The following is a 72,089-nucleotide window of genomic DNA, read 5'->3' on the forward strand; positions in this document are numbered from 1 at the left end:
GGTTGTGCAATGGGCTCAGTGTCTGCTGCAGGTTGGGCAATATCAAAATATGACAAATTGAACCCTGTTTTAGTTAAGTGTGCAGTATCAAAATATAAAGTGTCCACAAGTGCTTGTATTGAGTGCTCACAGATTAAAACCAAAATGCTTGGCTATGATGATTATGAGCCCACCCAAAACAATGTCACCTATGGATTTGGTGGCAATATGCAAGACATGCTCACAAAAGAAATAACTGGAGAAACCTTAACTTTGTGAAATGCACACCATAACATAAATAGTTCAGATTTCCCATAGCACTGTAACTAGTCCCTCCGCCCAATATGGTGCTAGCAATCACCTATGAATAAACCTAAGTGCGTGGTCAAGTATTTGGGAGGTTTTGATCTTCCACAGAAAGTTTGAGGTTGGTTTGTGATGATTCTCCAGAATTGTGCAGCATTCCAAATACCCTTGTTGGCTACCTCTACTCCAAAGATGTGGCACTCGAAACAACCCATCAATTGCAAAACCAAAAATGCTATGAAATTGGTCCAATGACAGCTCTCTATTTTGCCCCAAGCATCTAAATTTCATAAGTGGCTTATGGTCTACATCATGCAATTTGAGGGTAGCAGAGAATGAAGAAATAAACTCCAAAACTAGAGTTGGATAAACTATCTCCTGCTTATGCACAAATTCGCTCCAACCCATACCATCAAGATATGTAACTACATTGTCAAATAAACCAAGAGATTGTAGAGAATCAGCAGATATATACCTAGTGGGTTGTACCCTCTTATCCTTGAGTCGCTTAAAAGCTGCCTTTTGAATTGTATCAGGAAGAGGCCAAGGTAGCTTTGATACATGTGAAGCTACCGAAATTGTCTTTTTGCTGGAAGAGGGTGTAGAGGCTGGAGCTTTTGGCTTTTTGGGTGGTGGTTCCGACAATGGGGTGGGTGGTTCTTTGCGTTTGGATAGAGGAGGGGCAGAGGACATGGGTCGCACAGATTTTGACCGGATTTTTCGTTTGTACGTGGTTGGGGGAGGTGGTGGGGGTGTCGCTTGTGGAGGAGAATCGGGAGTGGGGGGTATCGTTGACAATGGCGAGACTTCGAGAGGAGAAGCTGGACGGGAATGGGGAGGCGACTCCATTGCCGATGGTGAGGATGGAGAGATAAGGGTGGAAATGAAAATGCAGGGTGAAGTTTAGGGTTTATGCGGTGGAAATGCTAGTGGAGAAGAAGGGGAGAGGAAGGGATATGCGGGAATGAGTATCGTGAGGAAGAAGGACAGTGAACAGGGTTTATTGGGGTGAAGGTGGGAAAGAAAAAAATTTTTGCCGAAAGGAAAAAAATTGATTTAAACGGGTTTTGTAAAAGACTGCATAAGGGGAAAGTGCATGTGCATAGCTTATGCACCAGCTTATGCAAGTGTTGCCCTGTTTTGAAGTTCAGAAAAATATATCATGCAGAAGTGCATAGGCCATGCACGCTGCTTATGCAGGTCTCGGCAACTTTTGAAATTTGGAGAGTGAAGTCATGCGGGGGTGCATAAGTTATGCACTCCCCTTATGCACCTCTCGGCGGATTTGGCTTTTCAGAGAATCGGGTCATGCAGATGTGCATAAGCTATGCACTCTGCTTATGCACTCTTCGGTGGGTTTTGAGATTCAGAGTGTGAGGTTATGCAGAAGTGCATAAGCTATGCACATTTCTTATGCATGTCTCGACAGCTTTTGGAATTTTCGGATTTATGGTCATGCAGAAGTGCATAAGTCATGCACTCTGATTATGCACCCCTCGGGAGGTTTGGAATTTTGGGTTTTGGTTATGCGTAAGTGCATAAGTCATGCACTCTGCTTATGCACCCCTCGGCAGGTTTGGAGATTCAGAGTTTTTGGTCATGCGGGAGTGCATAAGTTATGCACTCCCCTTATGCAAACTTCGGCAGAGAGAGAAAATGAAGAATTTGAAGTTATGCAAATGTGCATAGGTCATGCACTCTGCTTATGCAAGTTTCTAAAGATGTGAAATTTGACAAAATTAGGCTATGCAGAGTTGCATAAGCTATGCACTCTCCTTATGCACTTGCAATAAAGGTGAAAAATGGCAAGAATTGTGGTTATGCAGGATTGCATAAGCTATGCAGTTGCTTATGCACAATTCAACAAGATTAAGATTGCAATGGAACATGAATTGCAACTGTGAAAAATACCCTAAAATGAGGAAATATAATTCTATGAAGCATAAACCATGAGAATTTTCACCAAAAACACATCAATATATACAAAGTTCATCAAAAATGCATCACACAAGCATGTAGATATGGATCCTACATAAAAGACCTTTGAGAACTATGCCATTTTGACTCAAATTGAGCAAATCAACAATTAGCACATTAAAACTCAATAAAATCTGCATAAGGTTGCATCTATTCACAAATGATGAAATGAAGTCTCCAAGTTTTGCCAAGAAAATGAACCATACCTACCTTGAATCCTACAACCCAAAGAAGCTCAAAACTGCAAAAATGATTCACTTACCACCATATTAACATTATAAGCATATATACTTAAAAGTCACACACCCAACCTCACCAAGAACATAAGCCATCTACTGCAGACACCCTCTTTGCTGCAGATTTCATTTTTCCTCTGCATAAACCAGATTGCAGCTCCTGCACAGATTATGCAGCAAAAACTTATCAGTTTTTGAGAGAGTTTGAAGGACAAAATTTTCAAGTTAAAGGTCACTCCCCCAACAGTTCACCAGCCTTTCTTCATTGAAATACATCTACAAGGGACAAGATTTAACAATGTCAAAAATTGAATTTGGGGAGATTTAAGATAAAAACTAAAGCAATGAAAATAAAAGTAAATTAGCAAAAGCAAAATAAAAGGACTTGGGATGCCTCCCAAGAGGGCTAATTTATAGTCCTTGGCTGGACTCTTCATGAATTTCACTGAAAAGAGGTGAGGGATTGGAGAGCTTGTAACAGCTTGCCCCCTTTATTGGGTCTCCAGTTATGTAATGCTTCAATCTATGCCCATTGACCTTAAAATTCCCAGATTTTTCACTCCAAATTTCAATTGCTCCATAAGGGAAAACCTTAGAAACTCTATATGGACCAGTCCACCTTGACTTGAGTTTTCCAGGGAACAATTTCAATCTTGAGTTGAACAACAAAACTGAATCACCTTCTTTAAATTCCTTTTTCCTAAGGTGTTTATCATGCCAAACTTTAGTTCTTTCTTTGTAAATACGGGCACTTTCATAAGCATCCATCCTCAATTCCTCAAGCTCATTAAGTTGTAATAACCTTTTCTCACCAGCTTGCTTAAGATCAAAATTCAAGGTCTGAATGGCCCAATATGCTCTATGTTCTAGCTCCACAGGTAAATGACAAGACTTACCATACACCAACCTAAAGGGAGTAGTTCCTATAGGGGTTTTGTAGGCAGTCCTATATGCCCATAAAGCATCATCTAGTTTGATAGACCAATCTTTTCGAGAATTGTTCACTGTTTTCTCCAAAATATGCTTGAGCTCTCTGTTAGAAATTTCAACTTGTCCTGAAGTTTGAGGGTGATATGGGGTAGCTATCTTGTGCACTACACCATACTTCCTCATTAAGCTCTCAAATTGCTTATTGCAAAAATGGGAACCCCCATCACTAATTACAGCCCTAGGAGCTCCAAATCTACTCAAGACAAATTTCTTCAAAAATTTCACTACCACTCTAGCATCATTAGTTGGAGTTGCAATAGCTTCCACACACTTTGACACATAGTCAACTCCAACTAAGATGTATCTATTACCATATGAAGGAGGGAATGGCCCCATAAAATCTATTCCCCAAACATCAAATAATTCCACTTCAAGAATATTATTTAGGGGCATTTGATCTCTTTTTGACAAATTTCCACTCCTTTGACATTTATCACAATCCAACACAAATTTCCTCACATCCTTAAAAAGATTTGGCCAAAAGAAACCAGCTTGCAAAATTTTACTAGCTGTCTTAGAGATTCCAAAATGTCCTCCATAATCAGAAGCATGGCAATGATGCATAATACTCTGTGTCTCCTCATCAGGAATACACCTCCTTATTAAACCATCACAATATCTCCTGAAGAGTAAAGAATCGTCCCATCTATAAAACTTCACCTCATGCAAAAACTTTTTCTTTTGTTGCCATGTCATACCTAGAGGTAAAACTCCACAAGATAGATAATTCACAATGTCTGCATACCAAGGTAGTTTAGCAACAAGAGAGAAAAGTTGTTCATCCAAGAAAAACTCATCAATAGGGATTTCATCCAATTCTTCATCATCCAATTTCAACCTACTAAGATTATCAGCAACTACATTTTCAGCTCCCTTCTTATCTCTAATCTCCAAATCAAACTCTTGTAACATCAGAATCCACCTAATGAGCCTAGGTTTAGCCTCCTTTTTACGGAGCAAATACCTGATGGCTGCATGATCTGAAAATATAACCACCTTTGAGTCAATAATGTAAGGTCTGAATTTTTCCAATGCAAAGACAATTGCTAAAAATTCCTTTTCAGTTGTTGCATAATTTGTTTGAGCCTCATCCAGTGTTCTACTAGCATAATAAATAGCATAAGCCTTTTTGTCCTTTCTTTGACCAAGAACAGCCCCAATTGCATAGTTGCTAGCATCACACATAATTTCAAAAGGTAGGCTCCAATCAGGTGGTTGCATGATTGGTGCAGTGATAAGAGCTTGCTTCAACCTGCAAAAGGCATCCAAACACTCTTGGTCAAATACAAATGGTGTGTCATTACTTAACAAATTAGACAAAGGTTTGGCTATTTTAGAAAAATCCTTGATAAAGCGTCTGTAGAACCCGGCATGTCCTAGGAAACTTCGAATTCCTTTGACATTGATAGGAGGAGCCATCTTCTCTATCACTTCAACCTTGGCTTTATCAACCTCTATTCCTTTGTTAGACACCAAATGTCCAAGCACTATCCCTTCCTGAACCATGAAATGACACTTTTCCCAGTTTAACACAAGGTCAGTATCTGCACATCGCTGCAAAACTTTAGAAAGGTTAGCCAAGCATATATCAAAAGAAGATCCATAAACAGAAAAATCATCCATAAAAACCTCCATTATGTCTTCAATGAAATCTGAGAAGATTGCCATCATGCACCTTTGAAAAGTGGCTGGTGCATTACATAACCCAAATGGCATCCTCCTATAAGCAAAGGTTCCATATGGACAAGTAAAAGTGGTTTTCCCTTGATCATTTGGATGGATAGGGATTTGAAAAAAAACCTGAATATCCATCTAAATAGCAAAAGTAAGAATGCCTAGCTAGTCTTTCCAACATTTGATCAATGAAGGGAAGTGGAAAATGATCTTTTCTAGTGGCAACATTTAATTTTCTGTAGTCTATGCACATCCGCCAACTAGTCACCGTTCTAGTGGGAATTAATTCATTATTTTCATTTTTGACCACTGTCATTCCACCCTTTTTTGGGACAACATGTACTGGGCTCACCCAAGTACTGTCTGAGATGGGATATATGATCCCTGCATCAAGCAACTTCAAAATTTCCTTTTTAACAACTTCTTTCATATTTGGGTTCAACCTCCTCTGATGTTCAATAGATGGTTTATAATTTTCTTCCAAACTGATTCTATGCATGCAAAAGTGTGGGCTTATTCCCTTAATTTCATCTATGGTGTATCCTAAGACTTTCCTAAATTGTCTCAACACTCTCAACAACTTATCAGCCTCTAAGGTACTTAAATTTGCATTTACAATTACTGGATAAGTGCTATTGGTGCCAAGAAATTCATACCTGAGCTGAGAAGGAAGTTGCTTAAGTTCTACCTTAGGTGCATCTTCTTCCTTGAATGATGGTTGCTTAAATTCGACTTTTTCCTTTTGTGTGAGTTGAAAAACTGGAGCAGAAATGAATGGTGGACTTCCCTCTAAGTGTTGAGCATATGCAGCTACATGAGGGTTGTCATAGTCTATGCCTCCTCCATGAACCAAACAATTTTCAAGTGGATCTTCTGGATATTTCTTTCTGAAGTGTTCTTCAACCAGCTCATTAATAATATCAACTCTCAAGCAAGTATCAGCTTCAGAATGATGCTTTTTCATAGTGTTATTAATATTGAAAACCAATTGCTCTTCACCAACCCTAAGAGTCAGCTTTTCTCCCTTAACATCAATCAATGCTCCTGCTGTAGCTAGAAAGGGTCTTCCCAAGATAATTGGGATATTAAAATCTTCCTCCATGTCCAAGATGACAAAGTCAACAGGTATGCAGAACTTCCCAACCTTCAGAGGCACATTCTCCAAAATCCCTTCAGGATACTTAATTGACCTGTCAGCTAACTGAAGAGAAATGTGGGTTGATTTAAGATCTCCCATATTGAGCTTCTCATAAATGGGAAGGGGCATAAGGCTAACACTAGCCCCTAAATCACATAAAGCTTTTGTAGAACATGATTCCCCTATGTGGCATGGAATTGAAAAACTCCCTGGATCCTTGAGCTTTGGGGGAAGTTTCCTTTGAAGGATAGCACTACATTCTTCTGTCAAAGCGACAGTTTCATCATCTTCAAGTTTCCTCTTGTTTGAGAGAATTTCTTTCAAGAATTTTGCATAAGAGGGCATTTGTGAAAGAGCATCAACAAATGGCACATTTATGTAAAGCTTCTTCAAAACCTCTAAGAACTTCCCAAATTGCTTATTAAGCTTGGCTTTGTGAAATCTTTGTGGAAAGGGAAGATGTGGCTTGTAGGGTTCAGGAGGTATATATTTCTCTTCCTTCTCTTCAAATTCCTCTTTACATTTTTCTGCACTCTCTTGTTTTTCACTCTCATCAGTTCCTTTCTCATTTTCTCTCTTCTCACTGTTTTCACTCTTCTCATCATTTATAACTTTCCCACTTCTTAAAGTAATAGCTTGACACTGCTCTCTAGGGTTTTCTGGTTGACTTGGAAGTTTTCCAAAAGATTTAGCACCTGAGGAAGATGCTTGTTGTGCAATCTGGTTTTCCAGCATTCTGTTATGTGTTTGCATCTGTTCTAGCCTTGCTTTCATCTCTCTCATCTCCTCATCATGCTTATTTTGGTTAGCAAGAATCTGTTGTAATAAAGCTTCAGTGGTGGAATTTCGTTCTTGCTGTTTTGGTGGAGGGTTCATATTTTTCTGCTGAAAATTAGGTAGTGGTTGTCTATTTTGCTGATATGGAACTCCTTGTTGCTGATGTGGTTGAAAATTCTGATTTTGAACTTGATTTTGCTGATTTCCCCATGAAAAGTTGGGATGATTCCTCCAATTTGGATTGTAAGTTTGAGAATAAGAATTCCCCATTTGTTTGTTTCCATATTTACCAACATATGCTGCTTGTTCTCCATAATCTACTCCACAGCTGGTAGTTTCCTCTGCATAAGCCACTTGTTGTGAACTTCCAGCTGATGATGATGAACTAACCAACATACTCAGATCTTCCATCTTCTTAGCAAGGACATTTGTAAGTGCATCAAACTTTGCATTAATCATGTTGAATGGATCAAGATCATACATTCCAGACTTGCCTTTTGAGTTGGAGCTGGTCCTCTTGGACTACTCCAAAGATGAGTATTCTTTGCAATTTTCTCCAATAGCTCATAAGCTTCATCTTCATGCTTCATAATAAATTCCCCTCTGTTTGAGCATCAATAATCCCTCCGATTGCAGGAGTGACATTTGTGTAAAAATTCGATTTATCATCCATTTTGGAATGGCATGATGTGGGCATAATCTCTCTAATTCCTTCCATCTCATCCATGACTCATATAAAGTTTCATCTTCTCTTGGTCCGAAAGTCGTCATTTGATTCCTCAACTCTGAGTTTTTCCAGTGGAAAATATTGTGCAAGAAATGCATCGATGAGTTGCTCCCAATTTGTAATGGAGTTGTGAGGTAAAGAGTCAAGCCAATCCAATGCTCTATCTTTCAAAGAGAACGGAATAGCTTCAATCTTGCTGCATCATCCGACACCTCAGTTGTTTTTGCATGTCACAAATCATAGCAAACTTCTTTAGATGAGTATGTGGATTTTCAGAAGGATGCCCTCCAAATTGAGAATTCTGAATCATTTGAAGGACTCCAAAATCCATCTTGTAACTATTTGCATCAATTCTTGGTCTTGCTATACTCTCTCTCAAGTCATCAAAACGTGGAAAAGCATGATCCATCATACTTCCCCTAGGCACGTTTGCATTAACAACTTCTTCTCCTTGGGCTTCATTTTCATTGTTTTGACCATTTCCAGCATTACCAACACCAATTCTAATTCTTTCATCAGCCATGTCTGCTTCAATTTCGGTTTCTCTCAAAGCTTCTTTCCTTTTTCTGGTTTCTTTCTTGTTGGCTTTACAAAATTTCTCAATTTCAGGATTGAACAATAAGGATGTGTCACTTGAGCTTCTAGCTCTTCTCATAAAAGATTAAAAGTACCTGAAAAAGAACAAACAAACACAAAATGAAAAGATAACAAAGAAAATAAAACTAAAATAATCAAGAATTCAATCTTAAACAAACAACTCCCCGGCAACGGCGCCAAAAACTTGATGTGGCCCAACCGCAAGTGCACGGGTCGTACAAGTAATACAGTAAAGATATCGTTCCCACGAGGAGTTGTGTTAATGATTGAATTTTTGATATAAAAAGTTGACTAAATTGAACTATTCTTGAAATTAAGGTAACAAATTGATGGGTATTTGAGTATGAAATCTATATGATCAAAATTAATAATCTATCCAACAATGTGTTAATTAAACTAAAATTGCATCAAATTGAAAGAAGCAAGTTGAAATATGGCAAGATTTTAAAATGGCAAGCAATTAAATTCAATTGAAAATTAGCAATGGTAAAAAGGTGATTCCGGAGTTCGGGATTTCATATTCGAGCTATTTTGGGATTTTAAATTGGTTATCCAATCTTATGAAACTTATGGGTTTTAAGGAGATTAATTCTTAAATCCTTTGAATTCCCTTTCGAGTGAGACAAAGAGTGCCTTAATCAATCTAATCCTACTTTCGTGGACTTAGAGTTAATTAAGACCCATTAAGTTCTTTAATTAATCTGTGAATCCTCTTAATCCTTAGCCTATTTCTAGGTCTAAGTTAATTAAGTCCAATTTCTTGATTATCTATCACAGGGCCTTCTCCTTTCGGTGCTTCAACCATGGATTAAGAACATCACTTAATGGGATCCTACACTAAGCATGTCATTAAGCACACAAGAAATGAATAAAACTCATTAAGACCACAAAATATGGATTACCCAATCAAAATCCACAAAATATCTCAAATATTACAACCCTTACTCCAGAATCAAAAGTAAAACTACTCACTATCCATAATGCTTACAAGATATAATGAGTTTAAATGGAAATAAAGCTTTAATCTAAGCTAAGGAATAAGAAATTAAACACTAGAAATGTAGAAAAATGTAAGGAAAGAAAGAAATCTGCAAATCTTGGTTGAAAATGGTGTGGAAGGTGAAAGTGACTCTTCAAATTCTGCCTCTCTTCTCCTTTCCTTTTCTGCTCCTTTTTTTTTTCTAAAATGGGAAAATGAGACTATTTATAGCATTTTTCTGACATGGAGCCCTAAAATGGTATGTTCTAGGAGGAATTATCTGAGGGAATCTTCTGCCAGCTCATTAATGAACTCTTTATGGGACTGCATAAGTGGACTGCATAAGTTATGCAGTCCCTTATGCAGTTTTCGGCTGATTCTGGTTCACTTATGCGAAACTGCATGACTTGGTGCATAGGCTATGCACAATTCCGTGAAGGTGCATAAGAGAGGCGAGAATGTGCATAAGCTATGCAGTTTCCTTATGCACATTTCGGTTGGTTCTGGAACAGTGATGTTTCTCCTTATGCAGATCTGCATAGCTTATGCGGCAAGTTATGCACAATTTGGTCAATGCATATTTCAGCTTGAAAACTTGTTTTTGACATCTTTGGCTGTAGAAGTCACTCATCAGTGGCCAAATTTCTCTTCAGTCCTTCAAAAACACCATTTTTCCTACAAAACAAAGTAAAAATTATAAATTAATCCAAAATCGACAATTATGAAAAACTAACTAATTAACTAATGAAATTAGCTAAAAATGACTAATAATCAAATAAAATGGTTATGAAATTAGACCTAAATGACTATGCAAAATGTATGCATCAATTATCTATAATTTATGGGGGCATTTTCGTTTATCCTAATATTTTCCTTCATATATTTATATATATTATAAATAAATTATAGATGGTGTTAAACTAAGATAATAATTCATTAATTCTTATGTTGATTACGTTTGATAAGTTTGATGAAAATCTTTTTATTTATGTTGTTTCCAATTTTGTTTAATTTCATTACTTTTTAGCTTAATGGATCTATGTTCTATGTTCTGCTTAACCACCTATTTTCAATTATTCCCACTAATCTTTGATATTTTAATATTTATTCTTGTAATCTTACTTAAACACAGAGATATTAATTGTTCTTGAATCCGATTTGACCTGTAGCACCTAGAAACACCTCGTTGAATATCTAAAAATTATTAGTTCAATTCACCTCTCTTTTGAACTATTTTGAGACTGCAAGATCAGTCAAGAACACTTGCAACATTGGAGGATTCCAATTCAACCCATAGCAGGTTTCATCAATGGCCTCTATGACCTCCCATATAGGGAGAAATGTGTTGGATCCTGAAGAGCAACCCATGTCTGCCATTGTTATGCGCTCTAGAAAGCTCTTGCTGTATAGCTTCATAATACTCTCTTGTAATATTGGCTTTACCCTTAACATCACCTCCTCTGTTAAAGGAAGGATTTTATTTTAAAAAATAAAAAAATTGAAGTTTCCGTAATTCATAGAAGTAGAGAGAGAGAGACCTGAAATAAGCAGTTAGTGGCATAGCTATTTTCTCCTTCTCCTGCATTTATGTGTAAGATTTTATATAATTGAATATTAGTAATATTGGCTTTCTCTGCCTCCATGCTTCTCTAATCTATACACTTCTCTGTGTTGTGTCCCTTTTACTGTTTTGATTCCTTAAGCATTCTATTTCCGCATCAATTATTTTTTTGCTGTTTAATGTCAACCATATAGTTTCTTTTTTTTTTCTCAAAAAGATCATTCATTAATTGTAACAGAAGAACCCATACTGCCCTAAATTGCTTTGGAGATATTCTTCAAATCCGACATTGGGACCAAAAAATCTCCCCCTATAAATTATTGGCTTGATGGTATAAATTCACCATGATTGATGATTATGATAAAGTCTGTTAGAGGTTGGAGGTTCTTGTCCAGAGAGAAAGTATCACTGGCCATCGAGAATCATCGCCCTTTATAATTTTTAACCATCGCTCTTTTAACATAAAAGAGCAGACGAGTCCTGCAAAGTCGATAATAGCGCATAGTTCTTGGCAAAAAGAAAAACTTGGGTCAAGATTCAAAATTAAGGGAAGCTGTCGACACCATATTTTGGCCGATCCTCAGAATCAATAAACCTTGAAATCGATCCCCAGAATCAATAAACTTTGAAACAGATCCCCAATACCAAGTATCCCTTTGACTATTAAATCACTCACCGATCTCTCAAACCCATTGTCGAATCTCCGGACCAGTCAAGTATATTCCTGATCTTTGTTGACAAAAGAAATGAACTGACACTAGATCTTTTCTTACCAGTTTTATTGCCGATCTCCCTTTCAAAAGTTTAAGAATAATCAAAGGTTCCGTTCCGGTTTAAGGATGATTCCGATCTTAAATGTTCAAGCCAAATTTCTAATTTTAATCAAGTTCCGTTTAGCATTGGTTCTCTACCGATCTTATGCTCATTGTGTCTTCCGATCTCTCACACTTAGGTTGATAATCACTTTCAGTTCTTTCAAGATACTCAAAAAATCAAGTGTTTAATAATTTAGAAATTTTCCGATCACAACCATTCATCGAACAAAAGAGGCATTCCATTTCATTTCATTTCAAAATTTGTACAAGTTATTCAGCTGGAGGATCACCCCCAGCCTGATCTACATTTTGTCCGTCTTCTCTCTCACCCTCAGCCTCCTCCTCAGTATCCTCACCCTCGCCTCCGGGAGCCAGGTCGGCCATCCAAGAGAAGTCCTCCTCTGGGTAACGCTTCTGGAGCTCGGCCAAGAGATCCTTGTGAGCATTCACATAAGCACCGGCTATCCCTGTCACCATCTCTTCATCTTTTGCCTTAAGCTCCTCAGTAAGGTGAGCGACTCGAGCAGCTTCATTGGCCCGGAGCGCCTGGACTTCTCCAAGAGCATGATCCCTTTCAGCCAGAACATGAGCCTGTTCGGCCAGCTTATCCTCATAGTACTTCATACGCCCCTTAATTTGAGATATGTAATCCTGAGCGGATGAGAGTTGGGATCGGAGGGATGCCACTTCTTGACTCTTCTTCTCGACCTCCTTACCCAGGCGGTGAGCCTTTTCTCGGATTATGTGCTGGTTCACCAGGCACTCTACATTCAGACTCATGGATCGGGTCAGGATGTCGTCGAGATTGTCTGGAGACAGTCGGTCCCGATCCTCCCGAAGGCAGATGGAAGACCCCAAGACTTTGGCAAAACCTGGGTTCTCCCGAACAGTCCGGTTCTTCTCCAGGGAAGCGATCAGCACTTGAGCACCACGAGGAGGGGGCCTCGCAGAAGGTTGAGAAGGACCCCCTTCTGTGCTTGGAGCAACTGGAGGAAGTGGAGGCGGCTCTTCTCGCCGAGGAGGAGATCGGACAGCTTCTGCGATCGGCGGTCCCGAAGGTCGAGGCAGGCCTCTTTGTATCTCCCCAGGTTCATGGCCGGGTGTTTGAAGCAGTTCCGAACGCTTCATCTCTTTTATCTTCCTGGAAATCTCTCTTTCTTTCTTCCACTTCTTGGAACCCTCACCACCCGCCATACCTGCACAAAGAAGAGGTCAGTGAGATCGCTAAGGTCCTGAGATGTAGAAAGTACCGATGCCGAGGTCAGAGAGCAGAAGCTCGCGATCTTGGCCGGTGATCGGCTGTATAGTCCAATGATGCAGCTCGGCAGTCACCGCATCTAAACAGGAGAACTTTTGAGTGGCCGCCTGATTCTTCAGTTCCATCACTATTAGGCCTTCCTCCTTGTTCAGGGTAATACGCTTCGGAATCAAGGGCCCCTGGTGCCACCAGCTACGAGGGGAAGTCCTCAAAGCAGTTCGGATTTTTGCTCCTCAGAATGAAGAAGCGGTTCTTCCAATTCTTAAGGGAGGAGGGCAGATCGGTAAAGAGCCCACAATGAGGCTTCGCCTGAATGAACCAGTGCTCGTCATCCTTTCGGAGAGTTAGCCTGTGCAGTTCGGCGAACACCTTAGCCGTAGGACTGATTCCCTTAGCTCGGCACAAGCCTCGGAAGGCTACTAAGATCCGCCACGAGTTAGGGTGAACTTGGGCAATGCACACTCGGTGATATTTTAGGACCTCTTTGAAGAAGTCGTCCAGAGGGAACCGAAGACCGCCCTTTAACTGTTCCTCGTATACCATAACCATGTCGTTCTCTTCAAAGAAGTGATCGGTTCGGTGATCGTCGTGACACTGGATAAGTTCGTACGAATCAGGATGAATATTGTACTCCTGGCTGAACGATTGCAGATCGGTTTCTTGCAAGATTGATGGCAGCTCGTCCACAGGAAGATTCTCCCTCCCTGAAGAAGGTACAAGCCTCGATGGTGCGGTCCGCCCCCGGGCTGGAACGGAGACCCTAGGAGGTTCTGGTCGTGCGTTTGGCCCGACCACCTCTACTTCATCAGACGACCACGAGAACTGAATGGAAGGAGGGCTCGTCGCTCTCTGACCTTCGGCACCGCTCATTTTCAAAGGAAATAAAGATTTTAAACTAAAAGAAAGATCAAAGCCCTTACCGGAGTCTGATCGGTGTCGGAGGAACTTGAGAAAATGGGAGGATTTCGGGGTTGTTCGCGGGAGACTGAAAATGACATAAGAGAGCGAATGGCTGGCCCCTCCTCTATTTATACTCATTCGAGCATTTAATGCTCACTCTGTCCTAGGCGGCGCATCGGTTAACAGGATTCGCCAGCTGTTCTAACACGTCTCACACATATTCCCAAGATCGGTTAATTATAGAGCGGCAGATCCAGGTGTTTCGAATTACGGATCGGATAAGTGTCATTCAGGTAAAGAACTAGATCGGATAATCACATTAGAGATCGGAAAATAATCAATGCAATAATAATAAGATGATAATCGACAAAATAAAGTCTTTATTTTCAAAAGATCGGATTACATCATTTGGGCGATCTCTAGGGATCGGATTACACTAAAATTGGATTACATCATTTCTGTGATCTCTAGAGATTGGATTACATTGAAAACAAAATACATCATTTGGGCGATCTCTAGGGACCGGAATGTCACATTGTGACTGATCCAAAGGGGTGTCACCGACTAACGAGGCAAAGCATTTAACACCCAATGTGGAGGAAAGCGTGTCGGAACACCCAATGTGGTGAGAAACCGAATAAACTTGGAAGAGCAACCGTCAGGGTCGGCGGAACATCGCCAATTTGCTCGGCCAAAATCGGTTCGCCGATTATGCGATTGAACGACTTCGAGATCGCACAATCGAGGTTCGCAATCCAGTCGGTTAATTGATTCGGTTCTCTCACCATCATCAGATAAGGTCATCACGATTATTCGATCACCAAGGTCATGAGTTTTCAATCGGGGAATAAAAAGGTCCATCAAAACAGATCAAAAACCACAATCCTGCGGAACAAGCTGAACGATCATTGCGGAATAACTAGAATAGGAAAGTAAAGAAGAAAAGAGGAAAATCGGATGGAGAAAGTTTTTGGGTCGGAGGTATATATAGGGGAAATCAAGCATTTATTGCTAGCGTAAAACGGCGGACGCTTGGGAATCAAGGGAATTAATGCTTTGACCATGGGCACAGTTAAGGGAAGTATTGGAATAATAGAGATCGGAAGAGGGGATCGGTATGAAAGATCGGAGAAGGACCATGTTAAGAAGATCGGAAAGGAAGAGAGAGCAGAAAACAAAAGGGCGCCTACTGCCGTCACCATAATCAGAGCCGAGGTAGTTAAAGCATTGCCAGGTAAAATCTCAACCGCACGCCCCAGAATCGCCCACATTTCTGACATGCGTACATCAGGACAGCGCTGTACATCCTAATCTCCACCGTTGATCCAACTTGTAAGGACGAGCCCAGAGCCCTTAGATCAAAGAAGAAGACGACAAAACCAGCGTCTTTCACTCCTAGCCCTTGGATCGCCCCGGACAAGAGAATTTGGGGCCGTCAGATTAGAGGAGGAAGAAGACAAATATTCTGAAGTGGATCTCGGCCGTCTGTTCTGATTCTCTTTAATTCTTGAGCTTAGGATTATGTCCCTTGAAATCTTGACCCTCCATCTCCCTTAAGATAGATCCTGACCCTTCAAGGGGAACACCCGGTCCCTATAAATACCTGCATGAAAAACTGTTCAAGAGAGGAAAAATAGAAAAAAGGCAGTGACCATAGTGGAAGAACTCTGAAACTTAATTCAGTTCGTTACTCTGCTATTGTAGCTTTCATAAGAAAAACTTTGGAAACCAGTTTTCTGAAGTGTTTTCTTGCAAAGGGATTTTTGAATACTGAAATTCTTCATTTTCAGTCTGTTCATTATCCTGTGACACTCTCACCTTTTGTCTTTGTTATCTTCTATTTCCAATTCATATTGTCCAAGCTCAACTTCATTCAAGCTTGGTTATTTTGACCTGTTTACATTTTAACAAATAATCCTTCATTTCGAGGCGAACCTTAGTCCTCCAGCTATCAACTTGCAGTCCTGTTACATTCTGTGATTCCATGGTTAGTTTAGTAGATTCGACTCCCTACAGGTGAGTGCTATATCGTTATTTTATCAAATGTTCTTCTTTATTCACGTATTTCATTTATTCTTTTTCTGTTTGTAATTTTCACCAAGTTTATACTATATTTTAAACACGGAGACGGTCATTCTCGAGTTTACTTCTTTGTTAATCAGTCTATTCTTTGATTAATCTTCATTACTTCTTAGCACAGGAGTTCTGATCCCGAATAGCGTAGAAGTAATTAAACAAAATGTAGGTAACGGCAACTTAAAAGTCCTTTTATAATGATAAAAGGTCTAAATAATAAGACAGGGAAATGGTGAAGCCGAATCACTAGGAAAATCCAATAGGTCATTAGGCAAGACGTCATAAGACAAAATGAAACCAAACCTTGGATAACTAAATAGAATAGATCAGGCATTAATAGGTATTGGTAAGGTGACCACATGGGAGGTCGGTAAATTCAGTCTAGTATCCCCCGTCTAATCACAAGGTATCAATTAGTTAAAAGAAGCCTTATCCCCAGCACCTTTGAATGCCAGAATCCTTAGCTTTAGGCTCTTAGGACATGTAGCTGAAATTAAAATTCGGGAGATCGGAAAAGTCCCTTTCAGGCTCCTGTTAATTCAAAAGAGATCGGAGGAGAGTTCTTATCCGTTTCTCGATCTGAAATTTCCATAAACATTTAAAAGGAGATCGGAGGAGAGTTCTTATCCGATCTTCGAGCTAAAATTTTAATAAATACTTGAAAGAGATCGGAGGAGAGTTCTTATCCGATTCTCAATCCTAAATTTTAAATACTTCAAAAGAGATTGGAGGAGGGTTCTTATCCGATCTCCACTCAGAATTTTAATAAATATTTAAAAGAGATCGGAGGAGAGTTCTTATCCGATTCTCACGCCAAATTTTAACCTGTACGCAAAATAATCCCAAAACCAAAAATGACATGCGACGTCAATTCACTGAGGTTGTCCATTTACTTATGTATCTGGGTAATCCGAATTTAGTGAAAAATCAAATATTCCTTTTTGTTAAAAAGGATTAACATTTCCATTCAAGCCCTCCTAACTAATTTATAAAAATGCAAAGTTAAATCTACTTACCCTTATTAAGGGATGAGGTGTGGTGCCTAACACCTTTCCCACCCGTTTACGGACCCCGAACTTAGAATCTCTGTTTTGAAGTGGTTTTATTGCAATTTGTCTTCACAAATGGTTTTCTTTAGTTTCCCTCAAAACTAAGGTGGCGACTCCTCATTCTTTTTCACTTCGGTGAGGGTTCGTTCAGGCGACCGCAAAATCCCTTGCGACAGAAACCATTAAAATTAATATTGTAATGACCTTTTCATTTTAAATTGAAAATGGTGGCACCATGCATGATGACGTGAAGAATAGCATTACACAATAATCAGTTATGTGGATTTAGATTTAAATTAAATATACTGTTTGGATATTCTAAATGGAAATAAATTTAAATTTCGTCTAAATTTTATATATATTTATGATAAGTTTAAAGACTAAAGATTTAAAATAAGTGCGATTATTATTTACTGTTATTTCAAATTCATCCGATTACAATCAAATGTATCAGTTTTACATTATATCATAATTTTTAGATATTTTAATGGAAATTTTTTTTATTAACAAAACAAAAACAAAAGAATTTTAAATTTATAAATTTCAAATTCTAAATTTTAAACCAAATATTTGAAATCTAAATTTCAAATCTAAGAACACAATGCAAATGCAACTTAATATTTTAAAGGAGATGTACCGAACCATTTTTTTTATAATAAAAGAAAAGCATTTTTTGGGCCAAAAGTGATTGGACATACAACATATATACATAAAACATATAAACCACTTCAACCATCTCCTTCAGGCATAAACCCATCAGCCGCCAAATTTCAATACCATATTTGCAATAACGTTTGTTATTACTCTGTGCGACGGAGGTGAGCACCATTCGACCTCCTGAAATCATCTCCTCTGACCGTAATCTTAAAAATGTTGTAAAATCCCTTCGGAATTGATTCATATATGCGTTATGGACACTTGGGGGGGCTTGTTTTGTCCAGGCAAATAGTACCTTTGTTCAGTTGAATCCCGGATTCAGTTGCGAGCCCTTCAGGTACCTGATTCAGATGCCGAACACATTAGCATTCAAGTTTCTGATCTAATTAACCTGTGAGATTAAATTATTTGTAAGAAGAATCAATTAATAGAGTGCAAAAGTTGAACCTGAGACAACCAATGCAGGCAGTAAGAAGAGTGAGCAAAGTGCAGGAAATGTGGAGCAAAGAGCCTTCCATAGAAACTTCCGGGCATTACAGCTATGAAACAGGGTCCAAATTTGCTACCCTTCTCTTTTTCAAGTTTCTTATGAAAATTGGGTATCAATGACCTGAAAATGGAATTGAAATCATTCCCTGGAAGATCATTTAGGAAAACCTGCAAAATGGGTGATTTCCGATTCAATCTACTGCAAGTGGAGTCGATTGTTTCGATGATTTCCCACAGTGGCAGTAGTGTATTAGGCCCTGAAGAGCATCACATATCTACCAATTTTAGACATTCTAGCTCGCGTGCTTGCAATAGCTCTGCTATGTTTTCTTCTAATATAGACTTGGCTGCCAAAATCCCTTTCTTCTGCATCAAAGAAATGAAAAAATATTATCAGTTTCTTGATGGCAAAAGAAAAAAAAAAAACATAAAAATACCTACAAATTTATGATCAAATTCATGTGGCATGTTTCAGAGAGCGAGAGAGCTGATATGATGAGTTTTGATAGTAGCTGACTTCTCCATCTCCTCCATTTATGCGAAGAACTTGTGGAACTTCCTTGGCTTCCTTGCGTGAGAACTGAGAACCTGATCAACTTGGAGGACTGCCCTGAGCCTGCAGCCTGCTGCCTTTCTCGTCAACACTATCACTCTTATTTATGGCTTTTTTCAATTTTCCTCCTTTCAAAGCTTTAGCTTGAAGTATATAGGGCATCGGGGTGTAAGATAATTAGATGGTGCGTGGTTGAATAAAACACAGTATTTGGACTTTAGTAGAAAAAATATATTGACAGGATTGATATTATGGATTTTTCATGCTAGACTTGTTGATCATTGATTAATATACAAAAGTATGAAGAGACACTCTTGTTAAATATATAAAATTTATATATTTATATTTTAAATTTAGATCATATTTAGGTAAGCAGTAAAATCTATTTATTAAATATATAAGATTTACATATTTATATCTTAAGTTTATAATCGATTAGTTCTAAATAAAAATTTTCTACAAGTTACAAAAAGGATGATTTGGTTTCTTTATAATTTTTTTATCATCACAATATGTTTGCCACTGAAGCTCATTTTTTTTAATTTTTATTTAATAAAACTATTAAATACATAACATATAACGATTTAATTATAATCATTAATCACGTGAGACTCATTATAATCAACAATTATAATAAAATTATTGTACATATATCAATTTTATTATATAATTTTTCTATTTATAGGCTTCCTTAACCAATTGTCTATGCCCATTTAATATATTTAATTTTCTTTTTATTTGGATAAATTAATTTTTTTTTACTTTTAATATATATATATATAAATTAATAATTTAATTTTTGTATTTTAACTTATCAAACTAAAAATCTCTCTGTTCATATATGAAAATATCATTTTTTTTAATTCGATGGAATCAAAATGTAAAATTAAATTATTAATTTTTTAATAAAATTAAATTATTAATTTTTTAAAAAACTAAGTGATACATGAATTAATTTTAACATAATTTAAAAATAAAAAAAATAATTTATCTTAAAAAATGAAAAAAATTTGAAGAAAGGAACTTTTAGATTAATCGAGTTAAAATACAGATAATAAATCATTAATTTTAAAAATTAAAAGTGTATATTAATTTTAACATAAAGACAAAATTATTATTTACTGTTTTCAAGACATTTCCTCCTTTTAATTTTCAATACAAAGAGTGAAGCTCTAGAACACTCTTTAATTATCTCCCTTTTTCAAAAATAATCAAAGACATTTTCTTCTTTTAATTTTCAATACAAAGAGTGGAGGTTTATAACATAATATTAAAATATATTTACACTCACTAAACAATAATTAATTGGAATATAAGCCATGGACATTTTACCTTAACTCCAAAAATATATTAATCGTATTATTTTTTACCTTACCCCCTGAAAATATATATATATATATATATGTGTGTGTGTGTGTCAAGTAATATACATTTTACCTTAACTCCAAAAATATATTAATCTAATTATTTTTTATTATTTTTAAAAAATATTCTGCACATATTAATAATGTCCATTATCTTTAATAATTAATTTAAAAACATTAATGAGAATTATATTTGTATATGAATTTAAATAATTTTATTTGAAAAATAATATTTCAGCATTATTGTTATTATTATTATTATTATAAGATTTTAGAATATTAAAAAATTAACGAATAAAAATATATTTAAACATTTGGTATCGAATCCTAATATTAAAAACAAAAAACCAAGTGCAAGTGGTTGCAAGTGCCTAGGGAGAATCACTTCTCCTGCACAGGATAATATAATAAAGATGGATTGATATTTTTGCCACGTTTCTCTCTCGATGTCCTTTTCGGGCGGGGAAAAATCACTTCTCCTGCAGAGGACTTCATCTGTTTGATGGCTGACCCCAAGACTATAAGAGAATAAGAGGCTGGTGAGTTTTGCCTGTGTTATCTTCTCGAAGCCATGATCGACGGTTGGTGCCGATTGGGTGTGAGTTTTGATGGTCCTTTTTGGAAAGTTTCACTAGCTCACACTGAGCTTCCTCTGCGGACGATAGAGAGCTTATCCTCCCAATTGGTAGTCTAGCTTCGGTGCAGTGTTGATGCTCATCGGCACAAAGATGGTTCTGTTTTCCTTTGTTGATCCCTAGTGTTTTCCTGGACTTGGATTCTGTGACTGGATTGGGTTTTGGGCCTCATTAACTTTGTTTGTTGAATTGGAGGTCCATATTTGTAAAACTTTATCATCAATGAAATTGTTGATCTTATCTTCGACAATGAATAAATAAATAAAAACGAGGACTGTCAATTGAATAATATTCGTATCATGACAAAGTCTTTTTTTTTTTTTTAATTTTTAAGAGAAAGAATCTTAAAAACAAAAAAAAATGCCAAAATTTATTCAAGTTAAGAGAGCCTGATTAGGCTAACATTCATACATTGTTAATAAGAAATCGAAGGAATACTAATGAGCTTTATAAGTATTCATTTCTTGGTCATTGAAACGACATGATTGGTGTTACCACCATCCATTGTTAATTCCAATTGTTCTTCTATCTTTATGGAAAACCTTTGAAATATATTATCAATAAACTCACATCCAAAATGAAATGCTAGAAGAGACTCTGAGATACCTCTTATTCGACTTGCTATATGCTTGCCTCTCTTATACTTATCCATTGAGTCCTTGTAAGGATTATCCATGGCTTCAACCCAGCCTACTTTGAACGTTTCAAGTCTATTGATGGTAAATGATCCTTGTGCTTCAATCAAATTTTTCAATTCTTCAGCAGATGGTCCATAGACTGGAATGTTGAAGGAGTCCAGTTTTGATTCTTCAATTAAACCCTACACATGCATATTGAAAAATGAAATAAAATAAAATAATGCATGGGGTGATCACTTTTCAACTCTTGATCTATACTAACAATGGAAGCGAATGTTTGCGTCGTAATACTGTGATTCATAGATAGTTAATTGTATTTAATTACCTCGGAGACCATGTCATTTAGTGTAATCCCCAGTAACTCCCACATATTAGGCGTGTATTTGTGGGAAGAATCATCATAATTGTCATCTCTTCCATAAATTGTGATAAACATATGGCCTCCTTGTATGATTTCTTCAGAGCGACAACTCAAAAATGCTTTCATGTCTTTCTCAAATTGATTCAGGTATGCCCTGTGAACGCTAGGAGGACTTGTCTTTGCCAGGTAAATGTTACCTTTGTTTACTGGAATTTTTGGTACCTGCACTCAGGCAGGTAGGAGACATCTTCTTGTGATTGTTTTTGCTAAGTAAAGATTCAAATTTTAACAAATCTCTTTCTTTTTTTGAATTTTCAATGTATAAGAAGGAAATTAAATAAAAATAAAGCCAACCTCAGAGCACCACTGGAGACTGTAGGAAGAGTAAACAAAGTGAAGGGAATGCGGAGGAAAGAGCCTTTCATAAAAATTTCCAGGCATAGCAGCTATGAAACAAGGCCCAAAGTTGCTGCCTTTTTCTTCCTCAAGTTTCTTATGGAAACTAGGCAATGTCTTGAAGATGAAGTTGAAATCATTCTCTGGAAGATCATTCAAGAACACCTGCAATATGGGGGGCTTTCGATTCAATCTACGGCAAGTTTCATCAAGAGCCTCTATGACCTGCCATATTGGGAGGAAAGTGTTGGGACCTGAAGAGCAACCCATGTCCGCCATTGTTATGCAGTCTGGGAAATTCTTGCTGTATAGATCCGCAATGCTTTCTTGTAAAATGGGTTTTACCCTTAAAATCACTTTGTTCTGTTAAACCAAAAGAAACAAAGAAATCAAATATTGATGGATGCTGTGAAACAGTGAAGAACTTGATATATAAAATTCAGTAACGCAGACAGACCTGAAGCGGGGAGTTATTGGCGTAGCTATTGTGTCCGTCTCCGCCATTCATTCGGAGGACTTTGTGTAGTTGAATGTCCATCCTCGCGTTGTCTCGCTCGAGCACTTCCATTAATTTACACATCCTGCCTCCCGAGGAGTAGATCCAGGGCAGCAACTAGCTAGCAAGCCGTAATGGTAAAATAAATAAATATTAAAAAATAAACATGTGTTCCACCAATAATAATAATAATAAACATGTGTCTCGTATTCTGTGCGCGTGGGTCGGTAGACCAGCACGGTCTGCTTCCGGCTGAAAATGGCGATTCAATGTTGAAGGATGAAGTGAATCGAAACTGGACTAGACCAAGGCAGTTTTGATCTGGTTCGAGAATAATTTTTATTGAAATGATTTTTATTTTAATTTGGATTTTAATTAAGTTTTAACCTGAATTAACCATAATTTTTTCTTATAAAAATGTAAAAGAAATTGTATTTTTTAAAAACTTTGCAATAACATCTTATTAATAAATTTTATTATTGTTATTACACCGAATAAAAAAATATTATAATATATAAAAAAAATAATGGAAAGATATATAATTTTATTCACTTTAAATTCTTTGTTATAAGTTTTTTTATCATATTTATTCTAAATTATACACATATATGTAATTATGTAATTATGAAATAGCTAGAAAGTATATTATTTATTAATAACTAATTTTAAAGTTTAAAAAAATAATTCAAGTGTATTTTTTATAAAAATAATTATAACAAGTTATTTAAAAATAAAAAACTCAATCAAAATAATATAAGAGTGAATTAATATTAAAATATTCAAATTAAATCAAATCAAATTAAAACTAAAATATTAGAGAACTGTATCAAAATTTGATTAAATTCTAGTCCCTAAATGACCTGAACTAGAGTTAGAATTGCACACTTCTAATATTAAATATGGGTTCTCCTATTATTTTATTTACACTTTCAAAAATACAATTTCTTAGTCACCATAATTTAGATTTTTTTTTAATTAGGCTTTTAAAAAATATAGATCTATACTTCGATATATTCTTATTCCTTGGTTTTTTTTTTTTTTTTTACTTGGTTTTTTTTTTTTTTTTACTTATTTATTCTTTGTTGATTTTCTAAACCCCAAATTGATCTACTTGTGTTGGGTGTTAGAAGATTGATAATATTATATGGCAATGAATGATGGGCTTTACATCTCTGGAAAAGAAAACTATTTTGAGAGAACAAATATGGAACACAACGCACCCTCAGGTCTTCGATGCTGAGTTGTTCCCTGCAGGACAATTGCGGCTGCTAAGTGGTCCATCATCAAAATATGTTACCATCCGAAAGTCAGATATTGACGAGTTGGGACTTGGGATGATAGAAGTAAACGAACAGGTAAAAAAAGAAATGTTTAGTTTAGCATCCGAAAGTCAGAAGCACCTATACTTCTTCAGACAGGTATGGAAAAGTTGTTTCAGTTCCCAACATTAATAAGTTGGGTGGTTTAAGGTTTGGTCTTTTACAAAGGCCAGGATCGTTAAAAAGAGATATAGACGAGTTTTGGTCCCAAGAAGCAAACCATACTTCCTCTTAGGCTCCATAAAATATCAGTTTCTGTCGCTTTTTAAAAGAAAAATCTGACTTCTACAAGCTAACTCATTTGCATGGCTATCCGTTTGAATCCTTGCCGTTCTTCTAGCTCCAAAGCCTTTTCCAGTATATCTTCAGTTGCTAATGAGATAATACAGCCAAGAATTTGTTTAGCCTCCTGGAATCCCCAGAATTATTCAAGAATTTGTCGATGGAAGCATTTTCAGCTGAAAGCATCAAATGTGCAACCGTTAAATGCCTTGTCTTTGCAGGCTGGCGAGTTTCTTTTCTGCTTCCAATCCTTAGAATTTTTCAAGTACTCTCTTTAATTTTCTTGACTCCTGCTAGATTAGCGTTATTGAATTTGAGATGGGTTTATGGAATAGGTGCATCTGCAAGCTCTCTGAGGATAGAACGTGTTGAAACTCCAGCTGAAGAGAATGGTGTTCAACTCTTGGAAACAGAGAAAACAGAGTCTAGTACTTCTCTCAGTATTGTTGTTGTTGGAGCTTCAGGGGACCTTGCCAGGCGGAAAATCTTCCCAGCACTCTTTGCACTTTTCTGCGAAGATCGCCTACCTCAGGTAAATTTGACATATCATTTATCATATTGTAAAGTGTATTTTCCTCAAATAGTTTTACTGGTAAATTCTGAAAAATTCTCATTTCTTTTATTGCATCTGCACAGAATGTTACAATTTTTGGCTATGCACGTAGCAAGATGACCAATGAGGAGCTCAGGAACATGATAATCATGAATCTGACTTGCAAAATAGACAAGAGGTGTCCGATTTATCTATAAATGACTCTATCATATTTCCAAAGTTAATATTTATTAGAATTAATGCATCTTAATGATTTTCAGGCAAAATTGCAATGAAAAGATGGATCAATTTCTAAAGAAATGCTTTTGCCATTCGGGTCAGTACAGTTCAGAAAAGCATTTCATGGAGTTAGACGAGAAGCTCAAAGAGAAAGAGGTACACACACCCACATAATATCGATTGATAGCCCTGCACAATTGGCCGTAAAATCTATCAATATCAGTAATTTCTTGAATACTTTTTTCAGTCTGGAAGATCATCAAATAGGTTGTTTTATTTGGCAATACCTCCAAGTATGTTTATAGATGCTGTGAGATGTGCGAAACGCAGTGCTTCTTCAGGCAATGGCTGGACTAGGGTCATTGTTGAGAAACCTTTTGGTCATGACATAACCTCATCAAGAGAGATGACAGGATGCCTCAAGCAATATCTGACTGAGGACCAAATATTCAGGTATAAATGCATAACTTTTTGAATTTTTATTCTTTTTGCATTTTTGTTCTGTGACAGAGACTTGCAAACAGGCCTTTGAACTTGCCAATTCGTTTACAGAATCAACCATCACATGGGCGAGGAGCTTGTGGAGAATCTGTTGGTGCTTCGCTTCTCCAACCTTATTTTTCAGCCTTTATGGTCTCGGAAATACATCCGCAATGTGCAATTCATATTTTCTGAAGATTTTGGTACAGCGAAAAGAGGCAGGTTAGTACAAAATTACTCTCTCCAGTTGATCTTCTTCTGCCTAATTTAGACAATGGCAGCTTCAACATGCTTGTTTTTTATTTCTAGATACTTTGATAACTATGGAATCATTCGGGATATTATACAAAATCATCTCCTCCAAATACTAGCACTATTTGCAATGGAGACGCCTGTCAGTTTGGCAGCAGAGGACATCAGGAATGAAAAGGTATTAAAAAAAAATTTCTCAGAATCGTTCAACTTGCCTAGATTGGATTCACTATGAATTAAAGAAGTTCTTCTAACCAGTGTGGACTTGAATCAGGCGAAGGTTTTGCGCTCAATAAGTCCTGTTCAGCTAGAAGATGTAGTTGTTGGCCAATATAAGAATGACGGCCATGGCCAAGGAATTACATCCCATGGTCATCCTGCTTATACTGACGACCCAACTGTGTCAACTAATAGCCTGACGCCAACTTTTGCAGCAGCAACACTCTTTATCAATAATTCTCGTTGGGATGGAGTTCCTTTCCTGATGATCGCAGGAAAGGCACTTCATTCAAAGCGGTGTGTAAATCTTCTTCATGTTCATTAAGATCTTTAATTCTTTGTTTTGCCAATTTATACGAACGAAAATGGATGGAATGACTCAAAATATTGCCTTTCAAACTCAGAATGGAGATCAGAGTTCAGTTCAGACACGTTCCTGGTAACTTGTACAACAGAAACTTCGGAACTGACTTAGATAAGGCCACCAACGAGCTTGTGCTACGAGTTCAACCTGATGAAGCTATTTACCTGAAGATCAACAACAAGGTTCCAGGTCTTGGAATGAGATTGGATCTCAGTCACCTTAATTTGCTCTACAAATCAATGTGAGGAAAACAATTGCTCTATAGTTAATAACATGGCTGATGCTAATTCTGGTTTAATTATTTTGTTCTGTTTCATCTAATTCTGGTTTAATTATATTGATTTAAGGAATGAAAGAGAAATTCCGGATGCATATGGAAGGTTACTCTTAGATGCAATAGAAGGAGAGAGAAGGTTGTTTATAAGAAGTGATGAGCTTGATGCAGCTTGGGGAGTATTCTCACCATTGCTGAAGGAATTAGAAGAGAAAAAGATTGTCCCAGAGCTCTACTCGTATGGAAGCAGTGGTCCAGCAGGTGTTCACTACCTTGCTGCCAAGCACAGTATTCGCTGGGGAGAATTCGGTGATGACCCATGAGGAATCTTGAATTGTAACTTATATATAGGTAGGTTGTTTGGTTTTAAATCATTGCTCACATTTTGAATTTTCTTGTTTAATTTTTTTTTCTTGTTGATAATTTGCTGAGGAAATTCAATCATCAAATAACTAGAAAGCTGCAAATCAAGATTAAAACAAAACAAGCAAGGAATAACTAATTTTGCACATTAATTCCATTTTATTAATTAAATTAAAGAGGCCTGAAATATTCTAGAAGTTAATTAAATGGATTGAGAAAGGTGGTTGCCTAGAAGTGGGCAGTATGCGACTTAGTGGGGATTTAGATGATTTTTGAGAATCCTATATGTCCACACCATATTTTGGTTAATCCCCAGAATCAATAAACTTTGAAACCGATCCCCAGCACTAAGTCTCTCTTTGACAGCCAATTACATTTCCGATCTCTCTTTGCTAGAAAACCACATTTCCAATCTCTCCTCACAAAGAATTGAATCAATGCTAAGTCCTCATATCAGTTAAAGCCTTACCGGTCTATTAAATCACTCACCGACCTCTCAAACTAATTGTCGAATCTCCTGACCAGTCAAGTACATTCCCGATCTCTCTTGTCAAACAAATTTGAACCGATACTAGATCTTTATGTCACCGGTCTTATTACCGATCTCTCATTTAAAGTTTAGGAATAATCAAGTTAAGATTCCAATCCGGTGTAATGATGATCTCGATCTTAAGTGGGTTCGCCAAATCTCCAATTTTAATCAAGTCCCGTTTAGCGTTGGTTCCCTACCGATCTCATGCTTATTGTGTTTTCCGATCTCTCACACTTAGGTTAATAATCACTTTCAGTTGCTTCGATATACTCAGACAATCAAGTGCTTAAGTAATTTAGAGATTTTTCGATCACAACCATTCACTGAACAAAAGAGGCATTTCATTTCATTTCATTGCAGAATTTGTACAAATCATTCAGTTGGAGGATCACTCCCAGCCTGATCTACATTTTGCCCATCCCCTCTCTCACCCTCAGCCTCCTCCTCACTATCCTCACCCTCACCCTCAGGAGCCAGGTCTGCCATTCAGGAGAAGTCCTCCTCGGGATAACGCTTCTTGAGCTCAGCCAGGAGATCTCTGTGAGCGTTCACATAAGCACCGGCCACTCCGGTCACCATTTCTTCTTCTTTCGCTTTGAGCTCCTCAGCAAGATGAGCGAGTTGAGCAGCCTCATCAACTCGGAGCGCCTGAACTCCCTCGAGAATACGGTCTCGCTCGGCCAGAACACGAGACTGTTCGGCCAACTTGTCCTCATAGAACTTCATCCGCCCCTCAATTTGAGATATGTAGTCCTGAGCGGACGAAAGTTGGGATCGGAGAGAAGACACCTCATGATTCATCCTCTCGACTTCCTTACCCAGGCGATGAGCCTTCTCCCGGACCATGTGCTGGTTCACCAAATACTCCACGTTCAGGCTCATAGATCTGGTCAGGATGTCGTCAAGACTATCCGGAGACAGCCTATCCCGATCCTCCCGAAGGCAGATAGAGGACGCTAGGACCTTGGCGAAACCAAGGTTCTCTCGAACCGTGCGATTTTTCTCCAGTGAATGGACCAAGACTTGGGCACCGCGAGAAAGGGGCCTCACCTGTTGTTGGGAAGGACCCCCTTCTGCGCCCGGAACAACTGGAGGAGGTGGAGGCGGCTCTTCCCGGCGAGGAAGAGATCGGATCACTTCCACCTTGGGGATCGACGGTCCCGAAGGTTGAGACAAGCCTTCTCGTATTTCCCCGGGCTCATTATGAGGTGTTTGCATCTCCTCGGCCTGCTTCATCTCCCGTACCTTCCGGGAGATCTCCCTCTTTCGCTTCCGGCTCTCCTTGGAGGCTTCTCCGCTTGCCATACCTGCACAAAGAAGAGGTCAGTGAGATCGCTAAGGTCCTGAGATCTGAGATGTAGAAAATACCGATGTCGAGGTCAGAAAGCTGAAGCCCGCGATCTTTGCCGGTGATCAACTCCATTGTCCAGTGATGAAGTTCGGCAGTCACTGCATCCAAACAAGAGAACTTTTCTCTAGACGCCTACTCCTTCAACTCCATCACCATTGCGCCCTCTTCCCTATTCAACACGAGACGCTTCGGAATTAAGGGGCCTTGGTGTAGCCAGCTACGAGGGAAACCCTCAAAGCCGTTCAGAATTTTGCTCCTTAGAATGAAAAAGCGGTTCTTCCAATTTTTCAGGGAGGAGGGCAGATCGGTGAAGAGCCCGCAATGTGGCTTCGCCTGAAAAAACTAGTACTCGTCGTCCTTTCGATGAGTTAACCTATGCAGTTCAGCGAATACCTTAGGCGTAGGACGGAATCCCTTAGCATGGCAGAGGCCTCGGAAGGCTACTAAGATCCGCCACGAGTTCGGGTGAACTTGGGCTATGCACACTTGGTAAAATTTTAAGACTTCCTTAAAGAAGTCGTCAAGAGGGAACCGCAGCCCGGCTTTCAACTGTTCTTCGTATACCATAATCATGTCGTTCTCTTCGAAGAAATGATCAGCTCGGTGATCGCCGTGACACCGAATAAGTTCATATGAATCAGGCTCAATGTTGTACTCCTGGCTGAACGACTGCAGATCGGTTTCTTGAAGGACTGATGGCAGCTCGTCCATGGGAAGATTCTCTCTCCCTGAAGAAGGCGCATGCCTTGATGATGTCACTTGTCCCCAAGCTGACGGAGACCCTAGGAGGTTCAGGTCGCGCGCTTGGCCCGACCACCTCTACTTCTTCAGATGACCACGAGAACTAGATGGAAGGAGGGCTCGCCGCTCTCTGACCTTCGGCACCACTCATTTTCAAAGGAAGTAAAGAATTTAAACTAAAAGAAGAATCAAAACCCTTACCGGAGCTTGATCGGAGTCAGAAGAACTTGAGAAAACGAGAGAATTTTGAAGTTGTTCGCGAGAGACTGAAAATGGCATAAGGGAGTAACTGGCTAACCCCACCCCTATTTATACTCGTCCGAGCATTAAATGCTCACGGCATCCCAGGCGGTGCATCGGTTAGCGAGATCTGCCAGCTGTTTCTGACACGTCTCATGAATTTTTCGAAAATTCCATAAATAGATCGGCTAACTAGAGATCGGCAGATTAAGATAAATATTTTGAATTGCGGATCGGTTTAGGGTCATTTAAATTAAAGGTCGGATCGGGTAAATACTTCAGAGATCGGAAAATAATTAATGCAATAATAATAAGATGATAATTGACAAAATAAAATCTTTATTTCCAAAAGATCGGATTACATCATTTGGGCGATCTCTAGGGATCGGATTACATTAAAATTGGATTACATCATTTCGGTGATCTCTAGAGATCGGATTACATTGAAAATAAAATACATCATTTGGGCGATCTCTAGAGACCGGTGGAACATCCCATCTAAAGACCTATGTCAAAGCCTAGTCTCGTGGCTGAGTCAAAAGATGTGTTTGACCAGGAGACCGGCTGTTGACATCGGATAGATGTACAGCTCAGATGGGGTGACTATGACTCCCATGAAGATGAGAGACCGAGCCGCTGTCGGAACACCCAGTGCGGGGAGGAGCCAGATGAACGCCAAGGGGCAGTCGCTGGTGTTAAGGGGAATATTAGCAGTCTTCTCGCTCGAAATCAGTTCGCCATTTGAATCGAATGATTCGAGATCGGCACGATCGAGGTCCGCGATCCAGATCGGTTAATTAGTTCAGTTCTCTCACCATCATCAGATAAGGTCATTACGATTCTTCGATCACCGGGATCGTAAATTTTCAGTCGGGGAATAAAAAGGTCCATCGGAAAAAGATCAAAAACCACAATCATGGCCGGAACAATTGCCGGAACAACTAGAGCAAGAAAGTAAGGAGAAAAAGAGGAAAATCGAATGGAGAAAGTTTTTTGGTCAGGGGTATATATAGGGGGAGATCAAGCATTTATTGCTAAGCAAAAAACAAAGCGGACGTTTTGGGAATCAAGGGAAATTAATGCTTTGACCAGACCGGACCTGATTAATGGGAGGACCGGAATAATAGAGATCGGAAGAGAGAAGGCCAGCATAAAAGATCGGAAAATGATCATGTTAAGAAGATCGGAAAGGAGGAGAGAGAGCAGAAAACAAAGAGAATAAGGCGCCTACCGCTGTCGTCATAATCAGAGCCGAGGTAGTTAAAGCGTTGCAGGTGAAATCTCAACCGCACGCCCCAGAATCGCCCGCATTACTGACAGGTGCCAGAATATGTCATGACAGCGCTGTACCTTCCAATCTCCATCGTTGATCCGACTTGTAAGGATGAGCTCGGGGCCATTAGATCAAAGAAGAAGACGACAAGACCGACGCCTTTCACTCCTAGCCCTTGGATCGCTCCGGACAAGAGAATTTGGGACCGTCAGATTAGAAGAGGAAAAGGTCAAGTATTCTGAAGGGGATCTTGGCCGTCTGATCTGATTCTCTTTAATTCTTGAGCCTCGGATTATGTCCTTTGAAATCTTGACCCTCCATCTCCCTCAAAATAGATCCTAACCCTTCACGGGGAGCACCCGGTTCCTATAAATACCTGCATGAAAAACTATTCAGAGGACACAAAAAAAAGGAGGTAGTTACTATAGCGGAAGAACTCTGAAATTTAATTCAGATCGTTACTCTGCTGCTTTGAAGTTTTTCATAAGAAGAACTTTTGAAACCAGTTTTCTGAAGTGCTTTCTTAAAAAGGATTTTGAACACTGAAACTCTCCATTTTCAGCTCGTTCATTCTCCCGTAGCGCTCACATTTCCACTTCCATCGTCCACACTCAATCTCATTTAAACTCGGGTATTATTCTGACTCGATTGCATTTTAGTAAAGCACTCTTTGTTTCACGGCGAACCTTAGTCACCCGGCGAACCTTAGTCACCCGGCTATCAACCTGCAATCTTATTACGTTTTGTGATTCTGTAATTAGTTCAATAGATTCGGCTCCCTACAGGTCAGTGTTCATATTGCCATTTTATTAAGTTCTTGTTTTACGTATTTCCTTTGTTCTTTTTATGCATGTTATTTTCTCTAAGTTCATATCATGCTAAAAAATACAAAGAAAGGTTATCCTCTAATTTATGTCCTTGTCAGCCAATCCATGCTTTTGTTAATCTTTGTTATTTCTGAACGCAAGTCATCTCGTCCCGAGTAAAGTATAAGTGGTTGGATAAAATGTAAGTAACGGCAACTTAAGAGTTCCTTTGAAATAATGAAAGGTATAAATGATAAGCCAGGAAAATGGTGAAGCCGAATCACTAGAATAACTCAATAGATTATTGGGCAATACATCATAATATAGAGTGAAACCAAACCTTGGATAAATAAAGGGAATATATCGGGTATCAAAAAGGTATTGACTAGGCGACCACATAGGAAGATCGGAGAATTCGGTTTGGTACCCCCTACCTAGTCCTAAAGTACCAATAAGTTACAGAAGTCTTATTCAGACCCCCCCGACACCTATAAATGTCAGAACCCTTAGCCTTAGGCTCTCTCGATAGGTAAGATTTAAAGAGATCGGAAAAGTCCTTATCCGACTATCATTTAAATACTAAAGAGATCGGAGGAAAGTTCTTATCCGATCCTCAACTATGATTTTAACAAATAATTTAAAAGAGGTCGGAGGAGAGTTCTTATCCGATCCTCAACCATGATTTTAATAAATATTAAAAGAGATCAAAGGAGAGTTCTTATCCTATTCTCAAGCTTAAAAATTTTAATAAATATTAAAAAAGATCGGAGGAGAGTTCTTATCCGGTTCTCAAGCTTAAAAATTTTAATAAAGAGATCGGATGAGAGTTCTTATCCGGTTCTCAATCTAAAATTTAAATAAATATTAAAAGAGATCGGAGGAGAGTTCTTATCCGGTTCTCAATCTAAAATTTAAATAAATATTCAAAAGAAATCGGAGGAGAGTTCTTATCCAATTTCAAAAATTGAATCCTAATAAAATAGCCCTTCAAACAAAACTAACATGCAACAGTAACTCACTAAGGTTGTCTCATTTACTTATGTATCTGGGTAATCCGAATTAGTGAAAAATCAAATATTCCTTTTGTCAAAAGGATTAACATTTCCATTCAAGCCCTCCTAACTAATTTATAAAGAATGCAAAGTTAAATCTACTTACCCTTATTAAGGGACGAGGTGGGGTGCCTAACACCTTCCCCATCCGTTTACGGACCCCAAACCTAGAATCTCTCTCTTGAAGTGGTTTCATTTCAATTTATCTTCACAAATGGTTTTCTTTAGTTTCCCTCAAAACTAAAGTGGCGACTCCTCACTCTTTCCCACTTCGGTGAGGGTTCGTTCAGGCGACCGCAAAATCCCTTGCGACACTATATACATTGAAGAGCTGCCAAAGTGGATAACTGCTAACACCAATACCACCACCAACTCAGATTCAACAATTTAATCAATTTGTCTTTGCAATTATTCTGTTATTTTCAATTATAAGCCTTGTTTCATTCAATTTCAAGCTCTTATTTTTTTTCAATCAATTTTCATTTTCTTTTGGATGCATATTTGTAAGTATGAATATTTGTAAGTGGTCTAATATTAAAATAAGGTGGATTCTGATATTATATATAGAAAATAAACTTAGTTTAATTTAATCTTAAAAGCTAACTCAAGAGAAGAAAGATTTATCTAAATCTTATATTTAAACAAATTTCTTATCTCAAACCCATATTAATCAAGAATAATAAAAAATAAATTATTGAGTTGAAAAACCATATTTATGCATTAATTTTATATAATTTAATAAAAGATAAACCATTTATATTAAGATTATAAATTTACAAAATAGGATGCATAATTACTATTTATTCACAAATCTAGCATCCACCTAAATGGAATAAAGAAAGTTGGGCATGTTGATTTACAGCTCAAGCAGGCAAATTATGCATTATACACAAAAAATAAACAAAACAAAACAAAGAAACACCCAAACAAGTGGTCCCCATTATTCCCTTTTTTTTCTTTTTCTACACAAGTATTATTGACAAAATCAAGTCCCATGTGCTATCCATAGACCTTGTGGTATCAAATCAAATACAAATCAAGCTGTGATGTGTAATCAAATTAAAATAATATCACCTCTAAACACATGCTCAATAATACCATAATGAATCTCCCACCCTCCATTTTGCTGATGGAACCATTTTCATCATCAGCTGCCGTCTGATCTTCCGAATCATCTGTCGGCGCATCAGCTTTTGGTCCATCCGCTGTCGCTGCCGCTTTCGCTGCTTTAGGCGCCGCTGCCGGAGCCGGCTTAAACAATTCCTTAGGCAACAATACCTTATCAATCTTATAAATTATTAACGGCTCCTCATCCTTTACTGTCCCCGTTATCTTCGCCGTTATAACTTTGGTTTCCAACGTAACGTCCTCCCCGTCACTTTGCACGGTGAAATCGTACTTATTGGCGCCATCAGTAGCCAGTGTGTTGGTGATTCCGTTATTGGATTTCAACATCTGCAAAGACTGGTACACTGGAATGCCGTGATATAACAGCAACGAGACTTTTTGAGCGTTGGTTAAGTTCTTGTATTTGGGGATGAAGCCGTTGATGACGGTGTCCGTGGGACAGAACACCGTTAACCCTCCGTCAAGATTTTCCTCGAATGTCGACTTAGCTCCCGACGCTATCAACAAGTCGGAAAAGGCTTTGCAGCCTTGCTTAGACATGATCGCCGTTAAATTCAACGTCGGCGCCGCAGTCGGTGCTTCAGCTTCAGCAGAATTCAGAGCCTGCATATATTTAAATTTAATCATGAATTAGTATTAAAAGTCTCCTGAATTATGAGGTTTTAAGTTTGAATTCCAATGAGAAAAAACCAAAACTAAGCGTAACCTGACTGATTTGCAGAATAGAAATGTTATATGGAATCTCTTCCACAGACTTCACATAAACAGCATCAAGCTTCCCGTTGTTGTCTTCTGAGCCAAACGCGACCTTTCCAGCTTTAAGATCAGTAATATTGACGTAACCTGAAGCGCCAGCAGCTACACCAGTAGCTTGGAACATGGTGGCAGTCAAGGTAGTACCATTAGTAATCTGGTGGAGTTTCTTGGCACCGAAGTAGTCAACAAGAACATGTAAAGACAAAACATTCCTGAGAGTGTAGACGGATAGGTTTTTGGCCAATAAAGATGACATGGCAGCATTGTCGAGAGCGAGGACAGTGATGGTCTGGCGGCGGTTGATTTCCGCGGCGAGGTGAGTGACTGTGAGGTAGTGGCTGAAGGTGGAGAATGCAGGGTGCTTGGCTAGTATGCGAGTGATGTTGTGGGCATAACAGGTGGTGGAGGCAAGGAAGAGGAGAGAGAGAATGAGAGCGAAGGTGGTGGTTAGCCGCGGCGTTTGAGGTGCCATTGTGGCGGTGAAGGGAGGAGGGAGTAGGGAGCAGAGAGTGGAGCGATGAGAAGGGGCAATGAAGAAGTGAAGTGGGTTGTTTTTAAGCAGAACGTAGTGGAATTTTGGAGCATGCCAGATTGGCACTAGGTGGAGGGTGTAGATAGGAGCCGGCAGATGGGTGGGTCCCATGAAGGCAACTTTTTTTTTTAAAAAATTTCCTTCTCATTTCAGCAGCCACCATATACCCGTTGCACTTCGCTATTCACTCTCACCGCTTTACCGCTTTCCTTGTGCCTGGATCCGGTCGCGGGTCAGTTCAACAGTTCTGATTTGTGAATTAGTCTGGAACTGCACAGTAAGAGGCCGTCTACTCCCTGTTGAACAGAATCAAAATCGGCCAGATTTACAATTTTTCCTTTAAATATGTTTAGAATTGGACTACACTGTGAACTGATTGAAATTATATCAAATCGTTTCAAATTGAAATCATTTGAACTGTTTTGAATTAAAATAATTTTGAATTGAAATCGGTATGAACCATGAGGCCAACCAAACCGATAATTATGGTCTGGAACTAAATTGAAACTAACCCATGGCTAGGTCTAATTGTGCTTGTATTAGTACAATTTTTACATTGAAAATATAACCGTGAGTTTTAACTATATTCTATTGAAATTGACTCTAAAACTATAAAATTTTAAATTTAATTCTGATTAAAACTAATTATATTAAAAAAATTCACTGACATTTGTGATGCTATCATGAATTTTTAGATAACCCTTCTAATATCCTGTTAACTACGCACAAAAAAACAGTTAGGTTAGTGACCTAACGGCAGTCACTTCAACGTTAAATTTGAAATTGAGATAAATAAATTTTTTTTTAACGAAAACGAAGATGGTGTTAGTTGGTGTAAAAAATGTACCTTGCTAGTCTTATTTGACTTATTTATAGCACTTTTGTGATCATTAATACTATTTTAAAGATTTTGGTGGTAAAACTCAAGTATCTCATCTACTTACATATGTAACTCTGTTATTCATGCTTTCTGTATTAACTAATTTTATCTTTGAACTTACGTCATGTTGAGTAACGTAATTTAACTGATAATCACGCTATCTGTATTTAATCGAATTGTATTTAAACTGACATCATATCAAGTTTCAACTTGATCGAACTAATGATGAGCCTGTAAGATGATCTCTTCATGGTATGCAGAACTCGATTGCGAAGCATAGTCAAATTCAATGAAGGTCGATCGAGGCTAAGATTTAGTATGTTTTACTCGAGTTAGACTATCATCAAATTCGACTTGTTTTTTTATCGAATTTTAGAGTGAGTTATATCAATTTATCTTATGATTATAAGTATAATCCAGCAAGTGAACTCAATTCCAATAGCTAGCACCAAGACTTGTTAGAATAATAATGTGCAGTGTTTTGTCTTAAATTGATGGGTAAGCTATTGTCTCGTACAGTGCACGATATATTATGATAAGCGATGGGACCACATTGATTAGTGTTTCTTTGGATCTCTTTCAGCACATCATGAATTCATTAAAGGCGAGAGAGAAGACAAATGTAGACCCAGAATGAACGAATAAATATCATCTATTAGCTGTAATGAATGCTTTCTTTGTCATTGTATATCAATAATTTGCAACAATCTGGATAGTTTTGCAATTTAATTTCTTTCAATTTATTATTAAATTCTTAGTGGTTGCTATTTATGCTTACAAATTGATGTCCCATAGCAAAATTCTAGTTTATCTAATTTCTTAGAAGAGGTGCTTTGTATTTAATTTTATTAATAAAAAAACAAAATTTTAACAAATTATATATAAACAAATTATTGATGTAATAAATTTTTAGGTTAAAATAAAAAAAAAATATCATATGATTTATTAGAATAATTAGTAATTACACACTACATAAATGTAATGGTTTAGTCCTTGATATGAATTGGTACGTAACTCTTATAAAAAATTAATTCTAAAAATTAATTATTTACGTATTTTAATTTTTAATGTATGTATATTTAAATTGAGGGATTATTGAAGTGTTTAGGCAGTGGGAGCCACACGTGTCGGTAGAAACGTACAAACAAGAGAGCCAAACTGGCAGTTAAGTTGGCATATCCGATTAGGCCACGTGGAGAACGACGTTGGATAGTGAGACATGAGCAGCTGTCACCTCCCACCGACGATCTCCTTCAATTCATGTGATTTTGAGGTTTCCGGTTTTATTTTCACTCTTATTCTTCTTCACTGCGCATGGGGCCCAGCCTGCGTTTGCCTCTTTTCCTACTTTTTTGCCTTTTTTTTAATAAAGCTATAAATAAAAATATTAAAATTTTAATTTACTTACAAATATTAGAATATTTTCTAAAAAATTTTCTCCAAAATCAGAAATATGGCGTTTTTTGTTCAAATATTTTTAAATATACAATTGAAAAATATTTTTAAAATTAAAAATAACCCTTAAAAAATAGGATTCATATTTTTTTTCTAGTGTTATCATTTAATATTAAATATTTGTTTTCTTATATATTTATATGTATATTTTATAGTTAATTTTAAACACTTTATTTAGAAAATAATTGTAATATGAACATGATTTTCAGTTTTAAAAATTGAAAAATAATTTATAGCTTTTACAAATAAATATGTTTTTCAAATTTTCTAAAAAAATAGAAACCAAAATTTGTAGTGAATATCAAAAATGAAAAAAAATGTATTTGGCCTTTATCAAAAACAAATCATAAGTCTAATTCTGATTTGATTTAATATAGAGCCATATTCAAATCTCCAATTCTTTTATTTTCTTACCAAAAAAAATCATAAAGCTAATATATAAATAGCAGTAACTCAAAGATAGCTTAGAGGCTTTTGAGTTAATGAGCTAAGCCCAAATTCAGGAGACAAAAACCAGAAAATACAACCCATAGGCTTAAGGAGAATGGAAATTGACGTTTAAGATAATCAATATATTTTTAACTATCGAATCAAGTAGGGCTACGCTGGCTAGCTAGAGCTGTTTCCTTCCTATGGATTCATTTTCTAGACACACCTCCTTGTCTATACAATGATGGAACAAATAATGTTGACATGGTTATTGTTCCTGGAATTAAACCTGTCAAATCTTAAGGAGCAAATATACTGGTGTCTTTGCACTGCTAATTCTATGTTCTACATTTTCTTTGCGGCTTTGAGGATGTTTATTCTGCTTAATTAATCCAATTGCATTCATTTAAGTTTGAGATCAGGATTGTATGGACACAAATGAAACTCAGTTTTGGTGCTTAATAGAGTGCTTCTTCCTTACACCAGGGTGTACCTATATACCCATCCAATTAAGAATTGATATATCATTAAAATAAATGATGAGTTTTACTACAATGATTGATCTCATTACAAAACATAATTCTTGTATTTTGATTAATTAATTATATTATTTCCTTAAAAAATAATTTCGGTTGGCTTACAGCTTGTGGTTTGTCAACGTGTATCTAAATACATAATTAACTTCTTGAATTAAACGGTTATGAAAACTGACTAAATTGAATACAGTTTCATTAATCTCACAGATAATTTGAATGCAAGTTTATTGAAAATTGCAAAAAACTTTGATTGATTAATTACAAAAAGTGAGCACAATACTTTGAAAAGTAAATTGTGACAGTTTGAAAAAGTAAATGACGATAAAAGTAAAAAAATAAATATACTGTTAGAATCTGATTGAGTTATTTTGAGTTTTTACAATGACGCCTGTCTAATATTTCACGTTTTACAGACAATGGAAGCTAATTGCCTATTTTCTGTAACTTTTCTTCACTCCTAATAACTTTTTAAAATTGGCCTCTTAACTAACTATCTGCACCTAATAGCCTTTCTTACTTACTAACTAAATGCCTTAGACCTTTAATTAATTAAACTAATGAAATTAATTTAATTAATTTTAGGTTTGAAAAATAACTAATAAATAAAATTAATTATAAATATATAAAAATTATTTTTATACATCATGGTGTATATAAGAATTTTCCTGACTGAATATGGAATAACTTGAAGGATAAGATTCTTTGGACATGTATAGTTTGAATGGAAAATAATCACAGTGTGGTCGGAATTGTTATATGCCAATAATATATGGGTTAAAGCTCAAAATTACACCTTTATATTTATTAGAAAATTTTAATTTATTCCATTTTTCAGTTTTTGTCTAATTTAATTTAAAATTTTCAATTTAAATTGTTGCTTAATTTTTAAGCTTAAATAAAAAAATGAAAAATTTAGTCCAAAAATTAAAAAATTAAACTTTTAATTTTTTATTTAAATCAAGAAATTAAAAAAATAGTCTATAAATTCTAATTTCTTAAGTTAAATTGAGTTTAAATTAAAATTTTTGAGTTAATTTAGATAAAAAATTAAAAATAAATTAAATTAATTTTTTTAATAAATACAGAGACTCAATTGAATATTTTACTAATAATATATGATATTTTTTCTTTTTTCAAAATGAGCACGATTTAATGAGTCAAGTTGATTAAAATTATATGAACATGGATTTATGATTTAATTTAGAGTATCCATTTGTCTTTTGAAATTAAATTAAATAAAATGACAGATGAATTTAAAATTAAATTAATAAAAATTATTGATGGATTAACGAAAAAATCTTAGAAAAATTAGCCACGATGAATCCAATGAAGTGAAGGATTTAGCGATGAAAATTTATGTGATGATTCAGACGAATTAGCAATGAAAATTTTTGTCGCAAAATCAGCAACATATATATATATATATATATTCTTTTTCTATTTATTCAAATTTTTTAAAAAATCTAAAAATAAATTATTTAATTCAATTAAATTCTATTTGAATAAATTTTTTTTAAAATTTAAGCTAGAATAATTTTTTTTTTAATTTAAGCTAGAATTCAATTCTTTTAAGATTCTTTAAGAGTTCTTTTGGAATAAATCATTTGTAAGGAAAAAAAAATTTTTTTAAAAATTCTCACATAATTTTATATATGAAAATTAACTAAAATGAAATCAACTATACTTACAAAATTTTAGAATATTCCAAATAAAGGTTTAAAATAAATTATTTAAAAGTTCAGAATTTAATTAATTTCTGACATAATAACATTGATTTCTTTTTCTTAAATTAAAATTTTAAAATTAAAAATAATCAAAATTTTTTATTTTAAATATGAGAATTAATAAAAAAAATTAATTGAATTAAATTCTTATAAAATTTTAATTTTTAAATATGGGGTTACTAAAAATAAAAAACATTTTGAAGGAAATAATTAGCGAAAAGTGAATTAATTATACAAGAATTTAATTGATTTAATAAAATTTTTCATTTATGAAACTCTAAATGCCCATAAATTATATTTATTTTTCCATAAATTAGAGCAAAATAGCAATATAAACATATTCATTTTACACTTCAATTATTTCAAATAATAAAAATTCAAATAAATTCTCTTATTTTTAAACTTTATTTCAGATATATGAATTTAAAACAAAATTATTTGAACTGAATTTTTAATAGAATTCAACTAAATTCAATATATGAACATAAAGACTACTAAATAAATATTACATAAAAAGTTTCATGTTATTTAATTTTACTTTATTTTATTAATTGCACAATTTTTCATAAAATAAAAAAGTAATATTTTGCGACTTAAATAATTGGATTACGTCATCTCCTAAACTTATGATTTAGATATTGGAGCTCGGCTTACACTATTTTTTTCAACTCTTAACAGTTAGGTCGGCCAATAGTAACACTAAAATATTAATAAATATTAAAGTTAAAAAAATAATATTATTATTTTAATATACATTTTTACTTTAAATATTATATATATAATTAATTATTAATAATTAATATATAATAAATAATAATTAATAAAATAATTGATAACTAATAAAATAATTAATAATTACTATTATAATAATAATAATAATAATAATAATAATAATAACCGACTATAAAAGCTTCATTTTGAAAATTTTTTTTTCGAATGATAGCTTTTTTTTAACTATTTTTTATTTAGAATATTAAAATATCTTATTAAATTTTGTTAATAAGAAACAATGATTTTTCAAATTAATTTTTATGTGATCAAATTATTTTTAATCAATCAAATAATAAATAATTATTAATATACTAAAAAAAATGGTTGAAATAACCATAACATTTATATTTATCGGAAAAAAAACCTTTATTATATATATATAGTTAAAATTCAATATAATTTTTAATTAGTTATTAATATTAGTATTTTTAACGGAAAAGAATATAAAATATATTTACATATATTTAAAAATAAATTATAACCTTAATAAGCATGCATTTAGTAATAAGAAAGAATACAATGTAATCAAACAGAAAAATGAGATGACATTTGACCTTCATTTTTAACATATTCTACATATAAAGAATGGTTTTTCCTGTTCATTTAAATTTAGCTAGTTAGGTAATAACATCATATTTGTAATTAATTATTTATATTTCTTAATCATTTATTTTATCATCTAAACATGTAAAAAATATAATGAAGAACGACAATCAATCTCTATTATCTAAAAGGCATGGTTTTGAAAATCGAAAATCGGGTGGTTGGATTGATTTAAACTTCTTTTTATAAATAATGAAATGTTATCATTTAAAATTTTAATAAATATCTAAATTATTTTTTAAAAAATTAAATATTAAAATTTAATTAAATTTATTTTAATAATTATTTATAAAATATATAAAAACATTAATTATAATCAATATTATTATTAATAATTTTATAATATTTATTTAATAATATACCTATTAAATCTCGATTCAACTTTGAATTTTTAAGTTGAATTTTTAACACTTTGTCTTCATCAGTCCAATGTGTATATATATATATATATATGTGCGCGCGCGCACACACGCGTGTGTGTCATCTTGACAGCCTCTTTGATAGTCGTTTGCTTGCTGCTTGTTGCATTCCTTAGGGTGCATTTGGTGGCATCGAGTAGTGAGGTTGCCTTGAATAGCTCTATTGTTGATCTGCACTGCATTTTCTTCTTTTGCCAAGAACATGCATACTAAGACCGCCAAACAAATAAATGTCAACTTCTTAGAGATTATTATAGCCATTTTCAACAATGGAAGTTTGGCGAAATTTTAACTCTTCTTTTATAGGATGCCAATGATGACACTGCCAGCAAATTATATTTAAAACGTAATTACTATAATAAGATTACGAGAAAATAGCCTGACCGTTCCTGCACCATCCATACATATGAAGTATATATGAATCAATTTACAATTAGCTTTTTTTTTCTTCTCATATTTGAAACTAGAAAATTTATATGGTAGAAAAATTACATAAAAGCAAAAAAATATCCTGAAGGTATGGTTTACATGTAAGAGTCTGGTTGATATATAGTTTTTTGAACTTAAATAGCCTTTTTAAGGTAGCATCTAATATCTTGACTATAGTTAAAATTTTACTTCTCTTATTATATTATTTAGTGACATAATATTTATATTAGCATTTAAATATTGAAAGAGTAGCTCATGAAAAGTTATCTCTTCTGGTTTTCAGAGATTGAAGAAGCATTTTGATTAAGTTCAATAAGATAATACTATTATTTTTATATTTAACAGCTAATCCAATAATTATTTTTATCAAACACTTCTACTTTAAATTACTATATAAATAACTAGCTACTAACAATTTATAGTTAGTAATGTTACGAATATACTTTGTACTTGGATTTATTTAGTATTTATCTTTAAGAAATTGTAGTTTATTTTAACCTCTCCCTTTAGCTGTAGTCATTTTATCATATACTAAATATAACACCCTCATTTTAGGTAGTCCGTGCATTCTACTATTTTGACGAATAATGTCTGTTCGGACAACCAAGATGTCTGGAACTACACTCAAACTAGAGTGAGAAAATATAAATTGACTGAATAAAGACTAAGTAAAATTAAAGAAAAGTAAAAGAAGCGAAGTACGACCAAGTTAAACGAGCCGGAGTCACAGCGATAGGTGACTGTACGAGGAAGCAACCGTGAAGACAGTTGCTAACCTCAGACCCGCGAGGAATCCTAGAAAATAATTTTTGGGACTAAAATAAAGGATTTATGAAGATTAAATGACATTAAAAATGTTAAAAAAAATTCAAAAAAATTAGTTAATCGGTACAGACCAAAAAATAACCCGATCAATATAACGAATGACATTTTGGTTATTTCAACTCCAGAGTTAAATTTTGACCTAAATGTCAATTAAAATAAGAGAGATTAAAATACATAAAATAAATTAAATTATGAAAAATACATTTGAAATGGGAAAAGAAAAGAAAAGAAAAGGAAATGAAAATTTTGAGGTAAGCATAATGTCACAATGACATCATTAAAAAGCCTAACCAATGGGAAATTAACAAACACATACTAAGGGATAAAGAAGACATAAAAAGGAGTTAAAATGAATTAAAAACACCCATCTCCTTCTTCCTCATTCTTCATAGCCGAACCTTCCTCCAAGAAGCCTCTCACCATTTTTGTTTGCTAAAGCTTAAATTCCCTAAGCTTTCTCCCCATAAAACCCTAAACACCCTTCACTAAAATTTATCCTTACACCAAGAGGAAGAGTTTGGCTGCCAAGAAGTAAGAAAATTCTAAGGTTTCTGCAAGTCTAAGAAGTGACTATTAAAGATTAGTGCACGACTATGCTTCCCTTCTTCATTAAACTTTGAATTCTAGTTAAAAATGAGTTAAAATTTTATAAAATTAAAAGAAAATCATAAAAAAGGGTAACCCTAATTTTCGGCAGCCATTAAAAGAGTTAGGATTTGCTGATTTTAGATTGAATTAATTGTCTATTAGAGTTATTTATGAGCACATGTGATAGACAAATTGATTGGATATGAGTTTGGTATATATTGCATGTAAATTGAGTATGGAAGTTAGGGTTTTTGACTTGACTTTGGAAACTTTATGTATGGCTTGAAATTGATGTTATTTGAGGCTGTTTGTTGACTATTTGAAGTGCCGTGAATGTAATTGAAGTTTGGGAGCTTGGTGGAAAGTGAAAATTGGGAGTGTGTTTTCATGCAGGATTTTTAGACTAAGGAGTCCAGTATGCTTAGACAACCATAACTTGAATTGTGTTGCTCCAATTGGTATGAGGCCAATTGGAGATGAAAATAGGGTCAAAATGCCTCATTTTTCATGAAGAGACCATGCCCAAATTCTGTCCAAAACTTGACCAAATTACTGTTCCAATCCAGCTGACCATACCCTAAACCCAGAAAAATAACCAAATGAACACGCCATAACTCCCTCTAGACAGATCCAAATGACCTGAATTTTATACCATTGGAAAGCTTAGACATAGGAATATAACCTTCATGAAGAACACAGAACCCAGAAATGCCTCTAACCAAACCAAATTACTAGCACAAATTAGGTTAACAAAACTGTCCAGAATCAAATTGTCCAGAAATTTTAGACTTAGGCATACCCGACCAGTTTTGGAAAAAAGGCCATAACTTGGTCTACAAAAATATAAATGCAGTGAAACCAGTGGCAAAATCTCTATAAGACATAGATCTACAATATTGGTATTTTGACCAAAACTCAGAAATCAAGGGAAGTAGGCCAAATTGTTAGAATAATTCAGCACATCAAAACCTGAAATTTGACTAAACTACCACTTAACCACAGAGTAGTATTTATAGCATATCTCCCACTAGAAAATCCCAAATGGGATGAGCCAAACTATTCTGGAAATCTAAGAGACAGGGCTCCAAGTTTGATTTAGGAACCTTCCTCAAATTATGAGTGTAAGGACCCTGAAATTTGAGTCAAAGCCACTAACATGAACTGGAATCCTGTTAGCACAGGGTATCTAAGTCCATGCCAGTTAATTGGTTATAACTAATTTTACAAAACTTGAAAAATTGTAATTCAAAAATTTGAGTGATCCTAAAATATAGGGTAACAACTTCCATAAAGAACACTGGACCTAAAAGTGGCTGTAACATGTCCAAATAATTAGGAAAAAATTAACTCTAGAATTTGTTTGGTTCTGGAACTTGAGTGAGTTAAGGAACCAGTTTTGGTTATTTGACCATAACTTGAGTTCTAAAACTCCAAATGACATGATTCAAAAAGAAAAACAAAGATAAGACATAGAGGAATAACTTCCATGAAGGAAGTGTGGCCAAACAGTAGGCACACCTTGACCAATTTGTTAGGTGAACTTAAGACATCAAATCTGGACCTTGAAAAATATTCATAAAATGATTTATTATATGATATGAAGTTAATCAAAATGAATTGTTAAACATAAAAGTGATATGAATATGCATGTGAGACTTATGTTTCCCATCATAAGTAACATGAAAATGTTATTAAATACAACTCGCACATAATATGAAATTATAAATACTTAATAATTCTATTTTGCCCAAAATACAGCTAGACTTATTTATGTAGCATGGATCGATTGGTATACCAATTAGGACTACAGATTGCAGTACTGCCCACAGAAATAATTATTGATAGACAATATATGTCTAAGATGTTTGTTCTACTAGCTTTATGTCTGCCCGTTGGCCATTGTGCCTGATTTTATTTTTGGCTTTAAGCCTGCCCACTGACCTTGCGCTTCACATGATAGATGTATACATGTTAGACATATAGATGTTTAACTAGTATACTCCCGAGTATCTAGTCTTTATAGTTTGTTATAAGTTACTTGGACACAAATATCAGTAATAAACCTTAAATTTAAAAAGGTACATGAAAAGATCACAGGTTTAAGTAATAAGACCGAACATGGAATAAACGAACAGAAAAGATCCTGATTAATTTAATTGCTTCCAAAGTTCTATAAACATGTAAAAAACTATAAACTCATGAAATCTATATTTCTTTATAAAGTTATACGTGGAATAAATATCTCAATTATTTAGTTATTTTTCCTTTATTTTATGCACCATTAAGCGTTATCCTTAGCATGTTGGTTCTTACCACGCGTAGGTACGGAAGACTAGTACCAGCAACAGCAGCAGCAGTTTTACTAGTATAATTCTATCTAGTCCTATTTGTGAAGCATAAGCACTAACTATATTTATTGTTTCTCCTTCTAGTATTAGTTTTACTAGTATAATTATATCTCGTACTCTTTCCACAGCTATTATAGCATCTTTCAACATTCTGTCTATGATTATGCCCACATCGTTCTTATTTCTCTCCTTTCCGGTAAATCACAGTTTGCACCCTGAATTACCCACTTCGTTACTTTTCTCTCCTACCCATTTAGTCTCCTAAATACAAGCAATATTCACCCTTCTCCTTTCCAAGGTATCTACAAGTTTTATTAATTTTTCTGTAAGTGATCCAATATTCCAAATACCAATCTTGATTCTCCTCCTATCATGTTTCTTCCTACTTGATCTCCTTCTATGATATTTCTATTTATCTCTATGCCTATCTGGTGTTCTATTCTATTATCTTTCCTATGGACTAACTTTTTCACTCACACCCGTCCATGATGTAGGAACCCTTGCTCATTTAACACCATACCCGGGCACCAACATGGTGCGTCGCTTTCAGTGAATGCCCTACACCCTTACATATTTCTCATGACACCCGGGCTTTGATGTAGCGCATCGTAAGTAGAGGATGCCTCAACGTTTATATCATTTGAATCCATATCATAAGATGTGACAAAATTTTTACGCTGGTTGTCCCCTATCGTAACCTTCCTCCTTTATCTGAGGTTGGGACCGGCTAAGCGCAAACTATTTAGGCAGAGTTGTTTATTTTCAAAACTACATCTACTAAATTATTTGTATTTATTTATGTGGATGATATCCTTGTGGATTTGTTCAACAACTTTAATGTGCCTTTCCTGTACGTGACTTCATCATTTTCTGGGTGTGGAGATCCAATATCTTAAAGATGGTATTAAGTTAACTCAACAGAAGTATATATCTGATCTACTTCATCAAACCAACATGTTGCAAGCCGTGTCACACTCCTATGATCACCAGCCTGCCACTCACTAAACATTCGGCACCACCATTGTCCGATGTAGAAACTTATCACTGGGTTGTGGGTGCACTGCAATATATTACTCTAACCTGTCCAGATATTGCATTTGTTGTGAATCACCTATGTCAATACATGCATAACCCCAACAAGGATCATTGGAAGGTTGAGAAATGCCTCCTCCGCTACCTACGACAAACTACAAATATGAACCTCTTCCTCACAAATGCTTTGCCGATAGTGATTGGGGTAGATGCCCGAACGACTGACGTTCAACCAATGGTTATGCCATATACTTGGGACGTAACTTAATCCCTTGGGCAGCGAAGAAGCAGCACACCATAGCACGATCATCGGTTGAAAGTGAATACCGTGCAATTGCCAATGCTACAGCAAAAATTATGTGGATCACCTCATTACTTGTTTAGCTGGGATTTCACTCTTCCGCTCCTTCTACATTGTGGTGTGATAAAATAAGTGCTATATACCTCACTGCCAATCCTGTTTTTCATGCTTGGACCAAGCATATTAAGCTTGACTACCATTTTGTCCATGAACTGATTGCTCAAGGCAAGATTCAAGTTAGCTTCATTTCAAGTGAGGATCAAATAGCTGATATATTTACCAAACCCCTTGGTACCAGATTGTTTGTTTGACAAAGGGACAAGTTGTGGCTTCTGCAAGCAGAACCAATAGCTTGAAGGGGGTTGTTATAGATATACTTTGTACTTGGATTTATTCAGTATTTATCCTTAACAAATTGTAGTTTATCTTAACCTCTCCCTTTAGCTGTAGTCATCTTATCATATACCAAAGTTGTATAAATATGTTATGTACATTAGATAGTAAACACAAGAAACCTTTCTCATGTTAATTACTTCTACAAGTAAAATAACTAACAGCTATTAAAATAGCTAATATTACCAAACAAGTCTTAGTAAAATATCAGCAAATGTTAACTGTGTGAGTTTTAACAGTAATTGATTATAAAAGCTTCATTTTAAAATTTTTACTATTAGATAATAGCTGTATTAACTTTTTATTAATTTATATAAATTGAAATGCCCCTATTAAATTTTGTTAGTAAAAAATAATAATTTTTCATATAAATTTTTTAGTGATCAAATTATTTTTAGTTACTATAAATACTAAATAATTATTAATATATTGAAAATTATAGTTGAAATAACCAAATATCTATATATTTATGGGAAAACTTTATTTATTATAATTATACATACAAAATTAGAGTTCAATGTAATTTTTTAAACACATTTATTATTGTTATTGTTTTTACAAAAATAATATAAAATATATTTAAAATAAATCATACCTAACATATCAATAGAAATAGTTAACAATAATTTACCAAACAATTAAGTGTTTATTTGACATTGAGTAGAGGTTAAAACTACTTTTCTGAATAAAAGCGCTATTTTAAATGTTGTTCAGAAAAAATAGTTTAAAAAAATTATTTTATTATTTTAGTGTTCATATGACTAAACTTATTAAATTTAATTTTAAATTATTTTTTAATAATGTCTAATTAATATATTTAAAAAAATAATTTTTTCTAACGGCAGTTTCAACAATAATGTCAAATAAGCTCTAATAATTATCAACTAGTAGCTATCAATCATCGGCTATTAACTATTTGTGACAGTTATCGATTATTAGTATCAGTAATTATATCAAACCTACCCTAACTATAATTTATAGTCTAACCTGCTCGAACCAACTACTTAATCTAGGTTAGATATTTTCCAGGTTAATCTTGACTGAAAACTCAATTGATTTGATTTAAAATACTTATTCATTTGCTTGATCAAAAACTGAAACTTTGGTTTCACACAGTTTTTTCTTTATATATATCCCAATGTATAAATCCACAGTTAAAAATATGAATTTAAATGCAATATAAATTCACAGATTTTAGTACATTATTATTTATTTATTTATTATTCAAGTTTGAGATCTATTATGAAACGTGTATACCCATTTAATAAAAAATTAATAATAAATTTAAAATCGTGATAGATTATATAAAAAAATATAAAATGACTAATTATATATATGAAATTATAATTTCTAATTGACTGAATATATAAATTAATTTTTACAACTAAGTGCTTATAAGAAATTTCAGGTGTTTTCTATATATCAGTGAGAGAGAGAGCAGCTTCTGCGGAAGGTGATGTGCTCTCTTTTCTCTCTGATTATAGCCCAAGAGAAAAGGACCCATCCACTAAACACTTGATTAAATAGAGCATTATCTATTGAAAACGACACCCACTCTCTTTTAATTACTTTTTTAATCACTTTTCTTCTCGGCCTTTGACAAAGTCTTCCGCCAGCCCACACCTAGTCAAAATGACTGGTCCTTTGCTTGTACTGTGGCGCGCTTGGTAGGTCCCAACTGGAACTCTTTTTCTCATCGTTAATTTATTTTTCTACATTTCTTAATCCTTGGGTCAAGATTGAAGAACCGAAGATCAACCCTGGAAAGAAATGGAGTAGTGTAAAAGATTTTTAACTTTTTTTATCTTGATCAGAAGAAACTGCAACCACACGGATAGAGCAGTAGCAATCATTGTCTAAGTTTTAAAAGTGTCCTTTTGAAAATCTCTGGAATGGTGCTCTTAAGCCTACAAGGATATATCCAACACTTCTTTTCATAGCAAAAGACACTTGATCTCCAACAAAAAAGAGGAAAACAATGCAGGTGGGCACAGAATGGGAGACAAGAATGACGTGCAAGAACTTGAGAAAGTTGACAATTGATCAAGAAAGTGGTGGCGCACTTCCGGAATGATCTTGCTGCATCTTAATTAATATATCACATAACAAGCTCCAGAAAGAAGAAAAAAAAAATTTCCCAAACTAGCTGCTGGTGACCTAGAAATGGAGTTTACCAGAAAGATACGTTGGTGAAATCTATGAAAAATTTTCTGGATTTAGAAGTCAATGGAACTATCTTCTATTCTTAGTACTGGGCTTCAAAACATAGACAAGTGACAAATGGCAAGCTTAGGACATAAACTCTTAAAACTTTCCTCAGAAAGAAACGCGTCCATTTGTCCAAATAAACAACGACTTCCTTTAATTTTCCTTTCTTTTTCTTTACCAAGTGTCAGAACTCAAAGACTGTCACTTCTAACATTACCCAAATTTCCCCAACTCCCATGGATGCCATGTCAAGAAACGAGGAACAAGCTGGCAAGAAACTAACTTTTTTTTGTCTTTTCTCTAAAACGGGAAATTAAAATTAATGCTTATCATACAAGTAGATTTTGAAGTTCTTCTTTCTTCAATTCCCTCCTCAATTAGAACTCTCTCTATCATCAGATGTTACGTACATGCTTAGCACTATGCAATATTACATTAATTATATGAACCTTGGACATAATCCCACTAAGAAAATGAAAGAAAATTAACAGAAGACCTACAAAAAAACAGAAGACCTAACCCAGTTAATTAATCCCTTCATAGCAAGGAGTAAAAATATAGTAAATACTAATCCCAAAACAACACTCGTCGCCAACACCTACCTTGAGTTGCCGGAGCCACCTTTCCCGACACCCATCTGATGATGATACCCACCGGTGCCGTACACGTGCCCTTGATGATGCCCCATCATCATCATCCCTCCATACATCCCTTGACCACCACCATTAAACCCTCCTGCTCCCCCAGCACCGCCTGAACTCACCCCTCCACCAGACCCACCTCCGCCAGCAGCGGCACCACCTCCACCTGACCCACCAGCACCATCCTTCTCTCCTTGCCTGCCCATGGAGCTCTTCTCCCCTTCCATCTCCCTATATTTCTGCAAATAAATCTTCAAGGGCTCCACGTACTCCTCAAACCCTAGCGTGGTCATGGCCCAAAGCAGATCGTCGCCGTTGATCGTCTTCCTCTTTTCGCGCTGGCACTTGTCGGAAGCCTCTCCGGTAATAAAGCTGATGAATTCAGACACGCACTCCTGCACCGTCTCTTTGGCATCTTTGGAGATCTTAGCGTTCGCCGGCAGAGCTTTCTTCATTATTCTGCTAACGTTAGCGATGGGCAAGAACCTGTCCTGTTCACGGGCAGATAGCTCACTGTTGGCGTTGTTGTTGTGCCCTCCTGATTCATTGTCTGAATCCGCCATTAAAATCAAAATTCAAGAAAAAAAAAAAACCTAATTAGATCTCGCTTTTACCAGGGATTTAGAGGATGCAAAGGGGATAGGTGGGCGGGATAAGGGTAAATTGGTAAACGAAGAAAATCGCCGGCGAATTGGAGAAGAAGACTGCAGGACAGACAGAGAGAGATGGAGAGAAGGAGGAGGTGTTGAGGTCCGTTGGATTAGAGAACTAATATGATATCTCGTGTTCCACGTGGGTTATTATAGGCCGTTTATTTTTCGATAATAGTGGACATACGTGGAGCTTTCAAGAGAGTTTGATGAGAAGTTGGCCCATAAATTTGGACGGTACAAGAAAAGACACGTGTTAAGGGGAGGATGCGGTTGTGGCTATTAGAGATTCTTTAGGCGGCTGCTGCGGCTTTGCGCCAGCCGAGTTTGGTGAGTTGTGTTGTACCGTTGGATCATGCACATCTCATTTTTCAGCACACGTGGTTCTATTGAAGTCGTTGATATAGCAGGTACAGAAAAAAGTATTTGAGCAAGGAGCTTTCTGTGGCAAAGTGTGATAGCGATCGATTATAAGATATTTTGTTTTACGGCGGTAGTTAGAAATATAGTTATTCTGGTAAAATAATTAATATGGTAATTTAATTTTTATAAATTATATTTATATTTAAAAAAATTATGGTTTTATTTAAAATTTTTTAAATATCTTTCGGAATAAATATGCATATTTTTTTTTATTTTAATTATATTATGATAAGTGATATTGTAAAAACTACACATATACAAGATTGTTAATTTTATTTTTTAAAAAGTTATTGTTATTTTCATAAATTTTAGGAAGTTTTTTTAATAATTTTAATAAAATTTATTTTATCAATAATTAATTTAAATGGATTTATAAAATCTAATTTAATGATAAAAAGAAAGTAAATTAAAAATAAAAAAAAAACTATAAAAGGCACTTAGATTTTATATTCAAAATCCATCATTTAATATTATATTTTTAAAAAATGTATATCCAAAATAACTACACTTTAACCAATAAACATTGAAATATTTGTTATTAAACGCATTAAAAATTTTGTTTGGGCTATTTAAATTTATTTAAAATTTTACAAAATTAAATATTATATAAGAAATTATGCATATAATTAACATAAATTAAAAAATTATAGCTTATAACAAATTATAGCTTAGAAAATTACTATAATCAAAATTAATATATATATGTAACTGTTTTACTTTTCTTTTTAAAATGAAAAGTTTTATATATTTAAGGATTTTAATTTTTATATTGTTTATTTATTTTATTTAACATTATAATGTAAAAAACTAAGTTTTAAATATGGCAATTCTATATTTTTAAAATAAATAATTTTTATTATAATGTGCATTGCACGATTGATTTACTCATTATATAGTAAATTCATTATCTAAATTTTTTATATAATTTTCTTTTAATTTTTTATATAATATAATATTATCATAATATATTATTTTCAATAATTAATTAAATTTAGTTATTTATTAGTATGATCGTATTTTACTTCTAATTAAAATTTCTCAAAAAATTATAAGAAAATAAAATTAATAAGTTATATTAATTTAGTCAATTAAAGTATTATAAATAAAACTTAAATTATACAATTTAAAAATATATTGCTATAATTATATATTATATATTAATTTTATTTTTAATATATCTTTAAAAACTCATATATTTATATAATTAAATAAGGTTAGATGACAAAAGAAAATCAAAACTTTTCATGTCAATTATCAATTTTAGTTAAAATTTTTAATTTATCAATTAAATCATAAAATCTTTCCAATTGTTTTCAATTTTAACAATAGATTTAATAAAAATAATTTTACTCATCAATTGACAAAGAGTAATTCAAAATTTTTTTTCTTTATTATTGATTTTAGCTATTCCTTTTAATTTGTTAATATTTTCAATAATTTTAATATTTTTATTAATTTTAACAAATTTCATATTGATAAAAAATAAATAATATGTCTAATATTATTATCTTTATTTTTATTTTTTTTCCTCTCTTTCTATTTATATTTTTATTCACATCATTTTTATCATTTTGTTTCAAATTTAAAATAAAAAAATTAAATATTTAAATACAAAATATGAACAAATAGCATAACCAAAATAGATATAATTATAATTTTCAAAATGATAGAGAAATTAATTAAAATAACATTTTTATTAATTTGTGAATAACTGTTAAAATTGATATAAAAATAAAAGGATTGACTAATATTAATAACATAGGTACATATTTGAATTAATTTTATCAATTAATTAATCTAATTAGGCTAATTATTAAAATTAAAACTAATATAAAAATTTGAGATTAAATTGATAAAATTAAAAAGTTTGACTAAAATTTAAATAATTTATAAAGATTTTAATTTTTTAGTCATTTAAACATTAAATAATAATATGAAATTTATTAGAATACATAAAATTTGAAATGAATGAGAAATACGTTGCTATAATTATATATCATATATTAATTTTATAATTTAATATATCTTTAAATACTCATATATTTACATAATTAAATAAGACTAAATGATAAAAAAAAAATCAAATCCTTTTATGTCAATTATCAATATCAGTTAAAACTTTTAATTTTATCGATTAAATCATAAAACCTTTTCAATTGTTTTCAATTTTAGTAATAAATTTAATAAAAACAATTTTACTCATCAATTGACAAAGAATAATTCAAATTTTTTTTATTTATTATCAATTTTAGCTATTCCTTTTAATTTTGTTAATATTTTCAATAATTTTAATATTTTTATTAATTTTAACAAACTTCATTTTAATAAAAATAAATAAATAATATATCTAATATTATTATCTTAATTTTTATTTTTTTTCTCTCTCTTTCTACTTATACTTTTATTCACATCTTTTTTATCATTTTATTTCAAATTTAAAATGAAAAAAAAAATTTAATATAAAATATGAACAAATAGCATAACCAAAATAAATGTAATTATAATTTTCAAAATGATAGAAATTAATTAAAATAACATTTTTATCAATTTGTAAATAATTGTTAAAATTGATATAAAAATAAAAGGATTTACTAACATTAATAATGTAAACAAATATTTGAATTGATTTTGTCAATTAGGTAATCCAATTAGGCAAATTGCTAAATTTGAAACTAATGTAAAAATTTGATATTAAATTGATAAAGTTAAAAGATTTGGTTAAAATTTAAAAAACGTATAAAGGTTTTAATTTTTAAGTCATTTAGCCATTAAATAATAATATAAATTTTATTTGAATAGATAAAATTTGAAATGAAAGAGCATTTAAATTTGATATTATATTTTTAATTATATTTTAATACAAAATCAAAATTTACTTTTATTTCATGTCGACACCATATTTTGGCCGACTTCCGAAGTCAAGGAACTTTAAAATCGACTTTATCATCCACTCTCAACCGATGTCATTCGATCACAAATGACTTTTCCGAACTCACCGATTGCTCGAGCATGGAACAAACTGATCCCACACTTAGTTAATTGTTTTTCGATCTCTTATCAGATGGGTTCGAATCAATGTTGGGTCTCCGAACCATCCAATCTTGCCCACTGATCCCTCTATACAAATATTGTAGAACTTCATCCGACTAATAAGGTGATCGGGCTTCTCATTTGAAGACCCCAGATTTTTTTAAAAATAAAGGTTTTTTTTTCGGTCTAATAATGGTTTCGATCTTAAAAGTTCAAGTCAATGTCAAGTTTTCCAATTCTAATGTTCTAAAGTTTTACCCGGTGTTTGGTCATGGCTTAGTCCGATCTCATGTAATGTTTTTCAGACCTCTTATACTCTGATTAATGGTTGCTTTCAAGTTTAATGTTCAAATACGCTAAAACAATTAAGTACTCATGCAATTTGGACGTTTTCCGATCTCATCAAGAAATTGAACAAAAAGGATTTCTATTCATTTCAAAGTAAAATATATATAAGTCATTCAGCAGGTGGATCACCCCCAACCTGCTCCCCAGGTACATCATCCGCTCTCTGATCCTCTCCCTCTCTCTCTCTCTCTGGCTCCTCGTCGCTTTCCTCTTCGGCCTCTGGAGCGAGCTGATTCATCCAGGAGAAGCCTTCCTCAGGATACCGCTTCCTCAGCTCGGCCAGAAGGTCATTATGGGCGTTCACATATGCCCCAACTTCTTTTGTTGTGCTTTCCTCTTCCTTGGCTTGGAGCTCCTCAGCCTTGGCTTGGAGCTCCTCATCCTTCACTCAGAGCTCCTCCTCTTTTGCCCGAAGTTCCTCATCAAAACGAGCGAGATCAGCAGATCGACCAGCTCGGCTCACTTCAAGTTCCTGCTCCACTTCGGTTATCTTCTCTTCGCAACGCTTCATCCGATCTTCCAATCTAGCGATGTAGTCATTGACAGAGGAGAGTTGAGCCTGTGTGGCTGAGGCATCCTAGACCGCCTTAAGAATCTCCCTCCTTAAGGCATGGGCCTTCTCTCTGATTACATGTTGATTTGTGATGGCCTCTAAGCCCAAACTCATTGTCTGAGTTAAAAAATCATTGATGCTCTCCTCTGCCAACCTGTTCCAATCTTCTTGGAAGCAGATGGAGGCGCCCATAACCTTGGATAAGCTAGGATTCCCTCGGGTAGAGCGGTTCCTTTCCAGCGATTGGATCAGGAGTTGAGCGCCTCAGGAAAGCGTCCTAACCGTAGGACCAGAGGACTCCCCTTCCACATTGGAAGAGATCGAAGGAGGCGGGGGAGGCAGAAGTTTGATATGTTGAGGAGGGGGAACAACGACCTCTACTTCTAGGGTCGGATGCTACTGAGGTCGGGGAGGAGAGCTCGGTACCTCTACCAATTCCAGTTGAGGAGTCTGAGCAGCAGTAACAATGGCCTCCTTCATCGCCCGCACCTTTCGAGAGACCTCCATCTTTCGCTAGCAGCTCTCCTTGAAGTGTCGCCACCTGCCATACCTGCACAAGGAAGAAGTCAGTGAGTTTGCTAAGATTCAGAGGCTAGAGATCGGGAATGTACCAGGATCGAGGTCAAAGAGCTAAAGCTTGTAGTCTTCATCTGTGACCAGCCGCATCATCCACCACTTCAATTCGGCCATAACCGCGTCTAAACACGAGAATTTATGGGTGGATGGCTGAGTCTTTAACTCTTTCACCATGGCATCTTCGTCCTTATTCAAAGTGATCTTCTTTGGAATCGAAGCGACCAAGTATTGCCAACACCGAGGGAAACCTTCAAAGCCATTTGGAATCTTGCTCCTCAATATAAAAAACTGGTCCTTCCAATTCTTCAATGAAGAAGGGAGATCGGTGAAGAGTGAGCAGTTTAGCTTAGCCTAAAAGAACCAGAACTCGTCATCCTTCCTTCGGGCAAGCCTATGTAGCTCGACAAAGACTTTAGCCGTGGGTTCCAGTCCCTTAGCTCGGCAGAGGCCCCAGAAGGCTACTAAAGTCCGTCAGGAGTTCGGATGCACTTGAGCTACCGAGACGTGGTCAAACTTTAAGACGGCCTTGTAAAAATCGTCCAAAGAAAAATGGAGTCCGACCTTCAGCTGTTCTTCGTATACTATGAGGGGATCACCTTCTTCAAAGAAGTGATCGGCTCGAAGGTCGCTATGGCACTTGATCAGCTCGAAAGAGTCAATCCGTAGATTGTATTCTTGGCTTATAGATTGGAGATCGGTTTCTCTTAGGACTGAAGGCAACTCATCAACTGGCAGGTTTTCTCTTCTGGAAGACGCTCCTCGCCTCAGTCTGGCAGCCGGACCAGTAATCAGAACGATGGCTGTACTGGGGCGTCCACTTGGCCCTGTCACATCGCCTTCTTCCGAGGTCCACGAAATATGGATAGAAGGCAGGCTCACAGCTCTCTAACCCTCGGCGCCGCTCATTTTTAGGAAAACAAAAGAAATTAACCAAGAAAAGAATCAAAATCCTTACCGGAATGTGATCGGTGCCTAAAAAAACTTGAAAAAATGAGAGAAAACGCTGAGATTGTTAGAGAGGTTCTGAAAATGACATAAGGAAATGACTGGAGCGCGTCTCCCCTATTTATACCCGTATGAGCATTAAATGCTCGCGAAGTCTCAAGCGACGCATCCGTTAGCGAAACCGGCACGCCTCCTTGACACGTCGCAAGAAAGTTCCAGAAAACATAATAAAAATGGAATAAATGAAATCGGTTAGCTGAGGTCTTTGGATTGAACAAACTTCCAAAACCATGAATCAGCTAATGGCGATTTGTTTAGGGATCAGATCGGACATGCATATCAGAGATCAAAAAGTAACTAATGCAATAATAAAATAAAAACCTTTAAATAAAACTTCATTTTATTTCCAAAAGATCAGATTACATCATTTGAGCGATCTCAAGAGATTGGATTACATCATAGGGGGAATCTTTAAAGATCGAATTACATCATTTGGGTGATCTCTAAAGATCAACACTACATTTTACCTAGTTTAGGACTACTCCAGATGATGGCCTATGTCAAAGCCTAGTCTTGTGGCTGAATCAAAAGATGTGTTTGATCAGAAAGCCAGCCATAAGTGTTGGATAGATGTGCAGCTCAGATAGGGTGACTATGACTCTCATGGTAGTGAACAGAGTCATCGCCGATGTCATCGACCAGAACTGAGATGCAGTGGGGACACCCAATGTGGTTGGGGGGCCAAATGAACTTCAAGAGGTGGTCACTGACATTAAGATTGAAATTAGCAGTCCTCTTGCCTGAGATCGGTCCACCGATTATACCGGTAGACCAATTCGAGATCGGCACGATCGTCACTTTTGATCTTGATCGGTAAATTAGTCCAGTTCCCTCACCGTCATCAGATGACGTCCTTATGGTTGTTCGATTGCTAGGGTCATAAATTTTCAGGCAAAGGGTGAAGAAAACAGTCAACAAAAGATCAAAAGCAGCCAACATAATTAGAATTGTTGCTAGAGAAGCTAGAATTGGAAAAATGGAGCATTGAAAAAACTTAAGGAGGAAAAGTGAAGTGTGAAGGGGATTTCCCGTAGGTGCATATACATAGGGCCTGGGCATTTATTGCATACAGAAACTGAAGCGGATGCATCGGTAACTAAAGAATTAATTGCTTTGACCAAGGCAAGTCAGATAAAGAGGAAAGATCTAGAATGGGAGAGATCGGGAAATGAGAGGGTACCCAATACAACAGAGAGATCGGAGAAGGAGAGGATCATAATAGGGAGATCATAAGAAAATAGAGATTGGAAAACATAGAAAGATTAAATAACTTTCAATCAACTCTCTTCATCATTAGAGCCGAGTTAGTTAAAGCGTTGCAGGAGTGATCAGATCCTCACCACACGCCTCATCTACAGAAACGCCCACCTAGCTGACAGATGCCAAAACAGTTATGACAGTCCTGTACATCTCGATCTCCACCGTTAATCATAATCATAAGGGTGGATCTAGAGCCCTTGGACCAAAAAGCAGACGACAGGTTTGGCGCTTTTTATTCCCAGCCTTCGGATCCATCTTATAAGGCAAGACCCTGAGCCGTTGGATTAAAAGAAGAAAGGACGGATATTCTGAATGGGATCCCAGCCCTCCATCTTGATTCTCTTTAATTCCCAGACATCAGATTATGTCCTTTTGAATCTGAACCCTCCGTCTCCCCTGGTGAGATCCTGACCCTTCATTATGGGCACCCGTTCCTTATAAATACCTGCATGCAACACTGTAGAAGGGACGAAAAAAAAAAAGGTGATGGTTATTATAGTGGAAAGACTCTGAAATTTGATTTAGTCTTGCTACTTTGCCATTCTAAGCTTTCGTATTGTTGGGAAACTTTAGAAACTAGTTTTCTTAAGTATCTTCATCAAAGGAGTTTTGAACCCTAAAATTTTCATTTTCAGTGCCTGTTCATTACTCTGTAAGACCATTCTCGTTCAGTTTCATCCTCACCACCTTAATATCAGTACATTACTCTCCAAGCTTAATTTCATTCCGACCTGGTTCCCGTTACTTCAAGTAAGTACTAGTTTTTTGGTCATCAGCTTTCACCTCTGCAAGGTTTATGGATTCTGGGGTCATTTCATCCGTCTCCTCAACTTCCCACAGGTAAACGTCTAAACTATTATTTTATCGAATACCCTTGTTTATTTTCTCCAGCTTTATTTTGAAATTTCTTCTATATCCAGTTGCACTAAAATCTCAAAATAGGTTATCCAGGCCAATAGTTATTTCCTGTGTCTTCGTTTATTTCATTTGCAAATTTCACTTAGTTTTCATTTCCTTCAAGAATAGACGTTCAATTCACAGGCAACTTGTAAATACTCAAAAGAACATAGGCAGGGGCATTTCGATGTGAGAGCTTTCGATCAAATAAAAATGACAAAAGGATAGGTGTAACAAAAGGTCGAAAGTAGGTCAAACAAATAAGTTATGAGATCGAGCTACAAAACGAGCCCAGGTGATAATATAATAGAGCAGGAATCGAGACAGAATCGGATCCCAGACAAGTGATTAAAAGAGATCGGACATCGCCAATCAAAGAGTTCTGACAAGGCGATCATATGGGGGATCGGTGAGAAGTTCGGTCTTGTATCCATTTTCTAGTTATAAGGCTTAGTGGGTTAGAAAAAGCTTTGCACGAGTTTCTTGCGCCCTCGGTCACTAGAATCCTTAGTTCAAAGTTCTTACGATATGCAATTCTAATGAATACTTTAAGAGATCGAGGGAGAGTTCTTACCCGATTCTCAACCAAAATCTTAAAATATGTGGAGATTGGAGGAGAGTTCTTATCCGAGATCCTTCACTTAAAACTTTAAATAGAATACTTTAAGAGATCAGGGGAGAGTTCTTACCCAATTCTCAACCAAAATCTTAATAAAACATGTAGAGATCGCATGAGAGTTCTTATTCGAAATCTCCGCTCAAACTCTTAACAAAATACATTAAGGGATCGGGAGAAATTTCTTACCCGGATTCTCTTAAGTAAAATCCAAATTAAAATATCACAACTTCAACATACAAAGTAATCCCTAAACAAAAAAAATCAGCTATATGACACCTATTCACTAAGGGTCATCTCATGTACTCATGTTCTTGGCCAGCCCTGAATAGTGGAATATCAAATTTTCCTTTTATTCATACGAAGGATTAACATCGTCACTCCAACCCCCCTAATTATCAATTTTAATTTATGAAGAGCACAATGTTAAATCTGTTTACCCTCATTAGGGGACGAGGTGGGATGCCTATCACCTTTCCCACTCGTATACGGACCCCAAACCTAGAATCTCTGTTTTCAAAGTGGTTTCTTTTTTAATTTATGTTTACAAATGTTTTTCTTTAATTTCCCTCAAAATTAAAATGGCGACTCCTCACTTTACCCACTTCGGTGAGAGCTCGTCCAGGTGATCGCAAAAAAACCCTTGCGACAGCTTGGCGACTCCACTGGGGATTTACTTCACCTTAACCCTGGTTTAGAGGTCCAAAGGCAGATTTAATTTTATGCTCATTAGGGGGTTTAACTTACAAAATTTGAAAATCTTGATATATTAATTGGTATTATTCTTTCTAACCATTTTGCTTACTTTGGTTGTCTTATTTCCCACAGCAATTTTCGTCTAAAACTCCTCCCCGTACAAGGAAGAGGTAAATATGTCCCTTCACACACTGACCACTTACACAACGTCCTCACACACTGACCACTTACACAAAGTCCTCACACACTGACCACTTACACAACGTCCTCACACACTTCAGCTCTATACCTGGGCTTTCTTACCCTTTTAAGAAATAGGAGGTAGTCATGTAGCGGTACCCATGGGTTTTACCCCGTTAGTATCCGTGAAGGCTGCTACTCAGATTGGAACTTGTTCCATCTACTGTGATACCCGTAGAATTCTCCCGTTAATATCGTGGTGGTGGAATGGGGCTCTACTGTTTATAGTGGGGACAATTCGGGAACCTGTGGCTTTTAGAAAATTAGATCTTGAGCTAAACTATCACAGTAGCTGGAAGCCGTCGCGAACTACCTTACTAGATAGAACTATTCAATTAGATAGGACTTACCCGATACTAGGATTCTCCCTATTTTAGGACAAAAGGGACATACTTGCTTTCACCTTACTCTGTTTGTATTTTTAAATTTTTGAGGGTAATTTTGAATCATACTGTTAGGATGATCTAAACACCTTCTTACTTTGATAGGTGTATAGATATTACTATGCGAATAGTATAATTCAAAATTACCTGAGTTTATTCTGCTAACAAATTTTCTCTGTAGGCGTTATAAATTGGGGTTTGTAAAAGGGTAAAACAGAAACTTTAATATGGCATCCTCGAGTCAGTCAACAGAAGAAGTTTCAAGGCAAGAACGGAATGCTAGACAATGGTCTGAACCGCTTCATAGCTCAGAATCCCCTAAGATTGACGTCATAGGGGCAGACGTCGGCCCATTACCTCCGTTTGATCCAAGCAAGTTTGAGGTTAGAATGACCGGTCTTGAGGATCTATCCAGCAGTTGGAAATCACTTCCCGATCATGTCAAGGCAAAGTTTGAGGAAAAGTATGGAAGGATTGCAACCTTGATACGGGTTAGAATACAAGTTTCGGTGTTAAAGGCCATGCTATCAACTTGGAATCCCAAGTATGGGGTGTTCTCCTTTAACGATGTTGATACAACTCCCACTATAGAAGAATATCAGGCACTGCTAGAAATCCCTTATGTGGCACAGAATCGGATCTACCTACACGTCGAGCATAGACAAACTTGGAAATGGTTCACGCATATACTTGGAATTCCTGCAGAGGAAGCAAAAGCGAAAGAAACCATCAAGGGAAGCACACACAGGTGATATTGGACTTACATCAAGAAGTATTTCGATCTGTACATTCAAAACAGGCAATGGGAGCAGGTCTCATTGACACTAGCTTTGGGGATTTACGGCCTGATCTTGTTTCCCAGACCTTTAGGAGTCATAACTCACAGCATCACCGAAATGTTTTGGGCAGTAGAGAAGCAAAACATGAACCCAATGCCTGTAATCCTTGCAGAGACCCTTTTGACCCTAACCTATTGTCGACAACAAGGTAAGGGAACCATCAAGTGCTATTCCCAATTGCTATATCTTTGGATCCTCAGCCACATCTGCCCTTTGGAAACCAAGGGATTAACTTGGTATCCCAACCAGCCGCTCATTGAAAAAATGGCTAGATTGACAGTAAGTCTAAAGAATGAACTGTAATGGAAATAGCATATTCTAAGCTTCAACAGTCACAACTACTGCTGGAGGAAGTTATGGTCTATGGGTCAGCCTATTTTGTCCAGTACAGGGGACAACCATTTGGTACCTTTGATCGGATTGACCGGATATACAAGTTACATCCCAGCTTTGGTAATGAGGCAATTCGGTTCAACCTAGCTTGCGCCCAATGTTGAAGTACTTCATCAAGCTCATTTCTATCATGAACTCGGCAGAGAGGAAGAACTGAAATCATTTTGCAAGTCCTGGGAAAAGGTCACCATGATTGAACGATCACCTAAAAGGCCAAGTACCACAGAATATTACCTCAGATGGAGGGCAAGCAGAGATCAAGGATACCCAGTTTCTAAACTAGCAGAACCAAAGGGCAGCACGCCCCATCGGGAAGTGCTTTCAAAAGAAGTTAACATCGAGTTAGTCAGCTCTCTACAGAGTTCGAATACTGAGAACCAGCGACTACAAGAACGGATAAGGCAGTTGGAAGACCGATAGCAAATCCTGAAAAAGGAGGTGAAAAGGCTCAGGGAAAAAGCGACTACAAAAAAGGCAGAATTTGAGGAACAAGAAACATGGTGGGAAAAAGAAAAGATCTCCCTCCAAGGTGCAATAAGAGAGGCAGGAGTTCGGAATGGCAAGTTGCAAGAGAAAATGGAATATCAGGAGATACTCATGGAGGAGTATAAACAAGAAAGCAAAAAGAAAAAGCTTGAACTAAAGGAGCAGGCACAACTTATCAATAATATTTTGAAAGAGTGTGCTAAAGAAAGAAAAGAAAAAGAAAGGCAAGCAACCTTTCATCAAGAGGTGAGAGAAAACGTTGACCAGCTAGAAAGAATGATAGCACAAGGAAAACAAGAGCTCCTACTAGAATCTGAATATGCCTTGAGGACATTCAATCCAGCCAGAAAAGAAGAATGACTCTATGAGTACCTCAAAAAATGTCATTGTATTTTAAAAAGTCTCCCTGAGCCTAGGCAATTATAAAGAGTGCTATGTATGAACTGTTTGATTAATGAATCACTTTGGACCATTGTTTAGCAAAATATGAATGGATAGTATAACTCCCGTAGGAACTATCCTCGCTAGGGTTGTACGAAAAGACGAATGTGCCATATGAACAAGTATCATAGACACGCATTTGATCCAGTTATTCACCGTCGGACTATCGAGATATGCCGTAATAAAGTTGACACAATTATCTTCCTGCAGATTCCATTTTTGGCGGTTATAGGCCACCGTATCCTTTGTCCAGTTAGGATCCCTAACTCCAATAGAATTTCAAACTAATTTAAAATTTCTTGCCACAGGAAATCAACATTGCTCCAAGCAAAGCAAGCCTGACCAAGCAAGCAGTTCAACCAAGACGAGTGTACTTAACAAGGTCTCGAACAAAGAAGATAATGGAAGACTAGGAACAAGTCTAGAACCTACAGGGACAAGTTTCTGAATTAAGAGACCAAGTCTCAGAGCTCATGAAACTGATGAAAGAGATATACCAAAATAGACCGACATCAGAACTAAATTTGCCACTACCTCCCTCACTCCCTATAACGGTTGATTCCCATCAAGCTTCAACATCTTTTACTTTTCAACCTCCTATCCCCGATCCTACGATCACTGTCAATTCAACACTCACAAATAATGACTTACCTTTCCCTTATCATCCAGCTGTCTCAAATGCCGAGTTACACCCTTCCATACCAATCCCTCTTGTTCACCCTACAACTTATTTCCCAACTAGAGGAATGGCTCATGCAGTAGGAGAAAGTAGAGCAAAAGAAAATGAGAAGTTTACTGCTCTAGAAGAAAGATTAAGGGCGATAGAGGGTTTGAACATGTATGGTTCAATAGATGTATCGTCACTGAGATTAGTACCAGACGTGGTGGTACCACCCAAATTCAAAGTTCCAGACTTCGACAAATACACCGGGAATTCAAACCCCCGTATTCACTTGGCCACTTACATCACTAAGATGTCAGCCCTTACAGAAGATGATGGACTCCTGGTCCACTTCTTCCACAAGAGTCTCTCCGGGGCAACCCTGCGATGGTGCATTCAACTAGATAGGAGCAAACTGCACTCTTGAAAAGATCTGGCCGATGCTTTCCTGAAACAGTATAAGTTCAAGAGAGACCTCCAAAATCTTGTGCACAGAGAAAGGGAAAGCTTTAAGGAGTATTCCCAGAGATGGAGAGAGAAAGCAGCGGAGGTATATCCTCCAGTTACTGACAATGAACTCTGCTCTCTATTCATTGAGACATTAAAAGCTCTATATTTCAATCTGATGATTGGAAACACCTCGAATAGCTTTTCAGATATCATCCAAGATGGCAAAAGAATCGAAGCTAACCTAAGGTTAAGACGGTTGCAGGAGTTGACTGAGAATTCTACAAAGAAAAATCTCAGTTTTGGAAAGAAGAAAGAAGGTGATGTACACTCCATTACCCGACAAGCCCAACCTCAAAATAACTTTCGGCTGTACACTCCTACTCAAGGCCCAACAATAGCAAACATTCTGCCCCCTTTTCCAAATTATCCTCACTCTCGCCCACAATATCCACTGCAAGTAACTTACCACCCCAGACTACCTGTTCAACCTGTTCAACCAAGACCACCTTCTCCCCAAAACAATCTAAGACCACAGAGAAACCATGATCCACCTCTCCCCCTTCCACTCAGTGAAATATACCGATACCTCCTCGGAATAAATCAGATAGTGCCTATCCCTTTGGACCTGATTCAGCCACCATATCCTAGGTGGTATGACGCTAGTGCCCGATGTGAATATCATGGCGGGGCACTCGGGCACTCAACTGACAACTGTGGAGCTCTCAAGGAAAGAGTACAGGCCCTCATTAGAAATGGGTGGCTAAAGATTGAAGGAAATGATTCTCTCCCCAATGTCACTTCAAACCCATTACCCAATCATAGTACGGGCAATGGCGTGAACATGATAGACCCTCAGGATGAAGGTCAACTTTGGAGGTAGATCAACTGATTCCTCACTTCGAGGAAATTTTTGCAATGATAGTAAGAGAAGGTTACCTCTGCCCTCAGACACCGGGGTCGGAAAGTGATATAGGATGCCCCTATTATGGAGGAGCAGCTAATCATGAGCTGCGCAACTGTGAGGGGTTCAGGCAGGAAGTCCGGAGGATGCTGTCACTCAAAACTTTGAGATGTCAGCGGAGGTCGAAGATAGAGGACGAAGTGAACATAGACAGATTTGGCCGGGAAGTCTCTACTCCTAATCCAAGATTAATCTTCTCTGCTCCCAGCACACCAACACCACCAATAACACTCATCCAAACCCCTCGCCAACTCCCAATCACAAACACCCATGCAGTGCCTTGGAACTACAATCTCCAAGTCTTTACTCAGGAGGCATCTAGCAGCACTTCAACTCCTAGCCTCAACCATACCCACGCTCAACCCGTCACTTCTCCTAAACCACGCTTTGCTCCTTATGAGCACTTTAAAATGACTTATGCTGGACCCTCCAACAACGCTACTGCCCAATCAAACCCAAAACTTATCACAACCACTAACCCCTCCCCACCAGATCAAGAGGTAGAATTTATAACCCGAAGTGGGAGATGTTATGGAAATGATAAAAGGGAAAAGAAGAAGGAAAAAGTAAAAATGGGAGAACCACAAGAGAACACGGCGGATGGGGCTGTGAGAGTGGAGAAAGGGGAACCTGCTGAACCAAAGGAAGAGGAAGAATTATTGCTACAAATAATGAAGCAGAGTGAGTATAACGTCGTCGAGCAATTGAGAAAGACGCCTACTCGGATTTCATTATTGTTGCTGATTCTGAGCTCGAAAGTGCATCGCCAAGCCTTGCAGAAGATTCTGGATCAGGCCTTTATGAACCCCAATATCACACCGTGTAACACCCTAGCAAATCCCACATCGGCAAAACACGGGAGGGATGCTGGGTTTATAAGTTGGTGGTTCGTAACCCCTAGTGACGCATTTTAAAACTGTGAGGGCTTTGGCCCAGAGCAGACAATATCACTAGTGGGCCGGGCCATTACATTTGTGGTATCAGAGCTACTCCGCGTGCAACCTTGGGCGATGGTGGGGCAAACCTCAGGGAGGACGCTGAGTCCCATAAGGGGGGTGGATTGTAACACCCTAGGCAAATCCCACATCGGCAAAACACGAGAGAGATGCTAGGTTTATAAGTTGGTGGTTCGTAACCCCTAGTGACGCGTTTTAAAACCGTGAGGGCTTCGGCCCAGAGTGGACAATATCACTAGTGGGCCGGGCCATCACACACCAGGGCAATTTGAGAAAATTGTTGGGCCAATTCAGGCATCCAGTTTTGTTACTTTCTCGGAAGAAGAGATAGATCCGGCTGGCTTGAAGCACACCAGAGCTCTGCATGTGACAATTAAATGCAAAGGATGCATAGTTGCCAAGGTTCTGATTGACAACGAATCTGCTTTCAATGTCTTACCTAATGCCACCTTGGCAAGACTACCCGTTGACCCTTCAGCCATCCGCCAAAGTGCCATGGTGGTAAGAGCCTTTGATGGTACCAAGAGAGAGGTGCTTGAGGACATCGATTTGCCACTATAGATCGGGGCATGCACCTTCAACGTCACTTTCCAAGTGATGGACATCGAGCCTGCTTGCACCATGCTGTTGGGGAGACCCTGGATCCATTCGGCAAACACGGTGCCTTCAACTTTACACTAAAGGGTCAAGTACATTATGGGTGGAAAAATTGTCATTGTAAGAGGCGAAGAAGCCATGCTAGTCACCAAGCCTCAATCAGTTCCTTATGTAGAAACAACTGAAAAGTCCTTGAAAAGTTCTTTCTAAGCACTAGAGTTACAAGAAACTACCGCGAGGGATGAAGGGGCTGCGGCTATGGTTGCGAAGGGGATGCTTAAGAGCGGATATGAGAAGGGCAAGGGATTGGGTGCCACATTGTAGCGAATTTTTGAACCCATACCGGCTATTCAGAGGATTAGTTGCTTCGGCCTGGGATATGAGGAAGATGCTCTCATGGATGGGCGATTCTGGATGAGGAACATGCTCTGGGATCAGAGGTTTAACCGGAGAGTTGGGAAAATGAAAGTTGTCCCGAAAATCATAAATGTTTTCACCAAACCAATCATTGAGAATCCAATGAAAGGTGAAAAATCTCCTGAAGAACCATCTGTTGATGTCATACAACTGGACTCCCTATCTGAGGCACTAATCTCACCAATTGCTGAGGGGCGAGAACTGGATAATTGGGAAGCAAAAGACATTCCTATGCTTAATCTCGAGTAAAGTACATTTTGCTATCAACACTTGATCATTTTTTCCACGGTGACAAGTGTAATGCTGTAAATGGACCCTTTTTTATGATAAATGAATTAATGAATTAATAGAGCATTTTGCATCCAATTCTCTTTTCCTTAAAATCCATTCTTTTACATTTCTTTAGGACCATTGACCGACTCACACCTAATAATTCAATTGACTCAGAGGTTCCTTATATTAATTTTGAAACTCTCGTAACTGCCATTACTTCAAGTGATTCTAAAGAAGAAACTGTAGAAGAACGGGGTGGAAAAGATGAACCTTCCCTGGTGCCTTTGTGGGGATGAAATGCACACCATAAATTTAGGGACTGAGGAAATAAAGAGAGAACTTGAAGTCGTAAATAATAGGGAATTTGAGAGTATGGTCAGCTTGCTCAAGGAATTCATCGATGTATTCTCATGGAGCTATGATGATATGCTTGGATTGGAACCTCAAATAGTAACTCACAAGATCCCTCTAATTCTTGGGACAATTCCAGCAAAACAGAAGTTAAGAAGAATGAACCCCGACACACTGCTCAAAGTTAAGGATGAGATTAAAAGGCAGTATGATGCTGGATTCCTGGAAGTGGTTAAATACCCTCAATGGATAGCCAACGTTGTCCTGGTAATGAAGAAGGACGGAAGAGTTAGGGTGTGTGTTGATTATAGGGATCTCAACAAGGTGAGCTTGAAGGATGATTTCCTTCTCCCTCATATAGATGTGCTGGTAGACAATGCTGCAGGACTGGGGAGATGTTCGTGTATAGACAGAGCATCAGGGTATAACCAAATCCCCAGGGATGATGAGGACAAAGACAAAACCTGTTTCATCACCCAGTGGGGGGTATTTTGTTATCGGATTATGCTGTTTGGATTAAAGAAAGCTGGAGCTACCTATCAACGTGCCATTATCACATTATTCCACGATATGATGCACAAGGAAGTGGAGGTGTATGTGGATGATATGATTATCAAGTCTAGAGAAGGAGAAAGTCATGTACAAGTGTTGAAAAAGGTATTCGAAAGGCTCAGAACATATCAACTAAAATTGAACCCAGCTAAGTGTGTGTTTGGGGCTAGGTCTAGTAAGCTATTGGGATTCATAGTAAGTGAAAAGGGAATACAAGTGGATCTAGACAAAGTTCGAGCCATTCAAGAAATGCCATCCCCAAAGACAGAAAAGGAGGTGCGCAGTTTTCTAGGAAAGCTGAACTACATCTCGAGATCCATTTCCAACCTCACTGCTAAAGTTGAGCCCATTTTTAAGCTACTCAGGAAAAATAACACCACTCGATGGGATCGAGTTTGTCAAGAGGCTTTTGAAAAGATTAAGCAGTATCTGTCAAATCTGCTAATATTGGTTCCTCCAGTGGCGGGAAGGCCGTTGATTCTATACATGGCAGTTCAGCAGAATTCGATGGATTGTGTTTTGGGGCAACACGATGACACGGGGTGAAGGGAAAGAGCCATTTACTATTTGAGTAAGAAATTCAATGATTGCAAGTTGAGGTACTCATTCCTGGAAAAAACTTGTTGCGCATTGGCCTGGACGACAAATCAACTCAAGCACTACATGTTGGATCATAAAACGTGGCTCATCTCCCGAATGGATCCCATTAAGTATGTATTTGAAAGCCTATTCATGCCAGGAAGAATAGCAAAGTGGCAGGTCATACTCTCTCAATATGACATCGTCTATATGGCCAGGAAGGCAGTAAAAGGAAGCATGATTGCTGATCTCTTGGTAGAAAACTTGATCTAAGATTATGAAGCCTTGGATTTCGAATTCCCCGATGAGCATGTTAATGAGGTCAGCAGCGAGCACAAAGAATCGACTGAAGTATGGGAAATGTATTTCAGCGGAGTGGTCAATTTGTCTGGTAATGGGATTGGAGCTGTATTGGTATCCCCTAACGGGAAACACTTCCTGATAGCTATCAAGCTGAGGTTCGACTGCACTGACAACATCGCGGAATATGAAGCCTGTGTGATGGGTTTACAGGCTGCCATCGAAATGAAGATTAGGAAGTTAGAAGTGTACGGAGATTCGGCCTTGATCATTTACCAAGTCAAAGGAGAATGGCAAACTAAAGACCCAAAACTGATCCCATATCAAAAGTACCTCCTGGAATTGATCAAGAAATTTGAAGAGATTTCCTTCACTCACCTCAATCGCGACAAGAATCAGTTTGTCGATGCCTTAGCCACTCTGGTTGTCATGGCTCAGATGGAAGAGAGACAGACAACACAGGTGTTGCAAATCGAAGCAAGGAGTGAGTCGGCTTACTGCTTCATGATCGAAGAAGAAACTGATGGTAAACCCTAGTATCATGATATCCAGGTCTACATCAAAACCAGGGAATACCCTTTAGGGGCAAGTAGAAATGAAAGAAGGATGATCAGGAGATTAGCACTGGGATACTTCCCCAGCAGTGAAATTTTGTACAAAAGGAGCTCCAATGGCAAATTATTGAGATGCGTGGATGCAAAAGAAGCAAAGAGGATCCTTTTTGAGACTCATGAGGGAAATTGTGCGGCTCACGCCAATGGCATATGATGGCCAAGCAAATCATGAGACGGAGATACTTCTGGACTACTCTAGAAAAAGACTGTATCGAGTACTTTCGAAAGTGTCATAAATGTCAAATCTATGCTGATCCAATAAATGTCCCACCTCATCAGTTGTTTAACCTGGTCTCGCCTTGGCCTTTTGCAATGTGGGGCATCGACGTAATTGGTCCCATTAATCCCAAGGCATCCAATGGGCACAGGTTCATCTTGGTGGCTATTGACTACTTTTCCAAATGGGTTGAGGTGACATCATATGCTCATATCACATAGAATACATTCCTCAAATTTTTCAAGAATAATATTATCTGCCGACATGGTTTCCCCAGTGAAATTATCACTGACAATGCTAAGAATCTGAACTGCCCAAGGATTCGAAGTTTGTGTGACTAGTATAAAATCTGGCATCTCAATTTCTCACCATACCATCCCCAGATGAACAGAGCAGTAGAGGCGCCTAATAAAAACCTCAAGAGGATAATCAGGAAAATGACCGTCACTTATAGAGATTGGCATGATATGCTTCCCTTCGCCCTTCACGCTTACCGGACCTCCATAAGGACATCGACTGGGGTAACTCCATGCTCATTGGTTTACGGAATGGAGGTTGTTTTACCTATAGAGGTGGAAATTCCTTCCCTAAGAATTTTGAAAGAATCGGGAATCGATGAGTCAGAATGGATTCAATCATGGTTGGACCAACTGAATTTACTAGACGAGAAAAGACTAGCAGCAGCGTGTCATGGGCAATTATACCAAAGGAAAAAGGCTAGGGCATTTAACAAAGGCATTCACCGGCGCGAATTCCAATAGGGAGATCTGTTCTTGAAAAAGATCCTCCCAAATCAAAATGATTCCAAGAGCAAATGGTCACCAACTTATAAAGGACCCTATATGGTTAAAAAGGCATTTTCTAGTGGTGCGCTGATCTTGACTCATATGGATGGCGAAGAATTCTTGAGACTCGTGAATGCAGATGCTGTCAAAAGGTATTATGCCTAAAAAAAAAAAAAAACGTAGGGGTGAAAACCTGAAAGGGCGTTCTTAGCAAAATGTGCGAAAGAGGGCGAAAACCCACAAGATCGCTTTCTGCAAAATGAGCAAAGGGTGAAAACCTAAAAATGCATCCTGAAAAAGCAACAAAAAAAAAATCTAGGGGTGAAAACCCAAAAGGGCGCCCTTAGAACTAGAAAATGGAGAAATAAGGAAGGGAGCACGGAACTAGGAAAGGAAATAAGTCACCACAGCATGAACGTTCATCGAAAGATTACTTGAAATAGTGGCAGTCAAGTGGGTTCGAAGTTAGCTACAAGGAATTTGTGAGATTTATCCTTGTACTCTTTTCCTTTGAAACTGTACCTTTGTTCTCAAGCCATAATAAAGTTCTTTCACTCTAATTTATCTTTCTTATATACCTTCATTTATGCGCTA

At 36.5% G+C, this 72,089-nt stretch overlaps 4 protein-coding genes, 1 non-coding gene and 1 pseudogene across 7 annotated transcripts; 2 read left to right on the forward strand and 4 right to left on the reverse strand.

Annotated features, from left to right (window-relative positions):
- The first annotated feature begins 7,756 nt into the window (after positions 1-7,756).
- On the forward strand, positions 7,757-7,864 carry LOC131170077 (small nucleolar RNA R71). Its single transcript, XR_009141020.1, has one exon. It is a non-coding gene; the product is annotated as a small nucleolar RNA R71 (small nucleolar RNA).
- A 9,759-nt stretch (positions 7,865-17,623) lies between these two features.
- On the reverse strand, positions 17,624-18,900 carry LOC110664660 (probable caffeine synthase MTL2; annotated as a pseudogene).
- A 2,263-nt stretch (positions 18,901-21,163) lies between these two features.
- On the reverse strand, positions 21,164-22,945 carry LOC110664662 (S-adenosyl-L-methionine:benzoic acid/salicylic acid carboxyl methyltransferase 3-like). The gene is made up of 4 exons (XM_058128711.1): positions 22,590-22,945; positions 22,091-22,495; positions 21,701-21,958; positions 21,164-21,557 (listed from the first exon to the last, which is right to left on the reverse strand). The coding sequence occupies exons 1-4, from the start codon at positions 22,710-22,712 to the stop codon at positions 21,195-21,197; spliced, it is 1,149 nt and encodes a 382-aa protein (XP_057984694.1). The 5' UTR covers positions 22,713-22,945; the 3' UTR covers positions 21,164-21,194.
- Positions 22,946-24,097: 1,152 nt separating this feature from the next.
- On the forward strand, positions 24,098-36,849 carry LOC110664636 (glucose-6-phosphate 1-dehydrogenase, chloroplastic). 2 transcript variants are annotated; one of them, XM_058129175.1, is made up of 11 exons: positions 24,098-24,454; positions 24,565-24,761; positions 24,866-24,960; positions 25,043-25,157; positions 25,249-25,454; positions 25,554-25,703; positions 25,791-25,911; positions 26,008-26,249; positions 26,357-26,557; positions 26,664-26,941; positions 36,828-36,849. In XM_058129175.1, exons 1-10 carry the CDS (start codon positions 24,253-24,255, stop codon positions 26,911-26,913), a joined length of 1,779 nt encoding a protein of 592 aa, XP_057985158.1. In that variant the 5' UTR covers positions 24,098-24,252; the 3' UTR covers positions 26,914-26,941; positions 36,828-36,849. The 2 variants fall into 2 exon arrangements, with proteins under 2 accessions (XP_057985158.1, XP_021680098.2); XM_021824406.2 differs by lacking the exon at positions 36,828-36,849 and having other exon boundaries at positions 26,664-27,013.
- On the reverse strand, positions 33,804-35,412 carry LOC110664637 (fasciclin-like arabinogalactan protein 2). The gene is made up of 2 exons (XM_021824407.2): positions 34,783-35,412; positions 33,804-34,679 (listed from the first exon to the last, which is right to left on the reverse strand). Exons 1-2 carry the CDS (start codon positions 35,302-35,304, stop codon positions 34,008-34,010), a joined length of 1,194 nt encoding a protein of 397 aa, XP_021680099.2. The 5' UTR covers positions 35,305-35,412; the 3' UTR covers positions 33,804-34,007.
- Positions 36,850-49,612: 12,763 nt separating the features above from the next.
- On the reverse strand, positions 49,613-52,094 carry LOC131169811 (nuclear transcription factor Y subunit B-3-like). 2 transcript variants are annotated; one of them, XM_058129176.1, is made up of 2 exons: positions 50,908-52,094; positions 49,613-49,857 (listed from the first exon to the last, which is right to left on the reverse strand). In XM_058129176.1, the coding sequence occupies exons 1-2, from the start codon at positions 51,507-51,509 to the stop codon at positions 49,797-49,799; spliced, it is 663 nt and encodes a 220-aa protein (XP_057985159.1). In that variant the 5' UTR covers positions 51,510-52,094; the 3' UTR covers positions 49,613-49,796. The 2 variants fall into 2 exon arrangements, with proteins under 2 accessions (XP_057985159.1, XP_057985160.1); XM_058129177.1 differs by lacking the exon at positions 49,613-49,857 and adding an exon at positions 50,574-50,801.
- Positions 52,095-72,089: the final 19,995 nt, after the last annotated feature.

This window comes from Hevea brasiliensis, chromosome 10, assembly GCF_030052815.1.
Source record: "Hevea brasiliensis isolate MT/VB/25A 57/8 chromosome 10, ASM3005281v1, whole genome shotgun sequence".
NCBI classification, from domain to species: Eukaryota; Viridiplantae; Streptophyta; class Magnoliopsida; order Malpighiales; family Euphorbiaceae; genus Hevea; species Hevea brasiliensis.

What these genes read in the sequence shown, in the direction of transcription:
- LOC110664636 (XM_058129175.1), top strand. Translation starts at nt 24,253, where the DNA reads ATGGCTATCCGTTTGAATCCTTGCCGTTCTTCTAGCTCCAAAGCCTTT. An exon ending in ACTTGCAAAATAGACAAGAG is followed by an intron (nt 24,961 to 25,042) that starts GTGTCCGATTTA and finishes AATGATTTTCAG; the next exon opens with GCAAAATTGCAATGAAAAGA. An exon ending in AAGGCACTTCATTCAAAGCG is followed by an intron (nt 26,250 to 26,356) that starts GTGTGTAAATCT and finishes TTTCAAACTCAG; the next exon opens with AATGGAGATCAGAGTTCAGT.
- LOC131169811 (XM_058129176.1), bottom strand. Translation starts at nt 51,509, where the DNA reads ATGGCGGATTCAGACAATGAATCAGGAGGGCACAACAACAACGCCAAC. An exon ending in GGTGGCTCCGGCAACTCAAG is followed by an intron (nt 49,858 to 50,907) that starts GTAGGTGTTGGC and finishes ATTTCTTTCCAG; the next exon opens with GGTTGATCTTCGGTTCTTCA.
- LOC110664637 (XM_021824407.2), bottom strand. Translation starts at nt 35,304, where the DNA reads ATGGCACCTCAAACGCCGCGGCTAACCACCACCTTCGCTCTCATTCTC. An exon ending in CTATTCTGCAAATCAGTCAG is followed by an intron (nt 34,680 to 34,782) that starts GTTACGCTTAGT and finishes AAATATATGCAG; the next exon opens with GCTCTGAATTCTGCTGAAGC.
- LOC110664662 (XM_058128711.1), bottom strand. Translation starts at nt 22,712, where the DNA reads ATGTGTAAATTAATGGAAGTGCTCGAGCGAGACAACGCGAGGATGGAC. An exon ending in CCAATAACTCCCCGCTTCAG is followed by an intron (nt 22,496 to 22,589) that starts GTCTGTCTGCGT and finishes TTGGTTTAACAG; the next exon opens with AACAAAGTGATTTTAAGGGT. An exon ending in GTCTCCAGTGGTGCTCTGAG is followed by an intron (nt 21,959 to 22,090) that starts GTTGGCTTTATT and finishes GCCTGAGTGCAG; the next exon opens with GTACCAAAAATTCCAGTAAA.